The sequence below is a fragment of the Amblyomma americanum genome, chromosome 7, assembly GCF_052857255.1.
Source record: "Amblyomma americanum isolate KBUSLIRL-KWMA chromosome 7, ASM5285725v1, whole genome shotgun sequence".
NCBI classification, from domain to species: Eukaryota; Metazoa; Arthropoda; class Arachnida; order Ixodida; family Ixodidae; genus Amblyomma; species Amblyomma americanum.
In genome coordinates this window covers 167,228,125-167,300,213 of record NC_135503.1, presented here as the reverse complement: position 1 = coordinate 167,300,213, position 72,089 = coordinate 167,228,125, and the positions used below count along the sequence as shown (strand labels likewise).

The 72,089-nt window shown below is 47.4% G+C and overlaps 1 pseudogene; it reads left to right on the top strand.

The window, feature by feature from the left end:
• Window positions 1–36,747: 36,747 nt before the first annotated feature.
• LOC144098214 (uncharacterized) lies at window positions 36,748–38,163 on the top strand (annotated as a pseudogene).
• The last annotated feature ends 33,926 nt before the right edge of the window (window positions 38,164–72,089 follow it).

Below are 72,089 nucleotides of genomic sequence, written 5' to 3'. Positions count from 1 at the left end.
ACAGGCGAGCGCACAGCACACACAAAGAACATGCTGCCCCACGCAGCGCACCGCTGGCCCCATCACGGACTACACACGATGGGAAACGGCAGCCCACGTGCTACGTATGTCGAGCTGCAGGTAGTCTGGCTGAAGACTGTCCACGATTCATTCAAAAGAAAGACGATAACCGTAGAGACGCCCGGGCAAACACGGTGACAATAGTAGACCCAGGGACTGTTAAAGACGCCCCAGCGGTTCACTCTGAGAGCGCTTTTGTCGCAGAAATGAAAGTGCGCCTCAGCGAGAGGAAATACGAAAGTACAGGCTGCAACAAGTGCAGCTAGACTGCGCTGGTATACCCACCGCGGAAATACTGGATACCAGGAGTGGGGTCACCGTTGTAAGGGGGGACCTCGTGCAGAACACGTATCGTGAAACATCGGGCACCATCAGGTTAGTGTCAGCCTTCGGAAACGCAATCGAAGCAAAATTAGTTAATATCCCCGTCGCTCTGTGATCGTCCACGTTGCTGTTAGAGCTGCAAAAAGAGCAGATTATTTGTCCACTGAAAAATAAGCTCGCAGAAGGAGTGGACTGTCTTCTGTCTAAAGAAGACTGGGAGCTGATGCCACAAGCCATCGAGGGTGAAGCAGTGGCAGCCTCTGCCGATGTCCCTAAATCTGACGCGACAATTGGCCACCCGGTTAGTTGGTTTTGTACAGGAAGCGAAACGGTGCCTGAGGCGACTGTACTTGAAACAAGTGCAGAAACACCGCCGGCCGAATGGCAGGATGAGGAAATGACGGATGCAATTGAGACTCTAAGAGAAAAATTTCACGCAGCTCGGGTGATTGTTGAAAGCCTCGGAAAGGCGAGGTCTGACGCGAAATCCGGAAAAAGGGGCATGTTTGTATCGGATGGAATGCGGTGCCACTGGGACACGATCCCTGGTGCAAAGGTAAAGCAGTTAGTGTTGCGCCGCGGAAGACGTAAGAAGGTACTGCTGCCGTAACAGGAGTCACTGTGGGGAGGCCTTCCCGGGCATAGAAAAAGAAGGCGAGGGTAAAATACAGCTTTTGTTGGCGAGGAGGCATTCACGGACTAGATCCTGACGATCTAGACAAATTCGCAGCTGTGCGGGACATATCCCCGCCACGACGAAAAAAAGAGCTCCGCAGCTTTCTCGGGCAACCATCTGTCTCATTGACCGTATGCATGCCGCGTGCGGCTGAGCTAACGAGGTGGGTTATCACATGGCAGCGCTACAACGTAGCGATCACCCATCAGAAAGGAGCCGACAGTGCGAACGCGGACAAGTCGCCTCTCCTCCCCAATGCAGCATGGGAGAGAGGGGATGAAACCTGAGCCCTGAGCCCTCCGGCGAAAGTGAACGTTCCCGCAAGCCAGTGTGCGTGTGCTGCTTTTTGTGTTTTGTGTGCGCGCGGGTGCTATTGTGATTGTAATTGTGATTGTTTATTGTTTTCTTTGCAATACAAGGAAAACGCGAAGGGAAAGCTAAAGGCTACTAGCCTGACGAGGCCCTCCCTCCGTATACAGTTTCGACAGCATTACAAAAACGCACACATTTGTTGTTGCACTCTACACAGTTATATGTCATGCAGGATGCAGTACATATCACTATACACAAATATATACAACAGGAAAAAAATATGAACACAGATGCAAAGCTCAATCATCATGGCAAACATATGTGCATATAAAAAGCAGAGAAAAATGGAATGGCGACATCCAAAGCACCTAGTAAAAAAGCACTGCTTTACAGACGCTACACATGACTTTAAGATATAAGTCAATGGTAACGAATTTCTTTCTCGGTAACCAGTATTTTACCGTTTTTTTTCTTCATTGATTTGTTTAGGTCGCCATCATCTGGAAGTTTGTTTAGAAGCACCGGAATTTCTTAATTTAAATGCTGTTTGCCATAATTCATGCGCATTCAAGGCTTTCTGAGCTCTTGCCTCCGAAGGGCGAGCGTGTGTGTTTCAGCGGGACTGCTACTTACATGAAGTTTATGTTTTTGTACATATTAGAATAACTTGAAACAATAAACTTCATCAGGTCTTAGCAGAGAATACTTTACCAACAGAGGACCTGTTGATAAGTCTTGTGGGTGTCCTGTATACCTTTCAAGTAACCAAAATACGCGCTTCTGTAACTTTAGTATTCGGAGGTATTTTTTACTGGAAGTTGTACCCCAAACCAAAATACAGTGGGAAATTCTGGAATAAAATAGAGTATAGTAAAGAGAAATTTTAAGCCACAAAGGTATACGAACCTATTTTACATGGGCAGCCGAGCGATCTACTCAGCTCCAGAGCAACGTTGTCATTGTGGGTGTTCCAAGACAAGTTTTCTTGAAACCATACTTCCAGAAATTTCTGCTTCACCTCTTGTTTTAATTGAGTGCCCGAAAGGTAATATGAATATTACTGTTCATTATGTAAGGTGGGGTTTATTCGGAGAAGCTTCTTAACGGGAGCAGGGCCAACAGCAGTCCGAGGTCAGCTAGGTCAGCCAGGAGCGTGCACCAGGCGATGGTCATGCGGCTCGCGCGTATGCCCGTCGTCTTCCTTACAATGGCGCCCGAACAGAAGAGGAGTTATCCTGGCGACTTAAGGGGTAGACAAGACAGTGGGGTCGTGGTATCTCTTGAGGCGCTGGATATGGACAGTCTCACGGCCGCGGCGTCTGAGGTTGGTGTCTGAGAAGCGATATTGATATTTAGCGAGCAGTTTCCGGGAGAGGCATGGAGTACGGGGAGGTATCCACAGCCAGACAAGAGAGCCGGGCGAGAAAGGCTGGGGAGGTTGATCTTAATGGTTGCGGGTTTTTTTAAGGGATTGGGCAGCTGTGGTGAGCGACCGGGCGATCTGGCGGCAGTCTTCGGCATGCCTGGCGACTTCGGAAACGGTGGTGCACTCAGATCTTCAGGGTGGTAGGGGAGAACAGTATCAATGGGAACGGAGGGATGTCGGCCATAAAGGAGGAAAAAAGGAGAAAATCCTGTTGTAGACTGCGTAGCAGTATTGTACGCGAACGTTATATACTGGAGAATAAGGTGCCAGTTTGTGTGGTTCGAACCGACGTACATTGCCAGCATGTCCCCCAAAGTGCGGTTAAAGCGTTCAGTGAGGCCATTGGTCTGAGGGTGGTATGCGGTGGAAGTCCGATGAATGACGTTGCACTCACGGAGCAGAGCTTTCATGACATATCAGATAGGAAGGCACGGCCTCTGTCGCTGAGGAGTTCTCGAGGGGCACCATGTCGAAGGATGAACCGACGCAGAAGAAAGGATGCCACATCCTGTGCCGTGGCAGCAGGGAGCGCGGTGGTTTCCGCATACCTCGTGAGGGGATCGACGGCAACAATGATCCATCGTTTCCCAGAAGCAGTATATGGGAGCAGTATATAAATCAATGCCAACGCGGTCGAAAGGGCGAGGTGTACAAGATAGCCGCTGCAACTCGCCAGCAGTACGGGTAGTGGGTGTCTTGCGGCGTGACTAAGACTGCCTCGCCACACAGTGGCAAGGCACTCTTTTTTGGTCACACACTAGTGAGACTGAGCCTTGGTAAGTGTGCGGCTGGTATAGGCAGCGACATATCCGTCGAATCCATATTTGCGATGGGCGAGCACCACACGGCGACCAATACCAATGGCATCCGTGTGAACTTGAGTCGGGGCCGCCGGGTCGAAATGGCGCAAGATGGGTGGTGCTGTGAGGAGACGACGCAAGATGTAGGCGTCGTCGCATGCGGGTGACCAAGCCGAAAAATCGACATTGGCGCCGAGCAGCTGAGTCAAAGGGGCAGCAATTGAGGCAGAGTTGCGAATGAAACGCCTAAAATAAGAGCAGAGCCCTAGAAAGCTGCGAAGCTCCTTTGTGGTGGCAGGTTTGGGAAATTCAGTCACGGCACGAAGTTTCGCGGGGTAAGGGCGTACACCGTCTTCCGACCCAACGTTACCTAAAATTGTCATTTCAGGGGCAGCAAAGATGCATTTTTTTAAGTTCAGCTGCCGGCCTGCGTTTTTGAGGCATGTGAAGACGTGCTAAAGGCGACATGGATGCGTTTTAAAGTCAAATCAAAACAAATCAAATTTATTTCTGCTTTGAAAAGGTACAGAAGCGGAGGCGCAGAAAAAGCTGTAAGATACAGCTTGACAAAGCCGCAGCCCCCTTTCGCTTGGCAGCGGCTTGACAGCAAGGCTTATAAAACAAAGGCAAGTGGTTAACGTATTAAAAGGTATTTAATAATGAAACAAGAAAATAAAGTGAAACGGCATTATACAATATTGAATCGACATTCACACTCGAAAAACACAGATCGATAGCAAAGAAAAAGAATAAACATATTCTGCATGTCAACGTACTGTTGGAGATGAGGGGTCCTTGAGTGAGCTGACTCTTTCAGCGCCGCAGGTCCCTTCTCCGAATGACTTTGTCGGACATGGTTATGAAGGAAACTGTAATGGGGGTTTATTTTACATTATTTACAAGATTTAGGAACCCATTGGAGGGTGATGGGGGAAGGTCGGAGGATCTGAGATCTGAGGATGATCGAGGATTCCTCCACATGGCACTCGTCGTCCGGTTTAAAAAGGGTCCGGTCCCTAGGATTCCCCAGGTTCGAGGAGGTCTTCGCCAGGTTGGGCGTGGCCTAACTTACGCTGTCGTACACACACACACACACCACTTCACATAGGGACACGCCCCCGTCATATGCCTCGCTGGAGATAGAGCGTGCCGCTGGACAATCGCCCCCACCAGAGAGAGCGTTGTCTTCGCGTCCGAACGACAGTTCTCACGCTGTCAAACCGGACACGTCTTCCGGGAAGTCCGAATGGGCGAGGCGCCGGCGAGCAGGCACAGTTGAAAGGGTGAGCCAACCCTGCTCGGTTTTGGCGGTCGCTAACTGCCTCCGTACCGCACGGTCGATCTTCCGGGAACAATGTTGTTTACAAACGGCAGCAGATTCCTGCGTCTCGAATCCAATAAACCAAGCGAGGACCGGCCGCGGGAACCAAGATGCATATCGCCGTGCAGTGACCCCGGCTGCAGGCGTCCCGGGCCGACTACGCAGCTGAACAAGACGGGCTGTCGCCAGAAACGTTACAGTACATAGCACGCATAGATATTTTGACGAACTAAAGAGGTCAAAATTATTATATGCATATGTATTTAACAGGGAAGTAAGAGTGAATTACAGGCGTTCTCTACATGAATTTATTCGAGGAGACGGCACCACCCAAGTCTCCGCATACCTTGTCGTGTAACTGGCTTCTCGGGCATATAATTCAGCAAGGTTACGTATGTAGCTTACATTTCTACGTGTTTCAAGTTTAAACCGGATACTTAGACGATATTGTCACCGATAAACGGTCGAAGCACTCAAACCAGGTTTAATTAGACGTGCTGAGCGTGCAAGACAGCAGGGCGCTCGAGTGAGTAAGACGACAAAACCTCTAGCCCATCGAGTGCGCAAGGCATGGCAATTCCCATCTAAAACAGTTCGGCCGCGGTATGGCGCCACCGGATTGATTGGGACTGGGGCATTACTCCCCCTCTCTGAAGGGCAACGACTCGGTGCCGCAACAACGAGAAGTTGGAAGACAAGGGACGTCGCATGTGTCCGGCGGCTGGTGTAGACACCCCTGAAGCGCTAGCGGGCGTGGTATGGCTTCATCCGTGCGACATGGACGACTTCGGGGGTCGGCCGTCTAGAGGAGCGAACTGTTCCGTGGGGGAGAACTTCATAGTTCACCTCACTGACTTGGCGATGTACCTCGTAGGGGCCAAAATATCGGCGCAGAAGCTTTTAGGAGCGCCCACGCATGCGTATTAGGCTCCAAACCCAGACTTGTTCACCGGGCTGGTAACTAACAGCTCGGTGGCGGAGGTTATAGCGGCGAGCGTCGAGGGCTTGCTAGTGCCGGATGCGCTGTAGAGCAAGTTGGCGGGCGGCCTCGGCGTGACGAACGAATTGGGCAGCACCCATAACAGATGAGGTACTACCAGTCGGAAGCAACATGGCGTCCAGCATGGTTATGGCTTCGAGACGATGCACTAAACGAAATGGAGTGAAGCGTGTCGTTTCTTGTAGAGCACTGCTATAGGCAAGTGTGACGTAAGGGAGTATGGCGTCCCAGTTGCGGTGGTCTGCGTCCACATACATGGAAATCATGTCGGTGATCGTCTTGTTGAGCCGTTGGGTGAGTCCATTCGTTTGAGGGTGGTAAGCTCTTGTCTTGCGGTGACTTGTGCCGCTAAGGTGCATAACCTCCTGTGTAAGGGCCGAGGTGAACGCCGTTCCCCGGTCAGCTACAACGATGATGGGTGCACCGTGACGAAGCACAATGCTTTGAATGAAGGAATTCGCAATTTCGTCAGCGGTACCACGAGGGAGAGCTTTAGTTTCACAGTAGCGGCTGAGGTAGTCGGTGGCAACCACAATGTAGCGGTTACCCAGCGAGGACTCCGGAAATGGGCCGAGTAAGTCCATGCAGACTTGGTGGAAGGGGACTTGTTGCGGATCCATAGGCTGCAGTAGTCCGGCTGGCTTAGTCGGCGGCGTCTTGCGACGTTGGCACTCGCAGCAAGTACTGACGTAACGCTGGACAATTGCAGCAACCCTGAGTCAGTAGTACTTTTGGCGTATCCGTGCCAAAGTGCGGGAAACACCCAGGTGACCAGAACATGGGTCATCATGGCACGCCTGCAGGACTTCGTCGCGCAAACAGAATGACGACAGTCCACGTGAGAATATTCCCGGGGGCGGCGCAGCGCTTCCCTCAAGATGCTCAATGAGAGGCCATAGTTCACTGTCGTCCCTCTGGTGTTGAGTGAGGACGGACATGGAGATGGCGCCGAGAAAAACATATTCGTCGTCGGGATCAGCTCGGTTGTCCTCGATAGGAGCACGAGACAGACAATCGGCATCACTGTGCTTCCTACCGGACTTATAAACGATGTTGACATCGAACTCTTGAAAGCGAAGGCTCCAGCGTGCAAGCCGCCCCGAGGGATCTTTGAGGTTCGCCAGCCAACAAAGCGAATGGTGATCACTGACGACTCTGAAAGGGTGGCCGTATACGGGCGAAGTTTGGTGACTGCCTACAGAATTGCCAGACATTCTTCTTCAGTGGTGGAATAGTTCGCCTCCGAGCGTGACAGGGTGCGGCTTGTGTATGCGATGACGCGTTCGATTCTATACTGCCACTGCACAAGGACCGCACCGAGGCCGATGTTGCTGGCGTCGGTGTGCAGTTCAGTGTCGGCTGGCTCATCGAAGTGGCTAAGTATGGGCGTACTTTGGAGACGAGTGTGGAGGTCTTCGAAGGCCTGTTGTTGCTCCTGGCCCGAGAGGAACGGTTCGGCATCTTTCGTGAGGCGGGGGAGGGGTTCAGCGATCTGGGAGAAATTCGGCAGAAAACGCCGATAATAGGCGCAGAGACCCAGAAAGCGGCGCACGCTGCGCTTATCGGTTGGCACGGGAAAAGCAGCGACGGCGGCTGTCTCATCCGGGTCAGGGCTGACTCCCTTAGCGCTCACGATGTAGCCGAGAAACTTCAACTCCTGGAAAGCGAAGTGACCCTTTTCGTGCTTGAGGGAAAGACCGGCCGAACGAATTGCTGCGAACACAGCGCGCAGGTGCCTCAGGTGCTCTTCTAACGTGGCGGAGAAGTACGTCATCCAGGTATATTAAGCAGGACTGCCTTTTTAGATCGGCAAGCACAGTGTCCATCATCAGCTGGAAGGTAGCAGGAGCCGAGCACAGGCCGGAAGGAAGCACCCAGAATTCGTACAGACCATCCGGTGTAATAAAGGCGCTCTTTTCTCGGTCGCGTTCGTCCACCTTGATTTGCTAATAGCCACTGCGTAAATCTAGTGACGAGAAGTACGTGGCGTGGCGTGGCGTAGCCGGTCCAGGGAGTCCTCAATGCGTGGCAGAGTATAAACGTCTCTTTTTGGTGACTCTGTTTAGACGTCTGTAATCAACACAGAATCGTAGGGTTCCATCTTTCTTCGCCACTAGAACAACAAGCGATGCCCGCGGGCTCATCGATGGCTGTATCACGTCGTCTTGGAGCATTTCTTGAAATTGTCGGTGAGTGGCATCCCGTTTCTCCTAACAGATCCGATAAGGCGGCTGGCATATCGGTCGCTGGTTTGCGTCAACTACAATGCGGTGCTTTGTGAGCGGAGTCTGCCCAACCTTGGAGGTCGAGGCAAAACAGTCGCAGAAAGATTCGATAATGCTCTCGAGGCAGCGTTTCTTATTATACGGGATGTTCGGGTTCACGCCGGTTTTTATGGGAGTGGTCAGTGCTTCCACTGAGGCGGGATTTCGGACAGCGCGTGCTGTCCCGCGAATTCGCTAAGTTCTTCGAAATATGCTGTAACTATTTTACTAGGCAAACATTGGGGTTCAGAACCAAGATTGGTCCCTAAAGGTTCGGTTCGCTTGCTGTTCAATTCAATAATTCCGCAAGCTACGCAGGCTTGCAGACCCAGGAGCAGTGAGATGTTGGTTTCAGCGATGCCACGAGTGCTGGGGCTGTTATCACACTCTACGGTAACAAACATGCTGGCTCTTGACGGGATCAATACGTAGTCGTCACAGACGCATAACTTAGCCCTGCGTGCCTCGGTGTCGTCGTCGACAGGGCCTTGGGTGGAAAACGGCACCATTAGCTCCTGGAGGTTGATAACGGCACCGTACTCCTGAAGGAAAACCAAACCGAGTATGAGGTCTTTGGAGCACTCGGGTAACACAGCAAAGCAACCAGATAAAGTAACACCGCGGATCTGGATTCGCGAAGTGCAGACACCGATCGGAGTTACCCCATGGCCACCAGCTGTCCGGATCTGCGGCTCAGACCAAGGGGTCAGAACCTTCCTCAAGGCCGTGGCTAACCGTCCACTCATTACAGAAATATCGGCGCCGGTATCCACGAGTGCGGTAACATCGTGGTTGTCGGCGGATACCGGAATTTCGGCGGAGACCAGTCGGTCGTAGCGCGTCGTCGAGGTCGTAAGGTCAGGTCATCGTCGGTCGGAGCGTCGCGGCGAATCGTCGGTTGGAGACTCTTGACTCGGTCCAGTAGGGGCAGCCCTACCCCCGGAGGACGCCGTCCTCAGTTTTCCCTGCGTGGGGACGTACCTCTGAACTGGCCAGAGGATGACGGGCGGCCGGGCGAAGAGAACCGCCTTGGGGATGGTGATCGGGACTGGCGTCGCTGCGAGGTCGAAGATTGCACGTTATCAGCCAAGTGCTGTTCGACATCCCGTGGTTTTTCACCGTAGCGCGGTGAATCTGCGTCAAGTGAAAACCCCCTTAAACCCATTCTGCTGTAGGGGCAGTGGCGGAGGATGTGGCTGGGCTCCCCGCAGTGGTAACAGAGCGGCCGATTGTTTGGCGTACGCCAAACGTGCGCTTTGCTCACGGGGGCCTGAACTCTTGCGGCACGAAGGGTACTGTTGCGATTGGCTCCTGCAGGTATGGCACAGGAGCGACGGGGGAAAAGGCTCGCATCGCTGGCCCGGGACTTCGTAGCGCCTCGCTGTACGTCATAACGGAGGGCGCCAGGTGTGCAGCTGGGGGTGGCTGCACAACTCATCGGATTTCTTCGCGGACCACGTCCGTTACGGCAGCGATGCTCACTTGTGGAGCTTCAAAGCGAAGTTTCACCAGTTCCTCGTGTAAAAGCTTCTTACAAGCTCCCGAAGCTCCTCAGCGGGCAGCGACGTAGGCGTGTACTGGGAAGCGGCTGCTACAGTAGCGTGACGTCCGTAGTGGGCGCCCCGTTCCTGCAGAGAGCGCTCGATACCCGTTGCCCCCTTGGTGAAGTCGGACACTGTTAGTGGCGGGTCACGGACCAGTCCGGCAAACAGCTGTTCTTTTACGCCACGCATTAAGTGGCGTACCTTCTGGGTTTCGGGCATAGCAGGGTCGGCCCGATTGAACAGTCGCGTTATGTCCTCTATGAACATCGCGACGCTCTCGTTCGGCTGCTGCGATCTCGAGCGCAGGGCAATTTCAGTTTTCTCTTTTCTTTCGCTGCTGGTAAATGTCGCAAGCAGCTCTCGACGAAGAGCCTCCCAGGTGGTAAAGGAAGCTTCGTGGTTCTCAAACCACGTTTTGGCCGAGTCCTGCAGCGCAAAATAGACGTTGCGCAGCTTGCGCTCGTTGTTCCACTCATTGAAACCCGCCACTCGGTCAAATCTGGCCAACCAGTCTTCGACGTCGTCGAACCTGTCCCCGTGGAACGGTGGCGGTGACCGAGGTGCGTGAAGGACGAATGGCGGGGCATTCCCGGAATGCTGAGTTGTCTGGCTAGCCGCGGTGGATGTCAATGCCCTTACCGGCGCTGTCAGTTGGCCGAACTCCGGTTGTAGGCCTCGCAGACGTCGGCTCGCCTTGTGGACGGGTGTTGAGTCCACGCGTGGAGAGCAGGCGTCCAGAGTGTCACCGTAGTCAGAGTACATGGGACGCTACCCAGCTGCTCCACCAAATATATCACCGATAACCGGTCGAAGCACTGAAACCAGGTTTAATTACACGTGCTAGGCGTGCCAGACAGCAGGGAGCTCGAGCTCGAAGAAGACAAAGTGGTGTCAGGTAAAACCAATTGCTATTCTTCAACCAACAAACTGATGTGCCATAAAACACATCCTTCTAATTATCTCCATAATTTGCGAGATTAATGTACTTCTCTAGTCACAAAGTCAAAATAACACGGATTAATTGCTTTTGTCACCATCATAACTAAAAAAAACATAATTTCATATATGCAGCCATTCCTCATTAGTACAGCCCTCGTTAATATGGACTCAAAATATTGAGTGTTTCTTCTTTATTTGAAAAACTTTTTCCAATGCACTTATGATTTGTTAACATGGAAGCTTGCTGATCAGAGCGAACAGAGTGAAAATGCGTACGGCCCATTGTCGCATGTGTTCTTGTCCCATTAATGTGCAGAGGGCAAAGACTTAAAACCTTGGATTTGAGCAGATAAATCAAACGCTGCCTGAATCATATACCTTTCTTGCACACTAGAATTCCCATCACAATGCTTGCCCCACTGTCTTCACAGAATTTTATGCTAACCTGTAAACTGCCAGGCACACTAACTTCTAAGCAGCTAACGCACTTTCTGGTTACTGTGGAGTTCGCTGACGTTTGAGCGAACTCGTTGGCCTTGTGTTCGAAAAGAAGGCCGCAGCAGTGGGGTCGGAAGTCGCCAACAAAGGAACCCGTCCCGTCCCTGCCTTCCCGTCTTAAGAAGTCTAACCATGTACAGCATAGCCTGTCTTAAGAAGCCTAACCATGTACAGGTGTCGACATATGTGCGTTGTCAAGGGGTCGCCGAGGTTTCGGGAACGCTCGAGATACGGCTGAGTATTAGCCGAGCGACCGGAAACCCACTATTCCCGTAACGACTGTCTTCTTATCTTGCAGTGTGTTCTGTAAACAACTTTAGGGATCGCCTCGTCGGCATATGTTTGTCGCGTGTGCGAAAGAGAAAAAATTGGTAATGGCTGGGCCATGGGTGCCGTGGGAGAGGCTGGTCGCGTTTGTGCTCTTTGTGTATTTGATTGCAACCTCTCCTGTTCCAAATGTCTAATCAGCACTCTTTCCCCAATCTGTGATTAGTCGGCGGAAACCTTATTTTCCTTTCCCTGACCACTGATTGGGGAGGTGTGTCGCTTGTAATCTTATTGGTGGCTGTCACCGCTAAGGGATGAGACAGAGGGTCTAAAAACAAGCGCGCTGGGTTGAACGAGGGCTGAATACGTCTGATCAACGGTTTAGTCATGTAAATAGTTTTCTCCTTGCTTCTTCTTGTTTTATTTATGTTGTAAATAAATACCTAACCGTCTCCTTTCTTCGAGTAACCTGAATGTTTGCGAGTTAGAACCACCGGGTCATCAATAAACCCCGATTTCATCATCAACAAGGTGCTTCCTCTCATCACCACCTGAAGGGGGAAACTCAACTGTTACTAAAGCACTTTTATTTTAGTGTAAAAATCACTGTCGTGGCTCGGCGCTCACATCCTGGCTTAATTGCTCATTGCACAAAATGAATTAGGTTGTTTAAAAATATAGCAACAGAATCGCTTGCTTATATTATAACCTCACAGATGCCTACCAGCAGCCCACAATGCTAGGTTAGCACTTTTTATACAGAGTACACCGCAGAAACAAAACAAAAATGCAACGCTCTTGATTCAGGCATGCGCAGCGGGCATGAACAGAACTATAGGCGCCGGTGCAAAGCGGGTAATCTGCTAATGCAAGCAGGAACAGCCATTTCATTCGATCCGAGGAGTAAGGGAATGGGCTCAAATAAATGCCGCCTTTGCCTTGACGGGTCAACGGTTCCATTGAAACTGAAGGACTCTCAGAAACAGGGCAACGTCGGTATTGCAGAGCCAACAACCAAGCAACAGTGCTTAGCACATTTCAAAGAACTGAAATAAGCCTTGTTATGGTAGCTTTGAATGTGTGCAGGAATTGTACTGTCGTGACCACACGAATGTGAATGGCTAAATGACCAGGAAGCCTAGCCGATCACTGAGGAAGGTGCCAATATGCATCTATATGTCAGCAAATAAATTTTTGTTAGTGTAAAATGTAAGGAGGGTTAAGTAAATCTTGCAAGCGTTCTACACTGCCGACACACAACTGATTGTGATCACCATCCCCATGACTCAACAGGCAAGCAATTAAGTGCATCCATGACATCTCCTTCTCAAGGCTTCGAAGATGGGTTGTTAAACAAACTGCTGCGGCTGTCCCAGGGAGTGCTGCTGAACAACCGCTTAACACCAGTAAAGCCGAGTTCACGAGCTGCTATGCAACAATAGCATTGTGCACACATCATCCACTTTCATACCGCTGATCTCACGATCGAAAGAATCGTGAGTAAAATCAACAACAAACAGTGTCGCGGATCATGAGGCGCTTTAAGATTACCGAATATTTCTGATTACAGTGGAAGCCAAGATCCCACTACAACTTCATATTGCCAAGCATTTGTCAAAGCAAAAAGATAAAAAAACAAGCAAGAGTTTCTTCACACATATATATATATATATATATATATATATATATATATATATATATATATATATATATATATATATATATATATATATATATATATATATATATATATATATATATATATATATATATATATATATATATATATATATATATATATATTCATCAAGACTCGTTATGCCCAACTTTCTCTGTGGGCAGTTTTGATCCCTTAAGTTGCTGCCACTGTTTTTTTACGTGACATAGAGTGAAATGCTCATTGAAAACTCATGACTTTACACATATTAGAGATTCTACACTTTTGATCTAGCCGTGATTTAAGTGCGACAATGATTCTTGTTCGTAATCACGTAATACCATGTTGTCACAACTTAAACCGAAATGGCTAGAGGACGTGTTCAGTCTCCCATTCATCACGCAAATATTTATTGCAGACAAATGTCCGCGCAGCCGGCAAGAAATAAGCAGAAATGACGCCCCCGAAGATACATCTGCACTGTACACCGATGTTCTCACACAAGTCACACAGTGCCGCCGGCCACTCGTAACCCGAGACCCCATCACAAAATGTACTGAATGGAGTACCTAGGCAAAGAAGAATGGCGGCGATGCTTTAATCGCCGCAGAAAATAGTCCGAGGTCCGTGCAGCCAAGATCGTGTCACGTTGCACACACGGCAGTTCTCAAGCACAGTGTCTGCACGAATCGCGATCAAAATGGTATTAATGAATACGCAGCAGAAACAACGTCCTGTGGTGGCTTTTGTCACGATCGCTTCAACCATCGCAACGAATGTGACTAGCTGCAAAACGCCACGATCATTTCAGCATTCGGAAAGCACGGCGTCCGTCGAGAGCTTTTGCAGGTGGACATTTCGCCGCCTTGACGTAAAAGCACTCGCTTCGATCGCAATTACGTTCACTACGCGTGCACTTGTCCCTGTGCTCCATATAAACACTTCGTGGCACCGCCAACGCGTAGGTCTTGCGTGGTTTGAAGAGGCGCACCAACTACATCAGCGTAGATGATTACAGAATTCAACTAGTGGAACTGCCACTCGCCACCGCTGCACGCGGCGAAGTTCGCGGTCTCTCTGAACACTCGTAATACCAAGATGTGGCCAATATAAGGGATGGATGGATGGATGGACGGACGGACGGACGGACGGACGGACGGACGGACGGACGGACGGACGGACGGACGGACGGACGGACGGACGGACGGACGGACGGACGGACGGACGGACGGACGGACGGACGGACAGACAGACAGACAGACAGACAGACAGACAGACAGACAGACAGACAGACAGACAGACAGACAGACAGACAGACAGACAGACAGACAGACAGACAGACAGACAGACAGACAGACAGACAGACAGACAGACAGACAGACAGACAGACAGACAGACAGACAGACAGACAGACAGACAGACAGACAGACAGACAGACAGACAGACAGACAGACAGACAGACAGACAGACAGACAGACAGACAGACAGACAGACAGACAGACAGACAGACAGACAGACAGACAGACAGACAGACAGACAGACAGACAGACAGACAGACAGACAGACAGACAGACAGACAGACAGACAGACAGACAGACAGACAGACAGACAGACAGACAGACAGACGGACGGACGGACGGACGGACGGACGGACGGACGGACGGACGGACGGACGGACGGACGGATGGATGGATGGATGGAAAAGGCTGAACCCTATAAATCGGGCGGTGGTTCAAGCCACCCAGCCATGATTTGTGAAATTTTGCTTTTGTCTTGATTTTAGCAACCAATCAGATAACCTTCGCTTGGTTACTTCTACCCGCTTAAAATCTACTTTCCCTTCACTGTCCTTAAAGACCAATGCCGTGGATGAATCAGCCACCATTGTAGGGTAAAGCTCTTTACAGAAAAGTATCAAGTGTTCAGCCGGTTCCTCCTCCTCTCCGCACGCAACGGACAACGTATCTATCTCGTGGTACCTGACTCTATATGTCTTAGTCCGCAAAACTCCTGTCCTGGCCTCAAACAACAAAGAGCTTCCCTTACAATTATCATAGATTTTTTCTTTGGCAATTTCCTGCTTAAAAATCCCGTATGTCCCCAGTGCTGATTTCGTCAGCATCCGTGTTTTCCACGGAGCTCTCTCTGTTTCTTTAACCTTTTTCTTAACTGATAATTGCTGATTTTCCCCCTACTGCTGTCCAGATATTTGCTTGTCAATTTTCTGCTTCGCTTTCTCCATTTCGTGTCAACATTCCTTAGGTACAGGTATCTGAAATCTTTCCTAGCCCATTTCTTTTCCCCCATTCTTCTCAATCGCTCCTCAAATGCTTTCTTACTGCTAGCTTCTCTTTTCTCGAACGACGCCGATCCCATATCACCCTGCATCCCGTGATTTGGTGTATTACCATGTGTTCCCAAATCTAGCCTCCCTATGCCGGGTTGCTTGTTTTCTAACCTTGCTTGAAATCAAGGTAGAACTTGCTTGAAATATGCTTCGGGATATAGCTGCCACCGCCTAGGCCTCGCTCCCCAGTTCAATCGACGGACGGCCATCTTGCCCCGGCAGAAGTGAAGTGGAGGGGCTCGAGACGTCACTGACGTCACGGAAAAGGCAGGCAATAGCTGCAATCCGGTCGCCGGAAGGACCCACTCATCCGCTCGAAATTTGAAGTTGACCAACTTTCCATCAGAATCAGAATCAGAACGTTTATTCACGCAAAAATTGATACACAAAATGTTGTGTAGTTATCTGTATCCTTAGCCGCCGGACGGGGTGGACCCGCTCACGGGTGGAAGCCGCTCAAAAACGATCGTATATATGATGGCCCTTCAGCGTGCCGGGCGGGTCCCAGGTCAATTATCCAGCTTGATGCTCGCTGACTTGTTTGGCAGCGCTGCACCCAGGTGGTGTCATGCAGCGAATACAGCGGATGCCGCAGCAAGGACATCGTTCGTGCAGGCGCAAAACACAAATGCGCAACAGCGGTGGAGGCAGCGACGATGCCTGCGGTGGCGTTGAGGGCAGCTACAGCAAGAGCAGCTTTCTGAGCACTGCTGAAAGGGGCAGCTGAGGCCCATCTCTGTGGCGCAACGACTGCAGTGTCAACGGCGTGTGGCGGAGGGCGACTGACATCACTCGCAGTCGGCAAGGAGGAACATTACCACGGGGCGGGCAGCACCGCCCGGGGCTGAACCACGGACCCGATTGATGGACATTGTGTAAATATGTTGTCTAACCCCGTAGGTTGTAACATTTGGGATCGCAAATTTTGTATTCGGACCTTTGATCATTCAAATTCTGACTTGTAACCCGATGCTTGTCTGGGAAGTTCTCTTCTTCTTCCATGTGCCAGACGAGGGAACTTATCGAATGATTTCGTTAAGGAAGCAGTAATGAAGTAATCGGGAAGGAGAATGTCCTTTGTTAGAAACTTAACTGCGTCCCTCGTTCCTAGAAGAGCGCCTAAAGCCACCACGAGCAGGGTCAACACCCTGTGTGGTCCCCATGGATATATCTTTCCGGATAGCTGACGAGGTTCGCCCGAAATGACATTGCTCGCCGCTTCGGCCCAAGTGCGTGGCTGCCTTCAACCAGGCGCCCACGAAAGCTGGCGCCACTCCCCCTCCCCCCTTTCGTTGTTGGTTTTACCCAGAAACCAAAAAGACGGGTTGCTGACTATCGTCGGCAGGCGCGCTGCGCAATGGACCACCACTGAAACTCCGCGTGACAGCTTCTCCGCAGGGCTTGTTTTCCAAGCGAACTGTCTCGTTAGTCTGGTCTCGTTCCCAGACGACACTGCGGAAACGAAGATAGGCTGTGGTCCGCTTAGGACACATCCACACTTGCGAGTCGCGGACGCCCCGTCGCCTTCTCTTCCCAGCACGAGAGCCTCGGTAAACCAACTAGGAACGCCTGGTACGCGCGCAACAAGTTACCTTTCATCCTACAAACAATCTGGAAGTAAGTAACCAACTTTTTCAACTATTTGAACTTGCTGCCATCAGTGCCCATGTCGAATATAGTTCCAACGCGGAAAGTGCGGGCCTTTAGGTTCAATCTTCAGATACGAATTACCGGACGCTGCTACGCGGCAACTGGTAGCGATGGCGGTACGCGCTTTGCTAAATGCATGTTAATAAAAAATACACCGCGGCAAAATCTGAATTCGGTCGTTTTTGGTCCAGAAAGCGGCTCTCGAACTACAGCTTTTCGTGATATAACTCTAATTTCCTCGCAGCATTTTCTCTCAATATGAGAGCCCCGCAATAACCGAATAATTTTTTTTCTTAAAGAAGAAAGACAGAAGTGTTGCTTGCTGGGCGAGTTGGAGATCCATAATAATAGAGCAGCGCGTAACAAAACAGGACAAAAGGAGGAACACAGAATGACACGAGCGGTAACTCTCAACTGTTTATTTCTTGCCGTTGCTACATATAAATACATGAACAACAGCCTGAAATGAGAAAGAGCGATCGGGTCAGCTGATACAACCTATACAACTCGGCCTCTCGCTGGATGCCATCGATTTAGAAAAGTGACTTCTTTTCCTGATAGTGCCAGTGATGCCACGCTCACACACTTGTGAGGATCCTAGAGAATAGCTTAAGTGGCTCCAAAGTTGTGAAATTTGTTAGATTTGAGGACGATTTTTTGATCATCACTGACAACTCTAAGGCAGATTTTTATACGGACGCTGAAAATGTGCTTGACACCTGTAAAAGACATTTAACCCCATTAAATCTGACGCATGAGCTTCCTGACAAGAACTCTATCAAGTTCTTAGATCTTAGACTTAAATTTCATACTAACTACATCTGTTGAGGTTATGAACCTCGCGCAAAAAAGGCCTACTGCCAGCGGTGTCAGCACATTAGAAACGTAAAGAGAGGTATTATCAATACTGCCTGACAAATGCGCTCCAAAGCTCTTGCGAGCCCATGATGCAAGAATGCTTGGCATTACAGTTTAGACGACTGTCTGATTCTGGGTATCCTGGGTCCCTAATTGTTTCTGTGGCTGAAGGCCTTCTACAAAAAATGAAAAGAGCACGACTGTTCGACAAGCAGCAAGGTACCAATGAACAGCAGGATCGCAAGAAAGTAGCTGTCATCCCTTACCTTCATCAGACCTCCCACAACTTAAAGAAAAAATCGATGATGGCATAGCCCTGCTAGGCCAGAATATACGTAGCGTAAGCGTGGCGACGTCTGGTTCGGAAGAGTTAACATATGAAAGGCGCGCATATTCCCGGACTACACCCACTTCTGGGCAAAGGCCTCTCCCACGTCTCTCCAATTAACCCTGTCCTTTGCCAGCTGCGCCCACCCTTTGCCTCCAAACTTCTTAATCCCATCGGCCCACCTAACCTTCTACCGCCCCCTGCTACGCTTGCTTTATCTTGGAATCCACTCCGTTACCCTTAAGGACCAGCGGCTATCTTGCCTTCGCATTAAGGCGCGCTCACACTAGCGGGAAGCTTCCCGCAGCGGTACAGCGTCAACGTCGACGCTGCCTCGCAGCTCCTCAGAATGATGCTCACACTGCGCGCGTTTTCTCGCTGCGGTTGTCTTGAAATGTGGAGAGAGGAGGCGCTGAGGGAGGACCCGAACGAGCAGAAAGAGAAGGGGATAGTCACGTGACACCAGAGAAGACTGGAAAGCGCGCCCTTTTCTCGCGTCGTCGTCTTGATCGTCTGCTAGCTCTCCTCCCGTCGCCCTTTTTGTTTCGAGAATGGCTGGTTCGAACGATGAGCTGTTGGCTACGGTAATCGTACTTTATTTGTTTGTTCGCTGCTTCTGCACCGTCGCTTCAGCACCGTCTCAAGTCGCATGTCCATGCTGGCAAAGCAGCCGCCGAGTGCCCGGCCGACCGGCCGGCCGGCCGGACGCGCGCAGCCTCCGCCTCCGCCGACGGGGTCACTGAACTGGGACCGACGTCACGGTTCACGGTCGACGCCCATTGGCTGTTCTCGTCAGCGGCACAGGAAAAATAGGTCCCGGACCCATCGCTCTGCGGGACGGCAAAGGAGGCTGTCCGCGGGAGAAAAACCGGCTTGTGCGGGAAGCGGCGCGCGGAAAACGTCCTGCGTTGCGCGTTTTCCCGCTAATGTGAGTGCGCCTTTACAAGCCCGGCCCAAGCCCATTTCCTCTTGATTTCGACTAGGATCTCATTAACCCGCGTTTGGGCCCTCGCCCAATCTGCCCGCTCCCGGTCCCATGGCTCACTGACTTGTCCTTAATTTAAGCTGAACTCTTTTCGTCAGCCTCTCATTTCTGCCCGTAGGTGACTACCGGGAAGATACAGCTGTTGAACACTTTTATCTTGAGAGATATTGGTAACCTGCTATTCATGATCTGAGAGAACCTGCCAAATGCGCTCCACCCCATTCTTATCCTTTTAGTTATTTCCCTCTCATGATCCGGAACAGCTGTCACTACCTGCCCTAACGAGACGTATTCCCTTACCACTACCAGCACCTCGTTGCCAATTGTGAACTACTGTTCCCTTGCTAGACTGTTGAATATTACTTTGGTTTTCTGCATGCTATATTTTAGACCCACCGTGCTGCTATGTCTGTATAACTCATTCATGATTTGCAGCTCATCTCCTGAGTGGCTCAGCAAGGCAATGTCATCAGCCAATCTCAGATTATTTTGGTATTCTCCATTAACTCTTATCCCCAACTGTTCCCAATTCAGGCCTCGGAATACCTCCTTAAACAGGAGATGAATAGTATTGGCGAGATCGTGTCTCCTTGCCTGACGCCCTTCCTTATTGGAATTGTATTGCTGACTTTATGGAGGACTATGGTAGCTGTACCATTCCTGTATATATCTTCCAGTATTTTGACATAAGGTCATCTACACCTTCATTCCGAAATGCCTGTATGACTGCTGAGGTTTCCACTGAGTCGAATGCTTTCTCATTATCAATGAATGCTATAGTGGTTGGTTATATTCTGCGCATTTCTCTATCATTTGACTGATAGTGTGCATATGACCTATTGTGGAGAAAGTCTGCCTGATGATTTAGTTGATTAAAGTGTAAGGTTGTCCTGACTCGATTAGTGATTACTTTACGAAATATATTGTAGGCAATGGACAGTAAGCTGATCGGTCTGTAATTTTTCATGTCCTTGGCGTCTCCTTTCTTATGAATTAAGATAATATTTCCGTTCTTCCAAGCTTCTGGTACCGTCGAGGTCATAAGGCATTGCGTATACACGGCGGCTAGTCTTTCTAGCAGAATCTGCCCTCCGTCTTTCAACATATCTGCTGTAACCTGATCCTCACCAGCTGCTTTTCCCCTTTGCATTGCCCCTTAGGCTTTCTTTATTTCCTCTTTCGTTACTGGCGGGATGACGCATAGCTGTGCGCTACTATTTCTATCATTAAAGTTCTGATTACATTGGTTCCTGTATAGATTTGTGTAGAACTCTTCGGCTACTTTAACTACGGCAGCAGTGCTCCCACGTAGCGGTTGCATTCAACTGCATCTATTTTCGCAGGTCTCTGCCACACAACAGCTGGAAATCCGTCTACAGCAAAGGACCATCGTATCTGAAAGGCATCAGTGCGAATCACCGAGGTACCACCGAGGACGGTGCCCGAGACTGCGCAGTTGGACCCACCTGAGCGACAGCCGGCTACTTAAGCCCACCGCTGCGGAATCGCTGTCCAGTTTGGCAGCAGTGCTCACACGTAGCGGTTGCATTCAACTGCATCTATTTTCGCAGGTGAGCACGAAGCAATTCATTAGCACATTTAATGAGTAGATTATGTTGCACTGCTGCCGAACACAGCAAAAGGTTTCTGCTGTGAATTGTTTGTCTTTACTGCGTCTCTACAGTTGTAAATCATGGGAGGGAAAGCCGAGATAGAGAAACAGCTAGCCGACTTTCGTAAAGAAATGCGTGCAGACATCAGGGAACTAAAAGTCAGCATTGGCTTCTGTAGCGACACCTGTGATGAGGTCAAGGAAATAGGCAGCAATGTCAAGACCCTCAGAAAGGAAATACAAGGGGGGCGCTGCAAGCAGCCGTCTCGAACTGACGTACGTTCGCATCGCTCCGACTTTTCGAAGCTTTTTGGCCCGGACGTTTTTGGGCTAGGCTCCCAAAAATGGATGGGCCAGTGCCATCGTGCTCCTTGTCACCTGTGGACAACAGTTTCAACGCTTCCATGTCGAAGACTACCACAGGAAACCATCCGGATACATCCGATACGCCCACCGCCGATGCCGCCAACATGGCTCCCGGGGAGCCGCAGCAAGCCTCCGAGGCAACATCGCTTCGTAGCGGCACAGATAACGCGGCGCAATCTGTCGCTGTGCTTGACGCCGACGCAAGCATGACGGACGACGAATCCAGCCAAGTGGTTGCGGCGATACCTGTCTCCAATCCCTTCTCTGTTCTTTCCACGGAAAACATGCCTGGAAATAACCATTCTCAGGTAGGATCTTGCACTTTTCCATTTTCGAAATTTGCCAAGCAGCCTAGGATGGGGTTAATCACTTCTCAGATAACTCAAGAAAACGCTCGCTTGGTGGACAAACGACACGGCGTAAAATTTGGCCGCTCGCAGACAGCAATAAATGGATGCTACGCGGATACGCATTTTCAATCGCGGGGCCCTTCCTCGGCTCCCACGGTCACCACATTCGGCAGAACCGATCACTCCGCTGATAATGACCACTCTGAAGAGGATGACTGGCAGCCTGTTAGGCGAAAGAACAAAGCTACAGCTGCCGATCCAACCTGTGTTAAACATGCTGTGATAATGAAGCTAACTTCACCTGGACAACTAGGCTCACTCCCCGCACACTGGCTGCACAGAGCCATTGCCGATGAGCTTCAAGAAATCCATTTTCACTCAGGCTTTCAAGTACGGACTCTTGAAAGAAGCAATCAGTATGCGGTCGACGTATCGCATACGCATGCCAGGGACCATCTTCTCGGACTGCAGTCTGTCTTAATTTCTGGAAAGCATACATCTATACAAGCCTATGAAACCATTCGCTCCGGCCAGATCCGCGGGGTCATATATCGGGCCAACGGGTTAACAAGTGAACAGCTCATGGCCAACCTCACGTGCTACTCGTGCAAGGTAATCAGTGCCAGGCCAATGGGCAAGAACGGAGCAGCTCTCATCACATTTGAGGGCTCCAGCCTTCCCCGCAAAATCCATCTATACAGCATACTCCTGCCGGTCATACCTTATCACCCGAAATCTGTCATATGTAAGACCTGTCATAAAATCGGACATAGGACAAATTCGTGTCCACTAGTCGACCAACGTCGATGCTCGTTCTGCGGTCGCCCCGCACATGGCAATCTCGAGGTATGCCCGACAGAACCACTATGCCGTAATTGCGGAGGTCAACACGTAGCTACAGACCCGAAGTGCCCTGTTCGGCGACAGGCTACCAAAACCCTGAGGAACGGCATTGTCCGCCGAATCCGAGTATCGCGACGAAAGGAGCGCAAGCAACAAGCCGAGCTTCTTCATGGCAACGAAACGTTTTCGACGGCTGCGCACAAGAGCCCTGCCAGCGCACAGCGATCACCCTCGGAGCAAATTGGGCTTGTTAAGGAGGACTTTCCTCCAATACAAAGTCAGCCGTTACCAAAGGAACGAGGCAGTGAACATAAAACTAGAGGGAAAAATGCGCACGGCCGCTCTACACAAACTGAGAGCACTAGTCTAAGGAATGCCACACCTCCATCCCTAACGAGATCTCTTGAGCATTCCGCGACGGCGCCAAAGCAAGCACACATACACCGTGCTTATGCTGAAACTCTCCGTGCTACGCAGCGCGGTGCAGAATCGCATCTGGCGCAAGATCGCACACGCACGGTGCACTTTGATGAAGACCAACTCAAGCACATTATCGAAATGGTCACTGCTGAGGTAATCAAGCGCATGCTTCCACTCTTAGGACTGTCGCAGGCTTCTCCGAATCAAGAGCCCGGAATTGGGCACACATCATCTTCTCTTCCGCACACCTTCCAGTTTCAAAATGGCGGGCACTAGCGCGAAACCTCATGACATTATTGCTTCGGACTCTCCTATATGGTTCTTACAATGGAACTGCCGGGGAATCCGTCGCAAACAAGCAGAACTTCAAAGGAGACTGTCCATCACGCCGATGCTTCCTCTAGCTATCCTGCTTCAGGAGACTGGTACTAATAGGCCCAATCTAATCGGGTATAAACCTTACTGCACCCCTTCCATAGAGCACCGACGTCCTGGGCCAGGATCGCGATCCGCGAATCAAGTAGCCTATGGGCAGGCATGCGTACTTGTTCTCTCTCGCGCTGCCCACACCGAGCTTGATACGTCCGCGTGGAGCACGCAGACGCAAGAGGTAGCGGGAGTGCGCCTTACATTAGAAGGGGACCAACAAGCATTGGTTTTTTCGGTTTATGCCAGATCCTTCGGTACTACGACATATCGAGTAGATATATCTTTTATAGAACACTTCTTAAGGATATATCCCCAGGATCGCGTTATAGTCGCGGTGATTTTAATGCCATGCACACCAGCTGGGAATGTCATCGCTCAGATGCTAGGGGAAGGCATCTATGGCAGCACATTGTCAAAGACAAACTGACCATCGTTAACGACCTTACGTTGCCCAGTCGCTGTGGCCAGCACAAAGGTCAACAAGACACTTCTCCAGACCTGACACTTGTTTTCCATCCTAATGAGATCATATGGTCACGGGCTGATGATGTCATGGGCAGTGATCACTATCCCGTGGTGGTGTCATGGGGCCCTCGAGGGCGAAAGTCACTAAAGCGCCAACAACGCTATCGAATAGAGGAGCACGTCTCATGGGACGATTTTCGCAGAATGCTCGGTGAGGTGTACGTTCCCACAGAATTAGACGAACTCATTACTCAGATCAACGGTGCCAAGAAGAAAGCCACAACGAAGCTTTTAGTTAAATACGATGCCCCGAAGCCGGACTCCCACCTTTTGAGTCTGTGGAATCGTAGGCTTCGTGCTCTCAAGGCGTACCGCCGCTCTGGTCGGACATCCCATCGTAGGCGCGCCCTCACCCGCATTACTCAAGAGGTTGAGCAGTATACTATGCAGCTCGCTCTCCAAGATTGGCAGCTGCAGTGCCACTCGCTCAATGGAACAGTTAACTTGTCGAAGGCCTGGCACATATTTCGAGCTGTCCTTGGACGCAAAAGGCCGATTCCCCCTTCCCAAGGCATGGTCCTGAAATTGAACGTCTCCCCGGCTGATCTAGCTATACAAGCAGAGAAGGTCTTTTTTCCCCAACCTGAAAAGGTGGATGCCTTGCCTGCGGACCCCGTCTCAGGTACATCGAATGATTACGACGTTCCCTTCACATTAGACGAACTGGAGGCAGCCTTGTATGACTCAAACCATAAAAGTGCCCCGGGACCGGATGGTGTACGCTATTCAACACTTCTTAACCTTCCCAAATCACATAAACTTGCCCTGTTGAAAGTATTCAACGAATGCTGAACCAACGGTGCTCTTCCCCCTGCCTGGAAGGAATCAGTTGTCATACCAATTCCAAAACCCGGTAAGCCAAGTCGGACATTACAAGACCTCAGGCCGATATCGCTGACGTCCAACCTTTGTAAAGTCATGGAACGTATGGCTCTGAGAAGGCTTGAATGGTACTTAGACAAGTTCAGCGTCCTGTCTCCTATGCAAGTAGGTTTTCGTCGAGGACTCTGCGCGCAAGATATTCTCAGAAGGCTTCATAATGACGTTCTCGCATACCCTAGAAGCGCACAGCTCCGGGTGGTTGTTGGGGTTGACGTCAAAAAGGCTTTTGATTCTGTGCCCCACTCTACCATACTTCAAAGGCTCCAGGAAGTGGGGATAGGCGGGAACTTCTACCGCTTCGTGAAAGCGTTTCTTGCGGACTGAACTTTCTCGGTAATGGTTGGGGATACTCAGGGTGCACGGCAACCTAACCGAACCGGCGTACCCCAAGGCGCCGTCATATCTCCGGCTCTTTTTAATATCGCAATGTCAGGTCTTCCGCCAATTCTAACGTCGATACCCGGTCTTAATTTTGCCGTGTATGCGGACGATATAACGCTCTGGACCAATTCTGGGTCCTCTGCGGAGCAGGAATTCGCCTTGCAGACAGGCCTTTATTCCGTCCACGACTACATCAAGAAATGTGGCATGAAAACCTCTCCGGAAAAAACCGAGTACGTGGCTGTCATAAACGGTCCGCGGCTGCGAGCCGAGGCCGAACGAAATCTTATCTCTCTTCATTTAGGGGACTCGGTTATTTGCCGGAAACAAACAATTCGTATACTCGGAATGCTTATTGACCAGGATGGAGGAGCCAAAAGCTGGATTCATAACACGGTGCTTAGTTGCCATCAGGCCTTACATCTTATGCGCCGCGTCTCTGCGCGTGGGTGGGGAATCAAAGAGGTGGGACTCCGTCAGATAGCCCTGGCACTCATAACATCAAAAATACTGTATGCATATTCCTACATGCGGCTTAACGCGACCCAACGCCTTCAGCTTGAGCGAATCAATCGGAAGGCGATGCGCCTTGTTACTGGCCTACCACAGTTCTGCCCAGTAGAGGACCTACACGCATGCAGCAAAATCAATGCCCTACAGGATGTGGCAGAGCAGCAATTGCAAGAACAACGTGTCCGTCTCTCCACAACGGCGGCTGGCCGTCAGATCCTGCGGGCATTAGGCTACAACACTGACAAATTAGAGTTGCTGTCGTCTCCTGCCCCACCATGGGAACTAATCGATTTAGTAGAGGGTATGCCACTACCAAAGAACATGAGTTCAGCTAATCCCCAAAGGCGCAAAGCTGCCGCTAAACGTCACGAGAAGATGTAATACAAGCTAGCCCAGGAAGGGGCTATCCAACTATATTCAGACGCCGCTCAGTTTCAACTTGGCGCCGCAATAGCTTGTCACGACTCTGAGTCAGATACCACAATAGTTGAACGGCTCTCCGAGGAACACACTGTCACTAATCTCGAGCTCATTGCCATACGCCTTGCCATTACTCGAATAGTTGATCGACAGGATCCGGCTCCATGCACCTACCATGTTTACACTGATTCACAAGCAGCGTACACCGCATGCCGCGCAGGGGGAGCAGACTATGCCGTTCTCAGCGCAATTCGAACGGAAGCCCGCCGCCTGCGAGAGGAGGGCTACACTATTGTTATTAGATGGATTCCTGCACACGAAGGAATCACTGGAAACGAAAAGGCACACCAGGCAGCGCGCGCTGCAGCTCTTTCCGCACCTTTGCCTGGATGCACACCCGTTTCCGCTTCTTGGGCCCGTGATGACGTTGCACATCCGTCGTCACCTCCTATGGATAGGGCCAAGACATGACATCGCGCACAATGCTATCGCCGCCGCATCCTCCAGCACGTGGCGAACCCTGAGCAATTATACCGCCGCCCACCTAGAACTTTCCGAAGGGTAGAGGCGGTACTCATCCGCCGCGCCCAGACTGGCCAGCTTCTGTCACCAGCAAAGCTCAACCTCATCAACCCGCACTCATACCCGACCCCTCAATGCCCGGCATGCCCGGCCAGAGGCACGGCCGAACACCTTTTGTGGCGCTGCCCTGCTTTTGACGTGGTGCGGGAGCGAGCACTTCAGTCCCTGGGCGGGCACCGACCTGGCACCTTGCAGGAATGGGTCGATCCACCATTACACATCGGATCATCGGACGCACTCCGGCTCTGGCGGGCTTTTCTCCTATACTTCAAGGAAGAAGGGCCTGGCCGTTTCTTCGCAGAGCCGACCACAGGACCACCCCACTTCGAAGAAGAAGTGGAGACCGGCCCTCCTCCCCCTCCCCCACCTCCACCCCCATGAAGCTCCTCATTTCTGCCGCAAGGCTAGGCCTATTTTATGCAGAAATAAAGAACGTTTAAAAAAAAGGAAATACAAGCCCTCAGTGAACAAAATAAGCAACCAAAAGTCGAAAACCAAAGGCTTGAAAAACGCCTTCATGAGCTCGAGCGGTACAATCGGGGCAATAACTTGGAAATTAAGCGTGGTTCCTGAAGATCATGACTCGGCTGCCATTGTAAAAAAATCGGTGAACTGGTGGGCGAGGACATTCATGACGCAGATATCGATATCTGCCACAGAGTGCCGACAATGAAGCAAAGTGATAAGAATATTGTCGTCCGGTTTGTAAGTCGTGCAAAGAGGAATGCTCTGCTTGCCAAGACCAAGAAGAAAATTTCCACAGTTGATCTTGATATTGATATCAGCCAATCAAGTGTTCCTGTATACATTACCGAGCACTTGACGAGGCAGAACAAACAACTTCTTGGCGCAGCTGTTGCGAAGAAAAAACAAGCTAAATGGAAGTTTGTCTGGACAAGCGGGGCCAAAATCTTTGCGCGCAAGGATGAATCGTCCGATGTCATTCAAATTCTTGCAAAAAAATGACATTGCTCTTATTAAGTGATTGTACCCCCGTTTTTTTGCTTTATCAATTTCATTTGTTAGTTTATGCCTGACATGTCAATGGATGGCTGTATTGAAAGCGATGCACTCAAGGAAAAGCTCAGTATTTTACGACCATATTTTTCTCTTCTTTACTTGAATTTACGAAGCATTCGAAACAAACAAGATGACTTGGTTAGTTATCTTGATGAACTACAGGTAAATTTTGATGCGTTGTTGTTTTGTGAGACATGACTAGGTAAAACTGATTCCTCGCCCCAAATTAGAAACTACTCGCGCATACGATCGGATAGAAGTGGTGAAGGTGGTGGTGTTGCTGTTTACCTGCGGCGCCAGTTCGCAGGTGAGATAATTGGTGACATTACTGATTCAGATTGTGAAATTGAGTGCTTGGGTATTGATGCAAAAAGTTTCATACTTGTGGTTGTGCACAGACCGCCAACTGGCTACAAGCGCCGTTTCATGGCTAAGTCCGAGGTGGTTCTGGAATACTGTAAATCCTCTCAAAAACCATTCTTTATCATGGGTGATATTAACATTAATACAGTGTCTGAAAACATTTATTCACCCGGCTTCAACAATCTTGTTGCATCGTACGGATGCGAAAACACTATACCAGGACCAACTCGAATCACCCCCAGTTGCTCTACATCAATTGACGTTTGTCACCAACCTCAACACTTCAGAGTTCGTTTCTGGCACGCTCTACTGTGACATCAGTGATCACCTACCTCTTTTTTTTTTCGCCACGCATCGCCTATCCTATGAGGCTCATAACGGCAATTGTTTTCAACATAGAAGTATCAATAAGGTATCAATGAATAATTTCAAAGCTTTAATCCAACAAGCGGACTGGTATCCCGTATACCTAGAATATGAAGCAAACAGAGCATATGAAACGTTCTTAAAAATATTCAGAATTTGCTATGAATCTGCGTTTTCTCTTGAGAAATAAAAAAACGTAACAAGAAAATAAAGATAACATGGATTAATAATGCACTATACAAAAGAATAGTAGCGAAGAACGAAATGTTTCCCAGGTTTCTCGCCACTAAGGACGGAAACATTTTTGCTGATTTCAAGAAAATCCGAATAAATTAAATGCTGACATCAAACAGGTTAAGCTAAAATATTATAAAACCATAGTTGAGGGTTCGACGGAAACCCGTCTGGCGAGGGAAATTCAGCATATCCTTTTAAACGAACACTCGCCAAAGTCATAAAGGAAAAAAATAACCGTAAGAGAATTGAGGTTTCGGCACCACTACGGGTGCCTTGTTCACAATGGGATGAAAAACGAGACGGGCTGCTGCTTATGTAGGGAAAACGTTGTGTATCGTGCGGATGTATATCTCGGGTAGATTGCCCTGCGTCCTGTTAATCGCTTGGCTTGTCATTTGTATGTGAAGGGATTCCTTGAGCAGACGAGTAGATAATGATTTTTCTTTCTCAAGTATGCGCGTGGATTCCCAGTCAATCAAGTGGCCCGTGAAGCTTGCTAAAAGCAAGACTCGCACTATCACACCCGCAGAGCAAACAGCATTGACCAGGCTGCAGAAGAACAAAGACATCGTCATCTTGCCTGCTGACAAGGGTAACGCCACTGTCGTTTTAGACCGCACCGACTATGTGCGAAAAATGTACGCCCTTCTGGAGGACACAGCGACGTACGCCAAGCTGGCGCGAGATCCTACAAAGAAAATCGAGTCCGAGCTGCAAAAACTTCTGATGTTTTCAAGTTCGTCCCCCCCCCGACAAAGGCTACCTTTACAATCGCCTACTTTGTCACAACGGCTCCGCGCCAGCTATATACGGGGTGCCCAAGATACACAAGAAGGAGGTACCACTTCGCCCGATTGTTGACTTCACACGGTCACCACTGAACAAGTTGTCGGGATACCTCCACCGGGTACTGGCGCCTTTGGCAGGAAACACGCCTACGCACGTCAAAGACTCGGCACATTTCATTGACAAACTGAAGACTGCGACTTTTGGCGATGATCACATTATGGTGTCGTTCGACGTGAGGTTCATGTTTACTTGCGTGCCGGTGGACTTCACAGTCGAGTGTTGCAGGAATGCTCTGAAGAACGACTTGTCTCTGCCAGAACGTACGCCCATAGAGACAGACGACTTGTGCCGGCTCCTAAAATTCTGCTTGTCAAACACATACTTTGTGTTTAACAAGACGTTGTACAAGCAGATCTTCGGCACAGCAATGGGAGCCTCCATTTCCGTAGTCTGCTCCAACCTGGCCCTAGAAACGATAGAGAGTCGTGCGCTTGCGTCGTTCGACCCGCCACCTAGGTTTTTCCTGCGGTACGTCGACGACTGTTTCTGCATCATCCGACGACAGGATGCGGAAAAATTTCTACGGCACTTGAACTCATTTCAAGAGAGCGTTCAGTTCACGATGGAAGAAGAGAGCAATGGGCGCCTCCCTTTCCTCGACGTCCTCATCGAACGAACAGCAAACGGCATCACGACGAGCGTGTACAGGAAGCCTACCCACACAGGGAAGTACCTGAATTTCCATTCTGCGCACCCAATAGGGCAGAAACGCTCCGTTGCCGCGGCGCTTTACAATCGTGCCTTCAAGCTTTGTTCAAGCCCATGCAAAAGAACTCGTGAAGTCCGCCGCATAAGAAAGGAGCTTTCAAAGAACGGATACCCGCGTCAAGTGCTACAATCACAAGAACGACACGCTGCGGCCCCTCAAGCCGAAGCAAAAGCAGCCAATAAGAAAAAACGTGCAGCCATCCCATATGCCCCTGGTGTCAGCGAGACGTTATGCCGGATACTGGCTGACTACGACATCCAAGTTGCCCATGTCCCATCCAGCAAGCTCAGAAACCATTTGGTACGAGCAAAGGACCCGCTTGAAAAGACCAGCTACCCTGGGGTAGTTTATAAAATTCCTTGCAAAGAATGCGGTGCAGCCTATATAGGCGAAACAGGGGACTTCAGGAGACGATTCAAAGAACACCAGCGTGACGTCAAAAACAAAAAAGTGATTTCTAACGCTCTCGCCGAACACCAGCAAAACACGGGCCACTTGATTGACTGGGATTCCACGCGCATACTTGAGAAAGAAAAATCATTATCTACTCGTCTGCTCAAGGAATCCCTTCACATACAAATGACAAGCCAAGCGAGTAACAGGACGCAGGGCAATCTACCCGAGATATACATCCGCACGATACGCAACGTTTTCCCTACATAAGCAGCAGCCCGTCTCGTTTTTCATCCCATTGTGAACAAGGCACCCGTAGTGGTGCCGAAACGTCAATTCTCTTACGGTTATTTTTTTCCTTTATGACTTTGGCGAGTTTTCGTTTAAAAGGATATTATAAAACCATGTTTTCAAAAATAAAGAGCAATCCAGCAAAAATATGGGAACAAGTCAACGCCCTCAGAGGAAAAGGCCTAAATTCCGACCCAGGAGAACAGATGGTGGTGAATAATGCTGTTCTCCGCAGGAAAGAGTTAGCGGATGAAATGAATAAGTACTTTATTAATACAGCATTGTGCTTTCAATCCCTAGCCAACAAAAGACCAAAGGTAGGCTCACAAACAAACTCTATAGTCCTAAGTGCCGTCACACCTCCAGAAATTGACAAAATCATAAAGCAACTGAAGCCAAATGCGGCGAGCGGTTATGATGACATCGAAGTCTCAACTGTCAAGTACGTTTCATGTGAAATAAGTCCTCTATTGTCACATTTATTAAACATATCTCTATCGATAGGAACTTTTCCTGACCAGCTTAAAATAGCTAAAGTGGTACCTATACAGAAAGGAGGAACACGAAATGGTTTCGTTAATTATATACCAATTTCAGTGTTACCGGTTTTTTCAAAGGTATACGAAAAGTCTATAAATAATTTATTTTATTTATTTATTTATTTATTTATTTATTTATTTATTTATTTATTTATTTATTTATTTATTTGGAACATACTGCTAGCCTCTTTCGAGGCTGTTGCAGGAATGGGAACAGGTTTGTTTTCTTTTTAGGTACATCACAAAAGAAAAAAATCACAAAGAAGGTTCATACAACTGATATAACATTGTAAAATGAATAATCATGGGAGACAACTTCAAAATACATGACGCAATACTAAGCAACACAAAAGCACGTGCAATGCTTCACTAAACGTTAAAAAAAAAGCATTATGACAGGTTACAAAGAAAACTGCTCAAAGATTCAGAGTTAACAACATTCCAGGTAACATATCCCATTCCCTGATCGCTTGCGGAAAAAATGAATAACGAAAGGTGTCAGTATTAAACTTATACTCTGTTAAGTGCAGTGAATGTTTCGTTCTGGTGTTGCGTTTTGGTGAAAGAACTAAGTAGAGGTCAGAATCTATTTTTAGGGCACCGTTTAAGAGGAGAAAGATGAATTTAAGATGAATCGATTATGTTCCTGCAAAAATATAAAATAATCTCACCATTTCAATTCGGGTTCCAAAAAAACAAGACACCTGAAGAGGCCCTGCTCTATGTAAAGGCAAACTATAAAGAATTTTGAAGCAAAAATGTTTACTTTGGGAAATTTTCTTGATTTACGGAAGGCCTTTGATTCTGTCAACCACAAAATTTTGCTTCACAAACTTCATGGGTATGGAATTCGAAGCGTTGCATCAGACCTCATAAAAAGGTATTTGTCATTTAGATACCAGTTCATAAACCTCAATGGAGAGCACTCTGAAAACTTAGAAATAAAACTATGAGTACCTCAAGGTTCATACTAGGTCCCACGCTCTTTTTGTTGTATATAAATGACATCACAGATGTTAAGTACACACCTGATATAACTGTCTTTGCTGATGACACTAGTTTATTTTTTTGACAGGTAAACACGCAAACGACGTAGAAAAAGCTGCTAATCTTTACCTGTCTCAGTTATCTATTTGGCTCGAGGACAATAGCCTGCAACTAAATACGCGTAAAACAAAGTTCATACTTTACAAACCAGTCAAAAAACTTACTAAAGAAAGCCTCACACTTAAATTCAGAATGAAACACATTGAACAGGTACATTTTCAGAAATTTCTAGGTGTCAGGTTCAGTGAAGATCTATCCTCGACTCCACATATTAATCACCTTCTAACTGATCTTTCCCGTGTTGTGGGCTGTGTGAGCCGTATAGCTCCACTTATCCCTCTCTGGCTGAAAAAGACTTTATATTATACGTTATTTTACTCACGGCTACTTTACGCAATATTAGTGTGGGGCACTACGACTAAAGCAATTTACGACAGGCTGCTCGTACTGCAAAAACGCGTTCTACGTCTATTTGAGATTTATAGAGGTAGAATACGTGACCTACCAACCCAGCCACTCCTCTTAAGACATGATATATTACCGGCCAACAAAGTATATTACTCTAAACTGATGCAATTAATACATAAAAAAAACTTTACACAAGATTTACAGATATATCGCCAAACTATAGCTTTCGAACCCATACACATAAAACAAGAAAAGTGAGAACAAATTATGGAAGACAGGATGTTGATTATCAAGCAACAAAGTTATTTAACCATCATGAGTCCTACATTGATATTACGCTACCATTTAAGCCCTTCAAATTACAGTACAAAGCATTCCTGATGATCACTGATGATATCTTATGTATATAGCTGCACTCATATGCCCATGCAAATCACCACTCTTACGGAAAAAGTTTTTTTTTTGTATGTTTCTGTCAACATGTTATCCAGCGGTTTCTTTTTCTCGCCAGCGTGTTGTCGCGGATCCTCTGATGTGCTTTCGAACGTTGCGTTAATCGACAGCTAGCATTTTGTGTTCATATGTACTTTATATTTTATGTCTATGTGTTCACCGTTTCATCAGGAGAAATCCCTGCAAATGTATTGAAGTTTTGCCTATCCGAACTAAAGATGGGAGTCGAGGCCTTGTCAGGCTCCATGCCTTTTGCCTCGTCTTTGTGGGGACCTGCCCTGCAGCCCCCTGAGTTTGCTTTCCCGCGAGGCACCGTGCAGCAGCAGTCACCCCGAGGATGAGCGCGTTCCCTTGCCAGTTACATTAACTGGCAAGAGAGGGCGCCAGCGTCGCTGCGCGGGAGACTGCTGAAGCCCGCCCGCGGGAGATGGGGTCTCTTGGGCCGGGATAATCACCCTGGGCGGACGCGTCGCTCGGGTCTCCGCTCTTCGCCGACGGGGCGAAGAAGCGACGGGGAGACAGGCTCCCGTACTCGTCCCGTCCGGCCTGCGGAGTTTATATCCCTTGCCCTAGCGCGGGCGAACATTCGCTCGGAACCTTGCTGGTGAGTCGGACGTCCTTGATTCATTAGCGTACCTTGTTGCTAGCTGGCGTTATTGTTTCTGTAGCAATAAATGCCTGTTTGTGTCAGCCAATGCGTCGTTCCTTTGTTCCCCCAGAGCAAGGCCCACCGTGGTCGGCGAGCGCTCGGTAGCGTACGCGATCACGGGGTGGGGTCCGGGCGGCTTTGAACCGTGTCAGCCGCGACTGAGTGGGGAGAAAGTACTTATCTCCCCATGTCAAACCCCACATCTGGCAGCCCAACGTGGGGCCTGCTCTTGGAACATTGGACGACTGTCGGTTCGGTTCGAGGAACGCTCTTTGTCCGGACTTGACAAGTGCTAGGCCTAGAGTGAATTTTGATCGCTAGGACCTGCGGCATGCTTTCTTGAGTGCGAGGTGTATTGCGCTGCAGCATGTTTGAACTTTTCGACATGCTCAGCACATTTTTTTTCCCTGGAGTTTCTTCGTGAGAATCACTTGGTCCGCATCGAGGGAGTTCGAGGCCTAGCGCCCGCGGAGTCGCCGAGCCCGAAGCGAGTGAGTACGGAAGCCGCGTGGGTGGTCCGAGTTTCTGTATATATTTTCTCTACTATCTCTTTTTCGACTCTGGGAGTCGCGGCTCCGGGAGCCGGGTGGCCTGGGGCCACGGGTGCCGCTACGAGCTCGCTGGTATTGCAGCTCGGCACCGGGCGCTCCGACACCGTCCGATACGGTGGGCGCCGACCGCTCAGAAGCTGCTTTGTGCAGTGAGCGGGGTAGGACCACCCCACAAAGCTGATGTCTCCTCGCGGCTGCGCGCACAAAACCCGTTTCGGGTATTTGTTGTGGTCACGGTCATTGTCGGAGTGGTCGTTAGGCCTGAGGCTTTTCGGAGCTGCCTGCACCACGTTAAAAAAGACATGACCACCGGACCGTGACGTTGAGAGGGGGCGCACTTTGCTGCCCGTCCGTTTTTTTTTTGCAACCTCGCACGAACTGAGCAGTCTCGTTCAACTCAAGAAAGGGCTTTGTTCACTCGAACTTTGCGTTTGCACAGCCGCCGACACGTTTTGCTAGCAAGTTAGGCATTGTGCCACGAGGCCCTTGCGGATGCCGTTTCCCCTCCCGTGACCTACGTTAAAGGCACGCCGAGAGCGTTTCGACAATTTTGCAGATCCGGTGGAGCCACCCAGGCTTGCTGACCGGTGCACATCGTCTCGCTGCCACCTGCTGCGACGGAGCGGCCTGTATCCTGTTCGCCGCTTCCATCCGGGGCAGCTGTGGCGAGACCAGTCAGCAGTCACCTCCGGCTGCTGCTGCCCTGGCGACTACTGCAGGATCCTGGCCTGCAGTTTTCCCACCGGCCTTCGATTCGCGGGCCTGCGGACACGGTAGTCCGCGGGCCATACGAGTCGTCCCAGCGGAGACCTTCACGCCGCCTTCGGAATACCGCGGAAGTCTGCGTGGACGCTGTCGGCGTGACCTCCGCTACAAGACGTGCCTCAAAGACATGAAGACCAGGAGACTCCTCCATAGCATGTACTTTCAGGCGCGTGGGTCTATTTAAGGTTGGGGGGATGTGGGGACCTGCCCTGCAGCCCCCTGAGTTTGCTTTCCCGCGAGGCACCGTGCAGCAGCAGTCACCCCGAGGATGAGCGCGTTCCCTTGCCAGTTACATTAACTGGCAAGAGAGGGCGCCAGCGTCGCTGCGCGGGAGACTGCTGAAGCCCGCCCGCGGGAGATGGGGTCTCTTGGGCCGGGATAATCACCCTGGGCGGACGCGTCGCTCGGGTCTCCGCTCTTCGCCGACGGGGCGAAGAAGCGACGGGGAGACAGGCTCCCGTACTCGTCCCGTCCGGCCTGCGGAGTTTATATCCCTTGCCCTAGCGCGGGCGAACATTCGCTCGGAACCTTGCTGGTGAGTCGGACGTCCTTGATTCATTAGCGTACCTTGTTGCTAGCTGGCGTTATTGTTTCTGTAGCAATAAATGCCTGTTTGTGTCAGCCAATGTGTCGTTCCTTTGTTCCCCCAGAGCAAGGCCCGCCGTGGTCGGCGAGCGCTCGGTAGCGTACGCGATCACGGGGTGGGGTCCGGGCGGCTTTGAACCGTGTCAGCCGCGATTGAGTGGGGAGAAAGTAATTATCTCCCCAATTCAAACCCCACATCTTCCACTTTCAACTGAAAGGAAATAAAATGGTCTGAATCTGAATCTTATTCATATTGCTGATGACATTGCCCTTCTTGTCTCTTAACGCATAGATCTGGTTTTTCCCTACGTCTAGTTCCCTATTTACAGCTTTTAGGCTACCTCCGTTCTTTAGAGCATGCTTGATTCTCTCCATATTAAACTTCCTTATGTCGGATACCTTGCGCTTATTTATTTTGCACCTTTATTCAGGGTTAAACCATAAGCCGTCGTGGCGGAAGAAAAGCGGAAGCCGTTCTGAACGGCTGTGTGTTGAAATGCTTCTGGTTTGGTAAGGCAGAAACTTGGGCTAGTTGGATATTGTTTGAACTCATATTTTCTAGCGCTTAGTGAACACTAAGAGATGTCTTATATTGAATGTTTTTTTGATTAAACGACAGTTGAAGACTAGCGTACGTCCTGTGTATTTGTGTTCTTGTCCCTTGTGTTCACTGAGCGCTAGAAAATATGACTTCTGGTTTGGTTTGGTTTGATTTCTAGGGGTTTTACGTCCCAAAGCAACTCAGGCTATTAGAGACGCCGTAGTGAAGGGCTCCGGAGATTTCGACCACCTGGGGTTCTTTAACGTGCACTCACATCGCACAGTACACTAGCCTCTAGAATTTCGCCTCCATCGAAATTCGACCGCCGCGGCCGGGATCGAACCCGCGTCTTTCGGGCCGGCAGCCGAGCGCCATAACCACTCAGCCACCGCGGCGGCTGAAATGCTTCTAGCTGGAAACAGCGCATCGGCCGTTGGCCGAGGTCTCCCGATATCTGAAGGAGCCACGGACTCGTGCAAAGTTGTCCTCCCTCGACTACCTACCGGTAATGTTGTCCTCAACACCGTCTTTCTGCATGCTGACCTAAAGGGTCGCCCATACCGTGCGCCCGACTTCCGAGACGCGCTTGAGCAGATTGTGGACCTCCGTGATATTATGTGTATTGGCCAGTACCAAATGAGCCACGTTTGGGTGGTTACCTGCTAGAGCAGTTCCTCAAAACAGAAGCCTATTGCCAAAGCAGAGTTCCACGTCAAAGGTCTAAAATGTATCGTGTTTGGCCCAGACACCAAAAACATGAAGCTTAAGCTTCTTTGGCTCCCGCGCTATTTGGAGCACCGGAGGATTGTGGAAGCTTTGGAGCCTTTTGGAACTGTAAAAACTATCGAGCGTGAGAAGTGCCGGTGCCCCGGAATTGAGCACATGGAAACAGCGAACCGTGAAATCTCGCTCACGCTCAAGGAAGGAGTGTCAGCAAGCACAATACCTCACACTCTCAACGTTTTATGGGTACAAGCTTTAGTTGTGATCCCAGGCAGGCCTCCGCTATGTCTTCGTTGTAACCGTGTGGGCCATGTATGGCGTCAGTGTCGTACACCTCGATGCACCCAGTGCCGACGCTTTGGGCACACAGTATACAAATGTGTTATGAGTTATGCTGACAGGTTACGCCAAGGCAACTGGCCACATGAGGATGAAGTGGTGTCAGAGCACGTTATGGATGTGTGGGATGTTGTGGAAGCGTCGGGTGAACTGAGACATGACCTCCAAACAGAATATGGGCCAAAGGCTCCTGCACCGAATAACGGCAAGGGTCCGCCTGCAAGTACGGACAAACAGGAATCCCCGTCTCCAGACCCAAAGCCACCGGACCCGGGTCTGCCCGAGTCTGCTACTTTGAGTCTTGTGCTTGCTGCCCAGGAGCCACCTGTCACCCAACGATCACGAGAGCAGAACGTCCCTGCTGTAGAGTCAGCGGAGGCGCTTCAGCCAGTCGATGTGCGACATGCCTTCTGCGCCGGCGATGCCCCTTCGTCGCCGGTGTGCAGCAGTGTGTCGCCTGAAGTGTCTGCTTCAAGTACGTTCGGTGCCCCGTCGGCTGTCAGCGAGGTTGCGAGTGACGTGGCCCGCTGGGCTTCATGGGCCGAAGCCTTGACTGTCTCAGAAGAGGCGATCGATGGACAACAGCGCACCATTGAAGTTCCTGCAGATGATGAGGTGTGTGTTAATGGCAATTTGCAGAAGGCACCTCGTGTGGTGGCATTGACAAGGGTCACCTCAAAGCGCAGAACGATCTCTGCCCTACAGGCTGCCGATTTGCAGGCCGGCCGCCCCAGTACAGGGGATGGCCTTCCGTAAGACAGGCGCCAAAAATGGCGGGCGTCACTGCATTTCAGGTCGCTACCCTTAACATTAGGGGTTTGCGTAATCGTCGAAGGCAACATCAGTTGCGGCATCTTTTAAACAAATGGGGTGTGAGTGTGGCAGCCATCCAGGAAACCAAGCTGTCCTCTGATGAGGAGACTGAAGCTGCTGTCGAGCTTTTTTTGCCAGAATTCAATGTTATCGTTAGTCACTCCACAGGTTTATCAGGTGGGTGCATGCTATTCCTGGCCAACACACTCGGAATTACTGCTGTTTCGTATAGCACAGATGATGACGGGAGACTTATCTGCTGTGACATCGCAATTTCGGGGGTACAGTGGCGAATTGTTTGTGTTTATGCCCCTGTAAGTCAGTGGGATAGAAGGCTATTTTTCCTGTCATTAGTAGACCATTTGAGCAGTGTTAAGTAAGCAATATGACCCTAGTGCTGCTTTACTAGCTGATTTGGCATGCGAATAAACCTGGTGGATGTTGGGCAAGATAAGGGACATAACATTCATTTCACTCATTTTCAGTGCTCCACTAGTGGTCGGCTTGAAAGGATTTACGTTTCAGCAGGCATGTTATCCAGCGTTTTTGGTTCCTGGGTGAGGCCCATATTCTTCAGTGATCACTGCATGGTGTCTCTTCAGATAGGGAGGTACAGTCGGCGCATACTCCATCGTCGATGGGAGCTGTGGAAGCTGAATAGCTGCCTGCTCTCAGATGAAATCCTCAAACATGATGTTCCTAATTGCTTGAAGGACACGTGGTCACGCGGTGACCTGTCAGTTTTACAAAAATGGGAGTTATTTAAACAAGAAACAAAAAACGTTGCTATTGAAGCCTCAGCAAGAATCGAGTTTTTGAAGAGACATAACCTTCGAGAGCTCGGCCGCATTTTAGTTGAGCTACATGAGTTAGATGGGATTAGCCCAGGTGCCTGTGTAGAAGATATCACTGCCCTAAAAGCAGAGCTTCAGCAGTTTGAAACCGAAAGGTACAAAGGGGCCTTGATAAGATCTAGGATCCGTAGATTTATGGATGAGAAACCATCTCGTCAGGCCCTGAGTGATGAAAGGCAGACTGCACTAGCTAAAGAAATATTGGAAATTCAGTATGCTGGTTGCACATACAGCGATGGTCCTGGAATTATTGAGGCTTTCTTTCACTATTGTCAGAAGCTGTTTGGCGGTTGTGCGGGAACAAACGTGACATCAGATTACAGTCACTTATTCGAAGCCTTGCCCCGACTTGACCATGAGCAGCGTGCTGTAGTGGAGGGGCCTATCACTTTGGACGAAATTAAATCTGCCATTTCTGACCTCATGGCTCAGAAATCTCCTGGGCCAGATGGCATTACTAGAGAGTTCTATAAAACATTTTCCACTTGCCTAGCGCCTGTGTTGATGGAGGTTTTCCAGACTTCTTACGATGTTGGTTTTTTTTTCCCCCACTTTCTATTCTGGGCATACTATATTAACTCCAAAAAGGACAGATTCAAATCGGTTGAAAAAAGTTGAGCGACATCGTCCAATTTCCCTCTGTATGTAGATTACAAACTTTTTGCAAACGTTCTTTGCAATCGTCTGCAGCTAGTTGTCGCTCACTAAATAGGCACGCATCAGGCCTGCGGTATCAGAGGCCGCAGCATCCAAACCCATATTCATATTGCACGTTCAGTAGTGGAGACAGTATCAGATGAGATCGGACAAGTAGCTCTAATTCAGATTGACCTTGCCAAGGCCTTTGATAAAGTTCATCACGATTTCTTGTTTGCGGCCTTAGAGCATGCAAATATCGTAGATGTTTTGCTTAGGGTCATAAGACTGTGCTATAAGGAGTCCTCTACAAGGCTAATTGTTAACCAAAAGCTAACCAAACCTATTCAATTGAATATATCTGTTTGCCAAAGCTGTCCCTTATCGCCTCTGTTGTTTGCCCTATATCTTGAACCTCTTTACCTCAGGATTATTAACTGCATATCTATCCGTGGTTTCTGCTTGGCGCAGTGTGAAATTAAGATTTTAGCTCATGCAGATGATGCCGCCCTCTTTTGTTCTGACAAAAAAAGAGTTTGCTTGAGGCATTGCATTTGACTGAACAGTTTTGCGAGGTATCAAGTGTGGCTCTTAATCTAGATAAATCCAAGGGTATTGGTTCGGCCATTGGGGTACAGCGCCAAGTCAATATGGCGGCATAAGCTGGGACTGCGGGGCCGTTCACTACCTAGGGGTTCCTCTTCACCAAATTCGCAACAGTGGCACCTACTGGGATTCTCAGATAGTCTCCATGAGGCGACAAACCCAGGCTTGGATGGGTGCGGAACTATCTGTGTTTGCTCGGGCTCAAATCTGCAACATATTTATATTTGCAAAACTTTCCTGTGTGCTGCAGGTTCTCCACGGTGCGAGAAAGTGCAGGTGATGCACATAATATTTGCTACATTCGTATGGCGTTCGCAGTGGGAACCCATTCGTCGCGATAACCTATTTCTTTCTCTAGAGTCTGTTGGAATCTGCCTTTTTCACTTATTCGTGCATCAGCTTGCCTCGCGTTTTGTTTCTTTTTCAAATCTTCGAACCACCCTTTTTTAGTAGCCGTGCTTATTAGGAGTCTCAGTGCCTTTCCTATTCACACCGACGGGACACGCTAGTGAGGGGCCTTTATGGTTATTCCTTAAGGAAGTTGCTGACATCTTCAGTTTCCTCACGGTGCGCTTTTCATTAGACTACCTGTATAGCCTCTCCAGAAGGCAGATCACTCAGACACTTACAGAGTATTTGTTCCCTGTACCGTCGTATCGGCAACCTTTTCTGGAGTTCCTTGACACAACTGTTTTAAAACGTGTTAGGCGAATGTGCATTTCTGCTGCCGCCAAAACATTCTAAGCTGCACACGTCAACGCTGCCTGTGAAGGCATGGCTTCATGCTGAGGACATGCTTGCGCCATGGACGGTGAATTGTCGCCGTGCAGTACACCAGAGACAACTGACCATTGTTTTGTTCTGTGCATTGATGCTATCTTCTTCTGGGACATTTTACGACGAACAATTAAGAAAGAAATTGACATCAGACCCTACAGTATTCGTTTTTTGCCCGCGAAGAAAAACAGTGCTGTGCCGTATGATCTATTTACGTTGCTGGCACTATTTAGTATCTGAAAGAGCCGCATGATGGATCGCCACGCCGAAACACCACGGTCGTCGAAATCTTTGTTTCGTGAACAATGCGCTTTGGAGCGGGGAGTATATGATGCCCTGCAAGAGCCGCCTAGCTGGCTCCCCTATCTGGATGCATGTGTGTGCCTTCCAGACTTTTGATGTTTTGGAAGGAGGGTTCATGCAGGGGTAAGGTGGCCTGGTGTTTTGTGGCGTAAGCGTGCTTAGACTTTTCTTTTCGGCACTATTTCCATGCAGTAAAGAAAAAAATGCTGTCGTGGCGGAGCGGCAGCGGCTCCGCCTCAAACGCCGAAGGCCCTGGTTCGATCCCAAGCCTTGACCCACGGTTTTATTTTTATTCAGTGAGTGTGCGGGGGGGGGGGGGGGCACGCAAAACTGGTCAACCTCGGCTAGCGTAGCTTACGCTATAATAGGAAAACGAGCAGGCGTTGAAGTTGCATTTTCAGCGCCCATAAAACTGTAACTCTGTGCTTTGCAAAAAGTCAAATCCTTGCGGTAACCAAGAGAAAAAAAGATGTGTAATTGACCATCACAAACTATTTGTCACTTTTGAAGAGGGTGTCGCCTATCGTGTACCGTTGTCTTGTGGCCATGAGTATATTGGGAAAACAGGGAGATGTGTAAATTAGCAGGTTAAAAGAACATGGCTACAATGTTAATTAGAGCAAATCGTGCCACCTAATCCAGCACTGTCGCCACTGCAAGATCCAATCTAAGAAACGGGGCGTCCAAAGCCATGCATGCCACTTTTTAAAATGAGCCAAATTATCAACCGCCACAATGATAAGCTTCTTAGAGAGATTATTGAGGCTCTTAATGTATCAAGTGCAGGCAACAAGTGTGTGAGCGTGGCATCACTGGCACTATCAGCAAAAGAGCTCACTTTTCTAAATCGATGGCATCCAGCGAATGGCTGAGTTGTATAGCTTGTATCGGCTGATCGCTCTTTCCCATTTCATGCTGTGGTTCATGTATTTATATGTAGCAACGGCAAGAAATAAGCAGTTGACAGCGCTCGTGTCGTTCTGTGTTCCTCCTTTTGTCCTGTTTTGTTACGCGCGGCTCTATTTTTGAAGAAAGCCACTTTTCCGCTTTCGTTATCACCCAGTGTAACCTGTCGCTCTTTCGTACTCAAGCATCATAAATTGCCCGTCGTAAGTGCATATGCCCTGGTTGCTTATTCAAATCTTATGGAATGAACAAAAACCTTAAGTGTCATTCATTTTGTTGCGTTCCATTTGCAGCAGCGCGCTGAGTTAACTCATGCCTCTTAGTACAATATGTGGGAGACGGCCTGTCAAGAGAGTACATGGCATTTCCGACATTTCTCGGCATTGTTGTTAAAATGATCTGCTTTCATTATTTATATACATTCCACTTCAGCTGATAGGTTTCCATAAGCTCTCACCTCTTCAGCGCATTTTTTAACAACTGCAAATTTACAATGCCGTTGCCTCGGAAGATGTCTGGGTCTCAAAAGATCAGTAACTTCTTCGTGCCTGGGCCGTAACTTTTATGTCTTGAGAACGAGTTTTCACAAAGTATATTACGTCACATTTTTTGTCACCATTATGATCATTAATGTGTTTCTAAATGCCCCTTTTCATTTGTATTTGGACTGGCAGCAGGAAACAACTCTCACACCTCTCATGAATGTCAACCAGATGACCATGTGAAAGGAGCAGCAAATATTGACGGTAAGTTTTTGCAATATTTTGTTTCCATCGTGCTCTTCACCTACCTTTCATGAACATTTTGCGTGTCATGCATTTTTGCACTTCTCTCTACTTTTTTTTGGAAGAGAGAGCAAAGAACGGATAGTAAACAAAATTCTTAAAAATTCTCAGCTCATTAACTGGATATCAGGTTACGTGAGCAATTCGTTACTTTATATTCACAAGACTAAGAAAATTTTTCCATTGAATCTGGTGTTCCCCAGGGATCGGTTCTTGGACCTGTTCTTTTCCTCCTCCATATCAATGATGTTGTTAAGGATTTTCCCATAAAAATAAGATTATATGCAGACGACTGTGTCCTATACTCGAAAATAGAAGGTCCCTCGAATCAAGTGTTGTTAAATAATCCACTTCAGAAGGTTGTTGACTGGTGTGAGGATTGGCACATGTCGGTAAATTTTTTTGAAAACTGTTCATATGTGTATTACTCAAAGAAAGGATAAGCTTAATTTGAATTATTCAGCTTGCAATATATTTCTTCGTGAAGTAACATAATACAAATACATTAGCTTGTGGATAACTAACAACCTCAAATGGAATCTGCACATTGATAAACTAACAACTAACGCCTGCCGTAAATTGTATTTTTATCAGAACAGCCTTAAAACTATCCACAATCAATGTCCGTTTACTTGCATTTAAAACACTTATCCTTCCTGTACTCTTCTACGTTGCAATTATATAGGACCCCTTTAAGCAAACTAACATAGAAAGCTTGCACGGGTGCAGACAAAGGCGGTTCGCTTTATCAACATTAATTTCTCCCGCACGTCAGTCACATAACTTTTAAAACGAGCGAACTTGCCGCAACTAACCCAGCGTAGTCGAGTTTCCCGACTAAAATTTATGTATTGTATTGTAAATAGACACTACAACGTTCACATCTCTGATATAGTTACATTTCCTTCCTAATATGCCACGAGGCAGAGGCCTCAACTAACTATGACCAGAGATGGGCATCCTCACGAGGGCGAGCCTTCATGAGGGCGCCCTTACCCTCACCTCATGCGGATTTCACTCAGTGAGGTGAGTGCGTGGGAGGATGGGCGCAAGAAAATTCGTGAGTACGAGGGCGAGGGAGGGAAGACATGGTGAGATGAGGTTGAGGGAGGGCAAGATCCACTGTTTGAGGGCGAGGATTGTGTCCCAAGCCGTACTCCCAGCTAATATTTTTGTCTGTGCAGACCGTTATGGATTGCCGTTCTAAAGCGCTAGTTATTAGAGAGGAGGCTCCCGGGGAAGACGTTGTTTCTGCAGTCTGGAGGTACACGAAGGTGAACACGAAAAACTGGGAGCCCCACGCCTTGTCCGTCGTCGCGATTTACTACACCACTGACAATGCTATGCCGAAAAAAAAGCTCTAGCTCAAAAAGCCTGTTTTAAAAAATTGTGTAAAGTTTTAGGTGAAACACAATGTATAGTGTGCTAACAAAGAGGCATTGGCCGGGCAGTGCGGAGGGCCGCCGTTCCAACGGGAACCGTGGTACCGCAGTCAGCATTTTCATTATGAACCCCGAGTCTGTCAGAACATCAGAGTGTAGAGTAAAACACGTAGAAATTATATCTAGTAAGGCTGCTGAATTCCCAGATTCTAAGCGTTGCTTCCCGGAACGAAGTTCGATTTCAGCTCATGTGAGGTTTCAAGGAACTGGCCGCAGCGCAAAAAAAAAAATGCTTCTGCGAAATTCCACTGCCAAATCAATGAATGTTGGCGGCACTAGTGTCGAATTTTTGCATTCATACTATGAGGAGCTTAGTAGATTCGTATCTTTCTATTTTCGCTGGAATTCGGTATAGGAAAGCGGTGGGGAGGGCAAAGCCAACCATTGTAGTTTTACTATGAAAATAAAGCAGCAGCTTAACCACCTTCGTCTGAATAAGCTGTCGCTCCCCCTTGTACGAGGTGCTCCAAAAGTAAAACTTGAACTGCTCTCCAAATAAGAGGAACATCTCTTGGTTTATTTCTGTCGGTGAGCCGTGTGACCGCGTAATCGTGCGCCTGATCTTATGAAACAAATTTCTTGCAGTCATGGTAGGGAATTGACACTATCTGCGTTTGGGTAATACGTAGACGTGCAAGCTAAATGTTACGGGTGGTTTACCTTGGGGTTAACCACGAATTATTGTGCGCTAGCACCATTAGTCCTTGTTTTGCATGGTTATTTATTACATATTTATTTATTATATACTGCAGACCCTTGGGTCCAAGCAGAGGGGCATTAGAATATATAAAAATAATAATGAACAAAACAGGAACAGAGAACTACACACTTATACAATTACTAGTGACACTGTAGCCAGTAAACAGCAAGGTGCTCAACCTGGCTTATGCAACTTAATCACTCAAAAACTAAATTGATGTCTTTTACTAACCGAATGTCTCGAATTCAAACAGCATACTCCTTAAATAATAGCTCACTCGAGCTAGTCACCACGTATAAGTACTTAGGACTTCACCTTCATTCAGACTTAGCATGGAACCACCATATTAACCTTATGCTTGCATCTGCTAATCGGTCATTAGGTCTCTTAAAACATAACCTAAAGCATGCTCCTCCTCACCTCCGTGCCCATGCCTATACCACTCTAATTCGACCTAAAATCGAATATGCCTCGGCTATTTGGTACCCTTACCAATCTTGCCTAATAAATAACATTGAATCATTGCAGAACTGCGCCGTTCGTTTTATTTACTCCGATTATTCACGTAACACCAGCATAACAGCCTTAAAGAAACGCGCAGGTCTCCAGGATTTATGTCTCCGTCGCAAAATTGCACGACTATCACTTTTTCATAAGCTTTATCATCATCCATCACTTCATAACGACTTTTTTTCTTTGCCTCCTTCGATTTTTGACCGCCGCGATCATCCCTTTAAAGTTAGGCGTTTCACGTGCAGAACATTTAACTATGCGCATTCATTCTTACCACGCACAATATCTGACTGGAACACTCTGCCTTCACATATCGCAACCACCACTGATCCTGATAAATATCTTAATCTTATATCTTCAATAACTACTGTTTAACTCTTCGCATACATTGTTATTTTTTCATGGCTTCCTTTACAGGGTATGTTATTAAATGATTCATTGCATTAGTGTTCTGTTTGTATAATTTTAATACTGCAGTAATCTTCATTCTTTGCCACGCTGCCATTCTTTTGATTCTTTTGCTTACTTATGTCATGCGAAGTGTCTTATTTTTGCTTTTGTTGTTTTATATTTGTGGTTTTGTTTTATTCTGTTCATTTGCCTGTGCCCCCCCCCCCCTATGTAATACCCTCGAGGGCCTTTAGGGGTATTCTGTATAAATAAAAAAAATAAATAAATAAATAAACCATGGTTCCAGTCCGATATTGTCTGAGGAAAAAAGAAAAATTTAAACGTATCAGTTAGAACATAATATGGTGTGAGTGAGTCAGGATGATGTCCTGTGTGGAGCATTAATGTAGGCGTTATATAAGGTGATTTATTAATTCGAAGTTTGTTGTTAAGAAACAGAGAAATGATTTCAAGTCTCAACTGCTTTCGACGTGATTCAAGGGTACGTATACAACTGCCTGCCATAATATGAGAGGAAGAGTCAGTCAGTACGAATTTATTAAATATAAACCTAACTGCCTTTCTTTGTATTCTTTCAAGGTGAGTGATATTTAACAGTGTGAGAATCCCATGAAATACATGTATACTCGAGCTTTGGTCGAACAAATGAAAAGTAACAGAGTAATTTCAAATTAGTAGGGGCGTTTTTTAGTTTGTGTCTCAAAAAGCACAGTTCTCGGAAATCGGAAGAACAAATATTATTAATATGTGTGTTCCACGACAATGTTGGTGTCAAGGTAACACCCAAATATTTGTAGTTGATAGCTTCGCGTAGTCGAGAAGAACATAATGTATAACAAAAAATAAGTGGGGTTTTTTTTCACGAGTGACACGAAGATATACCGAATTTTCAGCGTTGAGAAGCATCCACCATTCACTGCAGCACTTCAATATTCAGTCTAGGTCTCTTTCAAGGACAGTCTGGTCATGTGGACAGGTTATATCGTTACACAGTACACACAATCATCGGCAAAAAGCCTAATTTGCACACCGGGAGATATGACATTAACGATGTCATTAATGTACAGTATGAAGAATAGGGGGCCCAAAACACTACCTTGCGGTACCCCTGACGTGACTGGAAGAGTGGCCGAGCTATGTTTACCTATTGTGACGCACAGAGTCCGTTTGGTAAGATACGCAATAATCTAGTCTACAAAAATATGAGGTATGCGAATAATTTTAAGTTTATTAATTTGTCGTGAGGAACCGTATCGAACACTTTAGTAAAGTCTAAAAATATTACATCCATTTGGCCATTATTGTCAAGGGATAAAGCAAAAGAATGGGTCATTGATACCAACTGTGTCATAGTGGAATAACCCTTCCTGAAGCCATGTTGGAACTCCGTGAGCACATTGTTTGCAGCCAGGAATTCCTTGATACAGTTGGCCGCAATGTGCTCCAAAAGTTCGCAGCATTGTGAAATCAAAGAAATAGGGCGATAATTTTGTAATTTTAAGTAACCCCCTTTTTTGAATATAGGAACAACGCGGGCCACCCTCCAGTCATCCGGCAGCTGTCCCCTCAAGAGGGAAACAGAAAAGATTTTTACAAGGAATCTAGTGATAAGTTCAGGGTATCGTTTTAGAAAGATATTTGGGATCTGATCAGAGCCGCAAGAAGTTTTCGCTTTCAGGTTTACTAGGAAATTGAAAATTCCAGCATAAGAAATAAAATCCACATCAGATACCGGTCTTTCTAGAGAATTCGTCATGCAAACATTTGATACAGAAAAGACGCTTTGAAAATACTCATTAAAATGCTGTGCTGTGTCTTCATCCTTAGTTATCGGGGTGCCATCAATTATTATTTGAGAAATTGGCTTCTTTTTTTCTTTCATGTGCTTCCAAAATTTCTCAGGGTCATTTTTGATAAAGTTAGGCAGGGAAGTATTGTAACAGTACTCTTTTGCTGCGTATACCTTTTGCTCAAGAGAGATCTGCGCTTCTCTTATTTTATTTAGATTCCCATGTCTCTTCTTTAACCTTTTTATTTTACGTTTAATATGAATAACATCGCGTGTCATCCAAGGTGTACGCTTGTGAACTTTTTTCTTCTTTGTAGGTATTAATTTGTTTATGCAGTAGTGGCACATTACCTTGAACCGATTCCAAAGGGAAAAGACATCAGCGCTCTTAAATTCGACAAGACAGTTTTTCATAAACTCTATAATGGCCACGTCATCGGCATGAGAATAATCTTTGTAACTAAGCAGTGAGCAATAGTTTTTCGTCATCCGTACAAGTGGCATGGTTAAGCTGACCATGTGGTGATCGGACAATCCTTCCTCTACACAAACAAGAGTATCCGGAAACTCCTGGCTAAGAAATAACAAATCGAGAATAGAACTGCAGTTGCCCTGTACTCGTGTTGGATCGTGTACTACATGTTGTAGATTATAAAGTAACATAATATCAACGATAATGCTAAAGTATTTGTTGTACGCGGTTCCGGTGCTGAGGCGCTGCAAGTCGATACTCGGCAAATTAAAGTCGCCCGCCAATACAATCTTAGCCTATTGATTTTCGGTCATTTCATCCTGTAACTTTTGCAAATAATCTGGAGAAGCATCCGGTGGTCTGTAAAAGGCATAAACAATAAAGCTGTGTTCCGAAGCACTTATCTTCACGCGCAAGCAATCAATATCATTGATATCTTCTAAGAGCTGGGCAGATATGCTATTCTTGATCAACACGGCTACACCACACCCCTCGAGTGCGCCTGTCTTTCCGAAACACTGTATACGAAACAGGACATATATCATCACTTATTTCTTCATGAAGCCAAGTCTCAGACAAGACAGTAATATGAGGATAATTCTTTAGTAATAAAATTTCTAACTCGTCAGTTTTGTTTTTGACACTGCGAGCATTAACATTGATTAGTCTCAGTTGTTTATCGGCCGTTTGGGTCGCGCGTCAATCCTGTGTGTTTGAGGAGTCGCTTTGCACGTCCGCTGTGTGAATGCGAGATGAGCCTGGCGGAATTTGAGCGCGTCTGTTGAGGCTTTCATCCCAATAAAAAATGTACTTGCCAATCTTCAGCTTATCATGAATCAGTGAAACTGTCATTTTAAGCTCTCTTTCTTCTTCACAACTGTCCCAAAGGAGTTTTCTGTTTTTCGTTGTGGTTGGGGAATAATCATTCTGAATGACGATGTTAGACGCTTTGAGTTTCGTGCAGTTTGCAAAAAGGGCTTTCTTTTCATTGTAATCTAGAAGGTATATGATTATCGGCCGGTTCCTTTTGTTTTTTCTGAGCCTATGTATTCTGCCAATAGATTCACACTTCACGCCCAGCTTTTCATTGAATACCTCATTGACTATCTTTTCTTTCATGATAGATTCGGTTTCGTCAGCTGACTCTTGTATCCCATAAATAATTAGATTAGAACGCCTGCTATGGTCCTCTAAGCTCTATAGTGTCCTTGTCTGAAAGGTCATTACTTGTTCTAAAGATTCCAAAGTCGTCTCTACTTGCCCAGCCTGCTCTTGTTTTGCCGGAGAGTCTGGGAGTTCAGTTTGTACGTCCTCTAGTGTACGTTGTATACTGACCAATACATTGTTTAGGCTGCATAACTGCTCTTTAATTTCACTGACATCAGTAAGGATAGCTTGTTGGCCTTCAAGTAGCTGCTCATACAACTCCTTTTGTGTCGGTCCAGCATTCGTTTCTACATCACCACAAAGAAGTAGCCTGCAGACTAACGAAAATTCTTAAACAAGATTTATACACTGTTGGGCCACGGCAGGACCACAATGCAACGATTGTCGCTACACACACTGTGGAATATCACCAAAGGACCAACCGGCACAACGAAGAACAGGCGCCGTGTCCACCGCGCCCATTGAAGCGTAAGCAGCAGAGCATTTATTTTATAGCTGTGGCTGTCGATGACGCCACGCGGTTCTTACCGAAAGGTGTCGCCAGAAGATCAACACACGTTGCAGTTGACGGCACAAAAACTTCGTCGGTTGGCATGAGCTCGCTCCTATCAAAGCTGGCAGAGTGATCAAAGCAGCCCACGTAGCTTGTCGTTGATACTACGGCGGTTCCCAGCAAGACCTGCATAACGAAGAACAGGTGCCTGGTCAGCATTGTTGCAGCGCCGGGTCCACCGTGCCCACTTGACTTTCTTGTTCACCGTGGGTCCACTGTACCCACTTGGCCTACCTTGACTTTCTGTGCTTTTGCTTGACCTGAACTGGCTTACTTTGGTTGATATATCATATGATGTAAATTTGCGTGCTAATGCATCATTTTAAATTTTTACCGCTGTAGTTTCGGCCAATTCTCTACATTCACAAATCCATGGGAACCGTTCAGTCCAGACTCGAGGAGTTAGTGATTACCGTGCATTGTTCAGCCCAAATGCTGTATCTTAGTGATCCGTTTGATCTTCAAGTGGCCTGAATATATATTTTTTTTATTTTAAGCGACAGAATAAGAGCCTCACTGCAGCGGAAAGCCGGCATCGCATTGGCGGAGGACACTAGTGAATAAAAACTAAATAGCTGGGGGAGCGCGATCCGAACCCGCAGCGGCGCTAAAAATCAGTTCCGCTGGCCACTGCTTCAGACCGCTACGCCATCGTCACAGCTTTTTGAAGCATGGTATTTATTACATTGAAAACATATTCTATTTACATTAACTAAATTATTTAAAAAAGCTTTCAGGAAACGCCACAAAACACACCGCAAAAATACAGGGCAACAGAGCACTAGACGCGAGGTAAGGCTGAGCACATCACCAAGAGGGAATGTCACTCCGATTTAAAGTCGGTCGGTTCACACGCTTCCCTCAGATGAACAATCAGTTCGGAGAAATCTTAACGTCCTGCCTGTATGAACTGCTAAGTAGAAAGTGTGCGTGTTCCAGGTCTTCTACATCATAAATCTGGGACTGGAACTCCGTGGCAAAACACGACACATAAATCGGCTCACGCTACCCTCGGTCTGATTCGACGCATAGCTATGCGCTCTGGCGGTGCGCGTTCTGATACTGCCCGTCAGCTTATGCGCTCCATTCTCCATCCGCGGATAGTGTACCAGGCACAATTTCATCGCCTCACTCGTCGACAGTGGGACTCCTTTGAAGCAATCAATCGGGAGGCTATGTGCTGCATAACTTATCTCCCTCGTATTACACCCATACCCATTCTGCTAGAGTACGCTCAACTTAATACATTAAGCGGAATCATCGACCAGCGTGAGGCAAACAGAGCACGCAAGATGTCGCTTCAGCTTCATCGTTTACAGACTCTCTCCTCGTTGGTCATACTGTCAACTCACACATAATCGCTCCTCTGCTTCGCCGCCGATATCAGCCGCGCACCTACCTCCAGGGCGCAAAATATACACCGATGCATCACACACAACACTACAGGGAGTTACCGCAGCTTACAGTCCCTCCCATCCTCATCTTAACTCCCGCGCTACATATACCGCGGATACTTGCACCCCCCCCCCCCCTTGCCTTGGAGCGTCAAGCGATACTCAATGCAATCGCTTCCCTTCCACCCATACCCACTTTCGACATTGTTCATATTCTGGTTCACTCCCTGGCCGGCCTTGAGCAGCTTAAGGATTTCCGGAGGACATTCCAAGTTACACAATCCATTCACCAAGTCTGCAAAGAATATCCCTGTCCTGTGCGCATACACTATATTCGCTGCCATGCTCACGATCCCCATAATATTCGTGTGGATACAATGACACACGTCAGACGAACCGCTACCTTCCCCTTCCCCCAGATATGTTCCTGTCCCATGTTTCCGAGAAACAAGCTTTGCGTCAGCGAACACGCGCTCTAATTCCTCCGTGTTTGTACCCTGTCCCCCGTAGCCTCCCTCGGGAGAAGGAGGTATCTGTGCGCCGGATTCTGGCAGGAGCGGCTCTGACTCCCTCAATGCGCCGTCGGTGACGTGACAAACGCTTAGAACTTATTAGGACTGACTGACAACTGTTGCCATTGTGGTGATGCGCCTCCACTGGGTTACGCAAAACACTTGCTGTGGACTTGTCCGGCTACAGCCTCTGTGAGAGGACGCTTCCTAAGGAAGGTAGGCCTGCGATGGGACGTTGAAGGCGACTATCCCAAGTGGACTCTGGATAATCGCTTTATCCAAAACTTTTGCCACTTTTTAAGCGAGGCTTCTTCACACTCCTTCTTCTAACTCTCTCTCCCTTTCTCATTATGCCTAAAGGAAAACATCTCCAATAAAAAAAAACTGCTAATCAATGTCCTCACCTTCGTCACGTACCCGTTATCGCGCGTGTTAAATTGCCAGTCTTCCACGCTGTGGTTTGAAAGAGCGGTCTTCATCTTCCATCCGTGCGCGCGGACGGGTCATCACACGAGCATGCAGCAAACCACACGAAATGGCGGGAGATCAGAAGCAGTGAAATTCAGAAGACCTAGTGCTACCGCAGTGTGGTCGGGAAGTGATACATAAACGACCTACGAACTTTCCTTGATCTGAGTCTACTCTGTGCTCAGCATTTAATCTACGTATCGCAGTAAACGCAACAGCATGATTTTATAAATGTTCTTGGTGTACATAAGTTTTCGTTCACAGACACAAATAATGCGTTGTCTCGTTTTAGCAGTGCATACAGATAACAATGAAATGTTGCAAGTACAGGGCGCATGTGTGCATGCACTGCGTGCCAGAAGTAAATGCAGTGATATTTTCGGCCTCACCTCGTAGCTGTCCCAGGTTTGCCTCACGTATTAGCTCAAACACACACACGTGCACGCGCACACACTACAATACAAGCATCTGGCCTGCCGTCCAATGTGGCCTTGAGGCTTGTCTTGTTACTGCTTACGTTTATTACGGTAACGTTTATTACTCAGTAATATCGACATAATCTGCCGGCTACAAAAAATAACTAGTTTTAAAACGACTGTTAGTGAGGGTGAGAGAGGGCCGACGATGTGAGGGCGAGGGCAAGGAAGGGCCAGCAAATTTTTCGAAATGAGGGTGAGGGCGAGGGAGGGCCGGATAACTTTTCAAAGTGAGGGCGAGGGTGAGGGAGGGCAGCTGATTTAGAAGTGAGGGTGAGGGAGGAAAAGTAAAAATGATAGCATTTGCCCACCTCTGGCTATGACACTATTCCGTGTAAAAATAATTGGTTTAAATATTCTTTTTTTCCCAGGACAGCAACTAACTAGAATAATTTAAATAAGTGACTCAATCTTCCCTTTCTTTGTTTACTGCCAGTCTCTGCTGACGGCACAAAAGCTCATATATGCCTTTTTTTGCTTTGGTGCAGTGCATTTGTAGCCTATTTTACAGTGCATTACGTTGAAAAATTCTGTTTGGTGTAGTAACCAGGCAGTGTACTTTGTTCTTCACTTTTTTCTGTTGCCTGCGATTATTTTTGTGCTTTGTTATATTCACACGCTGCTAAAATTTCTTGTGGATTGCAGTATCTGTGAATAAGGATGCATACAGTGTTAAGAGTCCCTTTTATCTCACAGAGATCCGAGCAACGATGGCACCAGGTGAAGAGCCCCTCTTGGCAACCACAAATTCCGATGCCTGCGATCTTCTGGAAATCGCAAGCCGTGACGACATGCCCCAGGATGATCGATCACTGCCGTCAAAGAGCTATAAATTTCCAAGCAACCAGACCGGAAGGTCCTGTAAATATGTAGGGTTTGAGAAATTCACGTGGCTGTCGGATGACTACGAACGCGACGCCGTGTTTTGCCACTTGTGTCAAATAGCCTTCAAGGAAAGAGGAGGAAACGCTGCAGCAGTAGAACTGTGCTTTATTCACAACTGGTTCAGTAACTGGAAAAAGGCTATTGAAAAACTTCAGTGCAATGAAAAGAGCCAGTTTTACTGAGTCTCCGCAAGCCGACAACTGTCGAGAGAAAACGGAATATGCGTGTAGTGCAGCTGTTATCTCAATACCGCAGCAGAGAGCAGGAGGAAGTCAGGCAGGCACTGCGCACAATAGTGAGTTCGGTGCGCTACCTATGCCGCACAGGTAAAGCTTTGCAAGGGCAAACGAAAGACGAAGGTATCCTTCTTGATCTGCTGGATGCACGATCGCAAGACGTGCCTGCTTTCGCGAAATGGCTGGGGCAGCGAGATGGGTGGCTGAGCAGCGGTATACAGAAGAGCTCATAGAAAGTATGGCGCACAGCGTTCAGCGGAGCATCATCAAAGACCTTAGATGCAGTCAATTTTATGGAATCATCGCTGTCGGTACTACCGACTTAACAGTCAATGAGCAATTCACGTTTTGTGTGCGTTGGGTACACGGGATAGCACTGGAAGTTCGTGAGGAATTTCTAGGCATGTACAATGCACGAGACAGCAGCGCCGAGACCTTGTATAAAGCCGAGAAGGACATGATTTTGCGTCTGGGCCTGGACATTTACAAGCTAAAGGGGCGTTGTTGGACAAGGCCGCAATTATGGCGGGCAGATTTACTGGCGTGCAGAAAAGGGTTACGGACTCTGAACGACGGTCAATATTTGTGCAGTGCCTAGACTTGGCACTCCAGGAGGTTGCAAGGAACTGCGATGTCTTCGGCGACGCTCTGAAAATTTTAAAGGATGTTTCGAATGCAATCCTCGAATCGAAGAACAGGGGGACCGTTTATTCGAGCGTTGTACTTCCTCCGGATAACGATAGTGGTGAGCGGCGTTATTCCAGGCCCAACGCGCTACTGCTACCACTCTGTCCAAAAAGGTGTAGAGTAAGAATAAAATCAATGTAAAGGTTCGTTGAAAACCATGAAAGGGTGCTGGCGACTTTGTAGGAGCTGGTAGAAAGAAGTTCAAGGCTCTCTTAGTGGCACCAGCAAGACCGCCACAAAAGGATATGAGAAAGTATTAAAGAAGTTCGAAACTTTATTGGGCATCAACCTTTCTATAGCCCTGTTTGGCCCATGCGAAGAATTAGCGAGGATCCTTCAGCACCCAGTTTGCCGCGCAGCGGCAGAAAAAGAAGCAGCAGAGCCTCTTTGTGACCGCTTGTAGCTACCGTCTGACGCCTCATTCAACAATCTATGGCAGCGGACGAACTCAAGAGCAACATAGTTAGGTCTGAAAGAACCTTGTGTGCCCAGAGATTTGCAGCCGCCCAGAAGGCTTCAATTCCTAGACGAGCCCAAGGAGCCTACAGCGTTTGACGGCAAGTCATCGCAGAGAAAAGAGTTTTTTTGCTGCTATAGGTCCATAATGCGATACAGCGCGAATAAAGACGGGGACGAAGCGAGACAAGACACCACAGCGCTGTGGTGTCTTGTCTCGCTTCGTCCCCGTCTTTATTCGCGCTGTATCGCATTATGGAAAATTACCAACTAGCCCGATCTGCCACTCTTGCATGCTATAGGTCGTATCTCCAACGAGATCCGACGGCGATTTGAACAGTCTAACTCACCCTAGCAAGAATGCATGGTGCTACCAAGGAAAACGCGTCATGTAATTCGCGAAAGGAACGGTTAGAGACGGAACCTAACCCTCGCTGCAGGAGCAGAGCACGGACGTCCAAGATGTCCTCTTGGAAAGGCATTTTGAAGTTTGGCGGCGTCTCACGGCCGCCCGTCCCACCCCATGACAACGCGAAAATTAAGTCACTTGTTTACAGTAACTGGAAGCATGAACTAACTGCCAGCAAAGCAAAATAAGTTAGGAACTGCGCTTTGTCTTAATAAAATGGGCCTTTACGAGCGAGCAGGCTTATCTGAGAGGAGATGACCACCAGCTTTGCATTAATCTCCTGCATATCTGTAGCCTCGTAATCGCTTTCGATAAACCTCCCGTGAGCATGAACTTTCCTCACGTCATTCAGGAAACAAAGTAGCACCACAAAAAGAAGTTTTCCGAAACTTAACGGAGCTCCACTAAACCTCACAGCAATGCGCGTTATACCAGCTGGCTTAGCTTACAATGTAAGGAACTAAAAATGAGCATTTTCAGTGCTTACATGTTAGTAAAAGTCCCTGAATTTAAGAGAATAGAGGGCATGGGCATTCAGGTGCATTCAAGTTAGTGGGTATTCAAGGGCATTCAAGTTAGTGGGCATGGAAGTACCGCAACAGTGAACATGCATCAAACTCCATTTCGTTTCTTGGTGCAGATCTTGATCCTGCTTGCCCCGTGAAATCATCGCCTCGGCACCACGAATGCACAGTTGTGTCCATTGCTGCTTACGCTGGATCACAGCCTCCAGCTTTTCGACTCACCACCAGCCGGATCGCTTCGCTGCTAGGGAAGGGCCCCCTTTTTTTAGCGTGAGCTACACTGGCCGAGGTTGAGCAGTTTCGCGTGGCTCCTGGAGAGCCGTGCTGCGCATGCGCGAGGAGCAGTGACGTCACACAGCGCACAACTGGCGCGTCGGAGCCGCCGCCGGGCGCGCTCGCCTCGCCGGTCATCAAAGAGTGCGTCATAGCCGCGGCAGGCGCACTGCCGCCGGCGCGTTCTGACGCCGAAGTCTGACGCTGCGCCGGAGCCCCTTGATAGCGCCTCTCAGTTTGTGCGCATGCACAAAGGGATCAATGGCGGTATACATATAACGGGGCGTTTGCCAGTGTGGTATAGCCATGGAGAAGAAGAGAGCGAAATTGCTGCTCATGCTAGTATATCTTGGCATAGGCGAGGCAAGCCACTGCTAAATTTTCAGAAGACTACTTACTGCAACCCACCTTGGACAAGACGTCGGCACGACTGACGCGCCATCTCCAGCACACTACTTAATAAGTCGGCCCCGGGGAATCCTCTTAGTGGGCATGTAAGTACGGCAACAGCGAACATGCATCAAGCGTCATATCGTTTCTTGGTGCAGGTAAATTCAGCTCCTGAACTATTTTGCAGAAAATCTGATATTTTTTTTCTAGTACTTCCATGCCCACAATTGTTGCTCTCTTTGACTTGTGATTGCATTCACGTCGCCAAGTTAATACTTTCCGGTGACGTTTAGTTGAATCCTGCCCCCTAGAGGGTGCAGGATTCAACTCATCAACTCAAGGAGGAGTCTTCCCAGCAATGCAGTGAATTAGTCTCACTAATAAAATCTTTACATGATACAATGGATTCTAGGCACGACGAAGTTATGACCACACTTTGCACATTGCAGATATTGATGGTCTTCTTACTGCAGTGGAAAACAGTATTCGCACATCTGAGGCGCCGCAGGCCGAAAGTGTTGCTCATGTCGGAGCACTTGATCGGAGACTGAACGAATTTGAAGATAGTTCAAGCCGAGAGAACTTAACATTCCACGGCATCGACGATAGTTATCAAGAGGCACGGGCTGAATCCGAAGAAAAAATCTGCTCCGTTCTGAACACCGCGTTGAACTTGGGTTTAGATAAGAGCGACGAACGCATATCCCGAGCCCATAGACTAGGCCGTTTTGTCCCCGACAAATGTCACTCTATTATTGTTAAATTTGTGCCATTTAAACTTAGGAAAACTATTCTTGCCTCGAAAAACAAGTTAGAAGCTTCCAAGGTAACCGTGCGCGAAGGTTTTTGCACACAGACAAGAAATCTGAGGAAAAAGCTTTTCGATTTTGGTACTCAAAGCGGCAAAAAATTTCAGTACGGTATAACAAACTTCATATCGGCAATAAGTGTTACTCAGCGAACGCCGACACTGTGTGCTAAATAGGGCCTTTCAGTGACAGCAGTCGAGCCGGCTCTTCGTCTGGCACTACCCGCACCGGCGCAGACACATCTTTATCCTAACCCAAAAACGTGCTCCTAAAGTCGTCCATCAGAATCTATCGTTTCTCTTCACAAACATCCGGAGTATTGTGAACAAATGCTCTATCGTCTGTAATTGATGTATGCGCTGCCGGTGGGGTGGTGTTAACGGAAACGTGGCTTTCAAGCGCTATAAGCAATGCGGAATTGCTTGACTGTGAAAAAAATTACACCATCTACCGCCAAGACAGGGCTGCAAAACACGGAGGTGGTGCACTGATTGCCGTTTCCGACTACCCCGCATCAGACATAGTCATTGTCCCTACTTCCCACGAAATGCTTTGTGTCCGCATAAACCCTCACTACCAAAGTGCATTATTCTGTGTGTGCTCTAGGCCGCCGAACGCGGCGCCATCTTTTTGTGATGACTTACACGATGCATTGAATATTTTGGTTACACAATTCGCTTCACTGTCTTTATTTCGGTTAGGAGATTTTAATTTTTCCCAAATAGATTGGTCCGGTCTTTTTCCGACTGTCAGAGATACTTCCCAAGTCAGCCAATCCTTTTTTGAACATATGCATGCAGTTTTACCTTACACAGCTTGTTTCAGAGCATACAAGGTTTGGTTCTGGTACATCAAACCTGTTAGACTTAATTCGTACCACTGCACCTGATCTTCTACATCGTGTAACCTACACGCCCGGTTTGAGTGATCATTGTCTTATTCACATAGAAATAACGGCGCTTACTACTAAAAAAGTCATTAGCATCAAGACAATTAGAGACTATTCCAGGAGTAAAACCAGTCAAAAAACGGGACACAGCGAAGAAACGAGGCACACACACGACGACTGGACTAGCAACTAGCAGTCTGTTCCAGGGGTGACTACACAACAAATAAGAGCCAACTAGCACTCTTCATAGATAACTGCATGCCTACCTTCTTCGAGAGAACCGTTGGCCAAAATTGGGCTTTATTTAAGAATACAGTATCGTCGCTAGTCGATAAGTACGTCCCAATGCTCCGAAATAAAAAACATCCCGATCACCGTGGTTCAACATCACCATGAAACGACTTTTGAATAAGAAGAAGCGCTTCTTTCGCCTTGCAAAACGCGCAAACACTGCGGAACGTTGGTCTGCAAACGGTGGTGTTCTGCGAACTTACCGACTAGCTATCAAAAAAGCCAAGCGCGTATTCCTAAATAATACATTGCCATCACTCCTTTCTGCTAATCCATCTAAGTTCTGGAACATTATCAGGCCCAGAACGAACAGTCATTCAACATTCTGATAGTGCTGGGAATACAATGACAAGTGAATAATGTTGTACTGCCTTAAACCTTGCCTTTGCATAATCGTTTTCTTATTGTTCCATCGATGCCGCTCCAGAAGTGCTTAAGTACGATTTCTTTCCGATGGACCCCATTGTCACCGATTTTTCTGGCACTGTGACGTTAATCCAGAGCCTCAAGTTATCATCCAGTTGCGGTGTCGACAACATTATTTAGAAGTTTTTGAAGAACACTTCTGTATATTCCAGCCTATATTTAGCGCACCTTTTCACCGAGTCTGTCGAACACGCCACAATGCCAGCTGACTGAAAGGTAGCGAGGGTGGTTCCACTCTTCAAGCAAGGTAATCCGAATTCTCCCCTTAACTACAGAACTATTTCATTAACGAGTATTCCTTGTAAACTTCTAGAGCGCATTATATATTCAAACCTCGCCTCATTTTTGAAAACTAACTCTTTCTTAAGCTCCTGTCAGCCGCACGGGCTGCGAAAAAATTTTCTTGCGTGAGTCAACTCTATCTTTCACTAATATCTTAGCGTCGTCTTTAGATAGTGTTTCACTAATAGACTGCATGTTTCTTCACTTCGCTAATGCTTTCCATAAGGTATCGCATCACTTACTTCTTAAAATGAGTTCCCTGAATATTGACCCTAACCTTTTTAAACGTGTTGAATGTTTCTTGACTAACCGCACCAAGTTTGTATTAGCTAACGGCTGTCTATCATCCCCATGTGCCGTAACATCTGGTGTTCCTCAAGGTTCTGTTCTTGGGTCCTTTAGTAAAGCTTTGTAGGGGGCTAGTTGGTCGTACATACTGACACTGGGTAGCGTTACAATCAAGACAAGGGGACATCACCACAAAACAACACCACGAGACACGAGCGCAATTGTTGCGCTCGTGTCTCGTGGTGTTGTTTTGTGGTGTTGTCCCCTTGTCCTGATTGTAGCGCTCCCCAGTGTCAGTTGGGTCTTTTACTCTCTTTTTTATATAGTAATGACCTTCCGATTGGCATTAACTCTTCCCTTAAGCTTTTTGCTGATGACTGTGTTCTTTTTGTGCGATACATAATGTTTACGACAGTTCTCTCCTTTAGACCGATCTTTATAACGTCTTAATTTGGTGTCAGGGATGGTCTATGGTTCTCAATCCATCAAAGTGCAAAATTATGTCCATCTCCCGCCAATCTAGCCCTTCTAAAGCTTTCGATTACAAGATTAGTGGAGTTTCATTAGAGAACGTTTCATCTTGTAAATACCTGGGTGTTCACATCACTATAACAACTTGTCCTGGCGCATGCACATTGAATATGTTGTTAACAATGCAAACCGTGCCCTTAGTTCTCATGCGCAGAAACTTCTCTCAGGCTCCATCCCATTTGATGTTGCTTTTATATCAAACACTAATATGGCCAAAGCTAAAATGCGCATCATCAATAAGGGACCCCGCATAACTCGCCTTAATCGATGCTATAGAACCTGTTCAGAACCGGTCAGCTCGCTTCATCCTTTCCAATTATTCTGGCACGGCTAGTGTTTCTTTAATGAAATTTAAACTTTGTCTGACTGATCTCGCAGTTCGTAGAACTATTTCACGCCTCAGTCACAGCATTTTCTTTCATAAGGAGACATTAAAACAGGAATTTTTTTCTTCTATACTATTATACGTATCATCACGTGTTGATCATCCGCATAAAGTTGCCATCCCAACCTGTAAAACGAATGTGCTTTATAATTTTCTTACTAAGACTGGCACCCAGTGAAACCACCTTCCACCCCATATCGCATGTATTGAAGACGGGTCATCCTTCAAGCCACTCATCACCAAGTATCGGCATCATGATTTTTACTTTTTTTTGCCTTTTGGTTGTACTTTCTATGTGTATTTTTTTCTTTTTTCACTTACCCTCTATATAACGCCCTGCGGGCCCTGAGGGTATTGTAATAATAATGATAATAATAATATGATGTATATTACTATGATATTTAAAACAAATATTTCAGGCAGTTTCAGGACACGCCGCAGGTCCAATATACGTGGACAACAGAAAATGGCGCTCTTTATGGTAGCTGAAGTCACTCATTGAACATACATACTTTCTGAAATTGCAGTACTCAGTACGCGTCAATATCTGTGGCAGCATGCACAGCTTGTACTAGTTGCTTCTGTTACGTTCTGGTAACGTTAGTCGGGCCAGAATGACAACAAGGAAGCTTGCATCCGCGTCAAAAATTGTTTATTGGGCTAACTCGTGCCCTCCAAACAAAAAGCATGCAGTTCGGTGGCGCAGAGATAAAACAAGCGCTCGGTCAACTAAGGTGATAGTCCAAGGTTCGACGGAACACCGTCTGGTCAGGACGAAGCATGATTTATTCACAAATGAAAATTGGGTCACTGACCAAGTCGAAAGATGAAAAATGACGTTTCGGGTCCCATACGGGGCCCTTGTTCACAATGAGGCTGTCACAGAAGAAGGAATGGTTATATACGGTTCAGAATCTTCTGCAATCTTTTCACGTAGATAGGATGTAGCGTGCCCTGATTCTTGTTTAGCGTGTTGGCCGTTGTCTGGATGATTAGGGATTCTAGATGAAGTCTTGCAGATAGGTTTCTTTCCGTCGCCAAGATTTCCACCTCATCCCAGCCAATCTCGTGGCCAGTGGACAGCACGTGCTCTGCAACTGCATTTTTTGCTGCGCGCTTGTTTCTGACGTCGCCCTGGTGCTCCTTCATGCGCCGCTGGAAGTTCCCGGTTTCCCCAATGTAGACGGAGGGGCAGTCGCTGCAAGGGATCCTATAAAGAACGCCAGGGAACTTGGCACGTGGTAGCGGGTCCTTCACGTTGACCACATCGGCTACCCTAGAGCCAAACGGCTACCCTAGAAATTTTACCAGCAAAGTCACCAAGAAAGCCACCTACACACGAGGAGCACAACAGCTGACAAAAAGATAAAACGTGCTGCGATTCCCTACGTGCGTCAGATCAGCGAGGCCCTTTCTAGGATTTTCCGTAAACACGAAGTGCACATTGCACACGTGCCAACTAGCAAACTGCGAGCCGATGTGGTCAACGTGAAGGACCCGCTACCACGTGCCAAGTTCCCTGGCGTTGTTTATAGGATCCCTTGCAGCGACTGCCCCTCCGTCTACATTGGGGAAACCGGGAACTTCCAGCGGCGCATGAAGGAGCACCAGGGCGACGTCAGAAACAAGCGCGCAGCAAAAAATGCAGTTGCAGAGCACGTGCTGTCCACTGGCCACGAGATTGGCTGGGATGAGGTGGAAATCTTGGCGACGGAAAGAAACCTATCTGCAAGACTTCATCTAGAATTCCTAACCATCCAGACAACGGCCAACACGCTAAACAAGAATCAGGGCACGCTACATCCTATCTACGTGAAAAGATTGCAGAAGATTCTGAAGCGTATATAACCATTCCTTCTTCTGTGACAGCCTCATTGTGAACAAGGGCCCCGTATGGGACCCGAAACGTCATTTTTCATCTTTCGACTTGGTCAATGACCCAATTTTCATTCGTGAATAAATCAACTAAGGTGAGAATGACGGTCGCTCTCGGCCTTGCAAAATTTAAAGCTAACCAGGAACATTAAATATTATAGGCCCAATGCGCTTACGGCAATTTTGAACATGAACAGAGACTTGCACGCGGCTACAGTCATTCCAGAGAAATCTGGTGGCCTCTTGTTTGACAAAAATATCGGAAAGTCCGCGGGCCATTGGCTTCGAGGAGAGATCAATTAATTACAATGCTTCTTGACATTTTCGCACATTTGTAATTAGCATTCTTTTGAGAGATCGATACAGGCCTCTCGTTTAAGGAAGTTCTGAAGTATATGAGGGTGAAAATAAGTTCATTCAGGACGTGCGAAAAGCGATATCGGCGTAATGAAGTAATATATACACCTCTCAGCAATCAATTTATTTGAGAGTTCAACGACTCAAGTATCGTCTCAAGCCACCAGCTACGGCGCTATGGGATTTACGGCTCAAGCGTCGTAGAGAATTTTTTCCGCGATATAGTACACTTTTATCGGACGAGCTCAAAACTTTCGTTCTCTGAGTTTTCATTATCTTCCCCTTAGCATTAACTTGCCATTTAATCAGGGGCTATGATACGTACGCGAGAAAATGATCAGAGTATTTCCTTCTGGATTTAAAACCACAAATGCTCGACATAGTTCTGAGGAATGGGAAAGTGATTCCTCATTTGAAATGTTGTCATCGAGCAAAGTTTGTGGCGAAAAACCTGTGCACAAGTTGACTGTGTTGCAGATACGCTGGTTAAGCATCTGCATTTTGTTTTCTTTGGTTTCTGTGCTGCGCTCACCATGAACCAGCGGGCTACAGCGCGAAACCAGGCAAAAGCCACCCGCCCCCGCAGATGCAGGCGTGGAGCCAGCGGTGGGGTCGTCGCGCCTCTAGCGGCGTTGGGCGGCGTAACTCCCGGAGAAAACTTCGCATTGCTTCCGCGGCGAATGCGAAGGCCGTATGAAAGAGCACGCGCCCCCATCGAGACCGGCTCTCCATGCCGCCAGCATAGAGTTTCTAAATTTTACCTGGAGGGAAACCTGGCGCCACCGTCTATGCGAGTAAGAGCACTTCATCCACCGTGGTAATGACGGGAACACTGCAATTAAGGCGCACTTCGCTTGGCATTAAACCAGGACTACGACTGCAGAAATACAAATTTTCGCGAATTGTATGTTGCATGCAAGGAAGCGTTGTTTTTCAAACAGTATGAGCTCTAATAAAATATTTTTACTGTACATTGCAATAAATTAGAAGAAAAGTAGACAAGCACCGAATTTTTCTACGCGAGAGAGGGCTTTGTCTTCATGCCGCCAAATGTAGCGAACCGTGGAAAATAATTTTTGTCCTTTAAGAGACACACTTTTCACAGCAAATATTCTTGCAAAAAATTGTTAATTCTTGAAAAACAACAGTTTAAGAGCTTCTTTCTTCGCATAGTGAAAAATAAAAACACCCATGTCCGTGCATACCCAAGTGGTTATTGAACAGGCTAATGTTATTGAACACTTAACGCGAGAGGTAAAGGATCTGCATAGCAAGAATACCGATCCTGAAAATCAAAGTCGGAGGCATAACCTTGTCTTCTATGGCGTTAAGGACAGCAACCAATCAGAAACATGGGAAGAATCTGAGAACCTAATCAAAAGCATCTGTCAGTCAAAGCTAGGGATCGAATTGAAAACTGTACAAAGGGTGCACCGTGTCGGGCGTTTCAGTGATAAGACTGCACGACCTATAATAGTGAATTTTGCCTCCTATAAAGAGAAACAAGAAGTCATGAGTTGCGCGAAAAAGTTTAAGGGTTCTGAGTATAGCGTGGATCAAGATTATTCAACAGAGACACGTAATGTTCGGAAGCGACTGTGGGAATACGCAAAAATTCAGGAGGCCGACAAAAGCAAGATAAAACTAAAGTACGACAAACTTATTCTCAACGGAAAGGCTTTTATATGGGACAAAGAAAAGCAGGTGGTTGTTCCCGCCATGAAACGATGACGCCCCATTCATCCAAGGAAAAGCCTCCAACGAGATTTAGTTGCCGTAATAGTTAACTGCAGAAGCATTGTAAATAAAGTCGATGAGTTTGCTAGTCTTCTAGAGTCTGTAAGGCAGACATAGTATTTGGTACTGAATCATGGTTAGATGCATCAATCAGGGATAGCGAGGTGTTTCCTAAAGAATTCATTGCTTACCGCAAAGACAGATCCCGGTTTGGCGGGGGCGTCTTTCTGTTGGTGCATTCCTCTTTAAGATCATCATTACTAGATGTCGATTACAATGATGTTGAATCAATATGGTGTACACTTACGCTGCACGACAACTCATCATACGCTGTTGGATCATTTTATCGCCCTCCCGGTTCTGATCTGAGCACTTTGCAATCACTTTATGAAATCATTTCCGAGGTTTCCCAAAAACCGATATTGCTCGGGGGTGATTTCAATCTGCCGGATCTGCACTGGGGTGATGGCATGTGTGTAACCACAACAGGTTGTGGAATCGATATAGAAATGAAGAGCATCATAGATACTTTTGGCTTAGTACAGTACGTTCAGGAACCAACTAGGGATAAAAATGTTTTAAATCTTTTCTTTTCCAACTCTCCGGATCAAGTTAATGCTGTTCATGTTATTCCAGGCATTAGTGATCATCAGGCGGTCATTGCATGCATAAAAGCATCGCATAGTAGACAAAAGAAATGTGAGTCAAGGCGAGTCTTTTTTTACGATGAAGGTGACTATGCTAGAATGTCCGAAAAATTACAAAATCACTTGCCCGTTTTTGAGTGCTTTTATGATGAGTGCGATATTCATGAATTATGGCGTTTATTTGAGCAAAAACTTTTTGAACTGAGGGATGCACACGTGCCAAGTATAGATTCAGCTAGACTGAAGAAACGCAGAAAGCCGTGGGTGACTGCCAGTTTGATAAAAATGATAAGGAAAAGAAGGCGTGCGTACCTCAAGTTTAAGAGAACAAAACGTGAAGATGACATCAGCAGATTACTTGTACTAACGCGTGAGCACAAAGAAAAATTAAAAACTGCGAAAGAGGAGTACTTTAAAACGCTGGACGTTAAAATGAAGAAAAACCCTAAACTTTTTTGGCACTACTTAAGGGAGTGTGGAACAGATTCATCTGGTGTAGGTGAAATCATTTATAATCAACAGGTCATCTCAGGTGACTTAGAGAAGGCAACGTGTTTTAATAATCACTTCAAGTCTGTTTTCTCCCCTAACCATATCAACAGTCACCAACATTACACAAGTTATGCGCCAGCAATGCCGCCAGTCGAAATAAGTGTAAGAGGGATTCTAGCGCTCCTAGAGGATATAGATTAATCAAAGGCCTGTGGTCCCGACGGCATATCACCCCGGTTGCTAAAGAACTGTGCTTATCCTATCTCACAGTATCTATGCCTTATTTATAAAAAATCTTTGGATACAGGTCTTTTGCCACACGACTGGAAGATAGCTCATGTGGTCCCGATTCACAAAGGCGGATCAAGAAAAGATGTATCAAATTACAGGCCTATTTCTCTAACATCAGTTTCATGCAAAATTTTTGAGCACATCTTATACACAGAAATAATGAACCACCTGGTAAAGAATGATTTACTGATGAAGGAACAACATGGGTTCCGGAAAGGTTTATCATGTACTACTCAACTTGTTGAATTTTTTCACGAACTTGTATCTGAAGTTGACCGCGGGGGCCAAACAGACTGCATATTTCTGGATTTCCGGAAAGCGTTTGACACTGTGTCACACCCACTCCTTCTCTATAAACTAAAAATGTTGAATCTGGACACAGCTGTTATAGTATGGATTCAGAATTATTTGCTCGGCCGCCGCCAACGTGTAGTCCTTAATGGTGTATGTTCAGATTACGTTGATGTGACATCAGGGGTCCCACAGGGGTCGGTCCTGGGGCCACTCCTGTTCTTAATCTATATAAATGATATTTCACTCGGTATCTCCTCAAGTATACGTCTGTTTGCAGATGACTGCGTTTTGTACAGGAAAATTAACAATGCCAATGACGTCGTTCAACTCCAAACTGACTTAACACTTATCCACGATTGGTGTCTGAAATGGAAAATGTCTTTGAATACGGAGAAATGCGCTCATCTTTGTTTTTCACGAAAAAAAATTAAAGTCCAAGCTCAGTATCGCATAAGTAATGAATTGATCACACAGAAATGTACTTACAGATACTTAGGTGTTATACTAACGGATGACTGTTCCTGGAATGCTCACGTGGATCATGTGGTTACCAAAGCCGGTAGGGCACTAAATTTCATACAGCGGAGTTTAAGGTCTTCGCAGCCAAACCTCAAGAAAACTGCTTTTCTCTCTTGTGTTCGACCTATCATTGAATATGCCTGTATTGTATGGGACCCTGCACATCGGGTGTTAATTGAAAAACTTGAAAAAATTCATAACAGAGCAGCAAGGTTCGTCTTGGGCAGGTACGGGCGAAGGGATAGTTGTACAGCAATGAAAAAAGAATTGCAATGGGAACCACTCGCTTCCCGTAGAAGAAAATTGAGGCTAAAATTGCTGTACTTAATAGTTCACGGAAAAACGGGAATTGATTTTGAAAATTACTTAAAATAGCCCTTTTACGTTTCTCAACGACATGACCATTCCCGTAAAATTAAAGAGTACCGTACCAGGACGAACTTGTTTGCAAATTCATTTTTTGTTAAAACAGTGCAACAGTGGAACCGGCTTTCTGAGGAGCAAGTGTGCTCTGCAAGTGAAGATGTATTTTTTGCCAATCTGTAACCCCCCTGCTATAACGCCTTCGGGCAAATGCGGGGTAACTCTTGAATAAAGAATAAAGAATAAAGAAACACATAACTTCAATAAAACGTCTTCAAACAACTCCAAACCTCTAGCAGCGTCTAACTCTAGATTGAAAAATTTTAAAACCACCTCAGAAATGAAGGTTTATCCTTAAACGTTTTCAAAAAAATACTGACAAAAGACGTTTATTAAGAAATATTTTAAGAACTTCTCTTAATAGACTTTTTCCACGCAACGTTTTAAAAAATTTTCTGACGTGAAGTTGACTAGGGAACGTTTTAGGGGTTTTTTTTCGCAGCCATTTGTTCCGAACGTATCTTTGCATGTATGTCCAAATACAATTAACACAAACAGTCGGTAGATGTGAACTAACGCCGCAGTGAGCCCAACCGACGAAACTATGGCAGGGACTGATCAAGCGGGTTTCCTTGCCTCGTTTGCATGTGTATTTGTGCTCCAAACGGCAGCTGCCTTCTCTTTGCAGTTCGGGCTATACTGCGCATATCTGAGCAAACAAAATCTGCAGCTTTAAAGAAAGCATGAGCACTAAAGCTAATGAAATCCCACTGGTTGATTTTATAGAGTTATAAATATATAGCATGCTGATCTTGAGCCTATAGACATCATGATAAGCAGCAATTTTCAAAAATAAAAATGTCTAAATATATGTTCTTAACGATTTCTCGCCAAGAAGTTTTCTACATCTTTTTTGGTGTAGCATTAGCACCTCTTTTTGCCTCATTGTCTACAGAAAATCTGAAAATAGATTTCTTCTAGACATTACCGCAAACTTTTGTCGACGTTTGTTACATGTTGTGTAGCCCTTCTTGGGTTTTGCGAGTAGGATATGTTCGTGCCGCGAGAAACGTACCGGAGCCGCTGCTTTTCTACGAGAGACTATAGTTTGCGCGCACTAAGTGCCGGCTCTGGGCATATGTCCTGGCGCTGCGTTAACAGACTTTGCGAAGAAAAACAGGAAGTAGGAAGCGCAGTCTTCTCTTGCCACAAGTAAGTGACGGCCGTGTCATGCTGACAAGTGCAACATGCGGCTATTTCTCTGAATTAGTTCATGCAGTGGGAGTCGTTCCTGCATGCAATGCGCGGCCAGTCTTGGAAACGAATCAAACGCGATCCTCGGCGAGTGCGGTTATCATAAGCTGCGCTTGTCGAAGTGCTTAATTTTGCGCCTTTAAAGTGTCGCCGAAACTCGCATGATAAATGTGCAGATTGGTCGCATGAGTCACATAAAAAAACTTGTTCTCTTCTTTCACATTCTAATGCACAGGTAGCACAGGCTCCCGCTGAGAAAAACCCAGTTTGCTGCGCAAATTGTTCCCAGTGAGTGGGAAAATGAACTTTAGCCGTAGCAGGCACCAGACACTGTGCTCAGCTCAGTTCGTGTCAAGTGCCTTCGGATGTTTGATCTCAAATGAACTGCGTGAGTAGTTCCAGTACACAGCCACCGAGCTCACGAAACATCAGTGAAAACTGCAGTAGTGAAAGCGAAACCGAACAGCAAAAAAAAACTCCAATCCGTACCACAGTCAACAAGCCAAAAGATGTCAATCCAGTTTGCTGTCTTCCCAGCATGCCTCGGGTGTCCATGGTGGATGAAGTGAAAAGCCGCGAGCCTTCCCTTTAGGGTTCACTTAAGGAACTCAATGGCCACCAGCTTTCCCCCTAGGGTACACCATGGCCGGTCTCGAGAGGGGCGCGCGCCTTTTGCGCACGCCCCTCTCGAGACCGGCCGTGGGTACACTAAGGAACTCTATGGTAAACACGGTGTTGGACGATAAGCAGCCGTCAGTGTTTTTGTAGCGAAAGCTACACCACGCTACCAAGTCGAGCATTTCGCCGTGAGCCTGGGAGGCCGACAGTGTGCATGCGCGAAACCAGAGAGGAGCAGCACTTGCGCGGCGCATGACGTCAGAGTTCGCCACCGCCGCCGCGTGAGGAGCCACGCCGGCCAGACTACGCCCGCCATAGAGTTTCTTACGGTTAGATATAGAGGGAAAGCTGGCGCCCCGTTTATGGGAGTTGGCATGGAGCTTCCTCGAGATCCCCTCAGCCACCATGGGCGCTCTAAGCATCATAGTGACAGGGTGCCTCGATAGGCGCCCGCTCTCCGCTGAGGGTGGTGCCACTCTTGGAAGGGGCTGTCGCCACCAAAACCGGTTCTCGGGACGCGCCGCCGCCATTTTCTTGCATTCCGCTCCCGCCGAATCCCACGCTAGACACGGAAAGCGGCATTCTTCATGCACTGAATGCCTGGGAACAATACAAGGTATAAATATGGGCGCCAAGTCTCAATGGAAACTATCCCAAGCTGGGCTGCTTATTTCCACGACAGTTGACCTTTTACCTCAAAGAAGTTTTCCTGGGAAATTAACGCTACGAGTTTTCCTAACAAGCAGGTTACTTCAAGACTGCCTTGAAAATCTTTTCTTGGTAGTACGCCTAATGAAGCCAGTGCCGACGGCATATAATTTAAAATGTGCTCAGTGGCTTGTGTGAGCCAGTTTCTACATACACCGCGAACAACAAGCTTTGAGCTTGATGATTGAGAGTACCTCGTCGATTTCCTTTTTCAAGCAAAGAAGCCGTGCTCAGGAAATTTACCTGAAGAAATAGACGACTCGGAGATTTTGGTCATTCAAGAGCTGACGTCAATGGAATGTTTCACTTTATATTATTTTGGAGGCTTCATCCAGAAAAGCGTCTTAAATCCGTACCTTGGTTCCAGTGTGCAAGGATGATCTCATCGAAACAGCAAGCAAATCTGCCTCTTTGACATTTCTCAAGGAGTATGTGAGTGATGGGCGGAACTTGATTTATCCGAGCAGTGAAGTCATCCGCACTCTCGAGAACTGCGAGGAGCACCTCACAGGCTCTGTCGCGTGGTGTACTACAAACAAAATACACATAATGAAGTTCCCGCTGAAATCGCTCACAGAATGCTTTGCGAAGGTAGACCGGCCATGCCTGAACACATGCGCAGACCACAAGGAAGCAATAGGCAAAATGCTGACAACCACCTACACAAGACTGCGGCGACGCATCCATCTACGTTAGTACCCAGCCACACGTGCTGGTGGTCACGAAAGCAAAACTTTTTCTGGTTAGTCTTCCTTAAAGACGCTGTAATCAGTGCGAACTTTTCGTGTACATGCACATAAGCATGAGAGAAATTTAATCGTAAGAATCATAAGCTGCATTATACTTGCCGTGAATCATCGTTCGTAATCATTTTGTAGATATTGTATTTGTGCATCAAGGTATTGAATCGTTGTTCATGCGTGGGCCTAAGTCTTTGTTTTGATTGCATAGTGTATGCATGACACAGTGTGCCACCAGCGCATTATAGTGTAAGTCGACGTAAGCATGTCATGCGTTCTTACTTGAATATGCAGCTGTTCATTTGGCGTAGTCCACGTTCTTTCCGCTATATAACACGTGAGCGCAATGATAGTAAGTTCACGGCGCCGGTGTAGGCTCCGTACAGTGGCCAGAGGGCGCTGCGGAGCAGCACCGCTTAGAGTCACTGGAAAAACTTCAGAGTACCGCATTCGTTTGCCCCTCGCCGCCGACGCCCAGCCGTACCACGTGACCTTGGGCTGCCATATACCTTCCAAGCGCCGGGCGGGCCGGCTGAGTTAGAGCGCAGACATCGCAGGTCCCCTACGATTCTTGTTTTCGGATTGTCGCACTCGTGTTTGACTGCAAGGAATCATGCCTGGCTGCTGCGCCTTCGGATGTAGCAACCGAACCGAGCCTGGAAAGACGTTTTTCTCGATTCCGACCGGGAAAAATGACCGAGAGCGTCGTTCTGCGTAGCTACACAGAATCGGCCGGGAGAACTTCAAGCCTACGAAAAACACCCGCGTGTGCGAGGTAAGTACACCTTGTTTGTGCTTTTCGGCACTGTTTTAGAAGATATTTAAGCGAAGTGCACGCGATGTTAGCGATGCTACGAAAATAGGAGTTCATTGCAGGGATCGTTAGCGCCTCGCACTCTTGACGCGGGTACACGTGCTCGCGTTTGTTGCTCATCGCACGCGATTATTCCGTGCTCGCGGCACGCGAAGGAACACTTGTCTAGAGTCCACTTGCCACGCGAGAATTCCGCGTCCTCACGTGCACCAGGTACTCGCATGATTTCTCCGCGCACGTGAGCGCGCTCTCGCCTCGAGTCACTCGATCCATGGCACCTAATTGTTTTTCGCAGACCGTGACGATCACAGTCAATAAAAACATCGTCAGTGCATGTCATGCGTCCGCATAACGGCCGCTTTCTGTGCAGTTGTGTTGGCATGGGTAGAAAAATAGAAATGAGTTAAATGTTAGCAATCCTTAAAGCTGCGTGTTTGCGGCCACGTGCGCGTTTGCACCCAAATGAGCTATTTTAGTTGCGTAAACTTCTAAACCTTTTTAACGTATTCTTTGTCTCTTGAGTTGGTCTTTAAACTTGGTATTGCAGCTATCTTCCATGTTTTTCTTGTTTCACATGTCTGAAACAAAGCTTCATTCAAAAAGCCCTGGGAGCCTCCTTGGGCAGCCCAGCGTTT